Consider the following 63,690-nt stretch of genomic DNA (forward strand, 5'->3'; position numbering starts at 1 on the left):
TGCTGTTGAAACGTAGAGAAATGACTCAGCTTTACAGTACTCTTTAGTTACCTGCTGTAGGCAGTCTGAGAATGGCCTGGCTGTGCAGTCCAGTGATATCTTATCATTGTACAATCATATCATAGAGAAGTGCAAGCACATGGAGGCAGAATATCAAGAGGTTCCCAACTCCATTAGCTTTATGAACAGCTTCCCGTTTATGATACTACACTCTTTTTGCTCTTTGGGCTTTGGTAAGCTTGGATACACCACTCTAGACCTACCCTGGCACCAAAAAAGGGTAGGTAAGTTTTCATACTGAAGCTAAGGATCCAGGACTGAAAGGTCTGTGATTTCTTAGCAGATAGATACCTTTTAGGTTCATAAAGAACTCCACCAGGTGAGAGGCCTCCTCTTGCACTCGATGCTCCAGGCATTTTTTCCCCATTCCCATTCTGCGTAGAGTCATTATACCAAAGCGTCTCTGCTGCTTCCAGGAGCGACCACTTGCCAGCATAATACCTGAAGGCATTCCCTGACATATTAATATTTGCCACAGATACATATGGTTCATTTAGAAATGTATTATAAACTACACAGAGTAAAACAGAGAATACACTGTGATACCTTCTCTGGAGACTTTCAAAACCCACCTGGATGTGTTCCTGTGTGGCCTGCCCTAGGTGACCCTGCTTTGGCAGAAGAGTTGGACTCCATGATCTTTGGAGGTCCCTTCCAACCCCTAATATTCTGTGATTCTCCTTTGGAAGGGAGATTATTAAGTTGCAGTAGTGGTTGCCTGAAGAGCCATGAACTGTCGCTGTGATGGTGATTCTTTACCTATCCTTAAACAGTCTTTGTTCGATTTGGTGTAACAAATACAGAAGAGAAAAAAACCAAAATACTTCAGACTGCTGAAATACACTAAGGAGAAGAGAGGTGGGTTTTCATGTGTCAGAGGCACTCTCACGAGGGGTATTCACCAAATGTTTAAGAGTGGCTGCAAATACAGCAATGAGACTTCTGAAGGATGGTGTGATAGGTCTCTTTCTTGTGAAGGAAAGTGTTTGGCAGGCATAACATACACTGTTACCAAACATATAAACAAGCTTTGCCTTCATGCAACAGTTACCAAACATATAAACGGGCTTTGCCTTCAGCAAAATCATGTGCAGCAAATTGGATTATCCTGTCAAGAGGGTGAGGCTGCTGAATTCTGAGCTGGGACCACATATGTTTTGAACACAGTAAAAAGGTCACCTAGAAACAGTCTGATTTGAGTGTTTCCCAGGCTCAGTACAGAGGGCATGATGACAAGAGGTAAGTTATTCTCAAGAGCTAATGGTGGACTTGGACAATATCAGATGGAAGAACATTCAGAGTGGGAGAGTAGAGTGTCTAACAGGGCAGAGCAGCTGGCAAAGTTAACAATCCTGTGCACTATTTATGACGGGAAAAATCTCACCTTTTCCTTTGGCCAGTGCTCTGAAGAAAGGAGCCAACATCCGCCCAGAAACATCTTCAGGGTGTGTAGTCATGCCATCCTTAACTGCTTGATAGCCATTCAGTATGATCACTGGTGTCCACCCAAACCACAAAGTATATATGTTGCCATGAGTTTTTGCCAGCTGTGTGAAAGGTGCCAGAAAAGAATGAAATGATTAAACTCTAACGTCTCAAACAGACATTGCACCAGCTTGTCACCAGCCCAGTCACCAGTTTGTGCTGAAGCCATCTTCTCCATGAATATACACAGCATATATATATATATGTATATATATATGTATGCATAGCATATATTCTAGCTGTATTATGAATAGATATATATTATGAATATATACTGTGCATATATATCATATATATACCTAAATTATGAATATATATAGTGTATATATGTATATAGGTAGCATATATTCTAGCTATGTTACAGCTAGAAGCAGAAATTTTGGCTTTCTGAGAACAAGGCTTTCAGCAGCCAATTTTATTTACCAGATGGAAGTGATTTTTTTTTTTAAGAACAAGCTGCAGTGAGACTGCAGCCAAAGAAAGAAAACTTTGTGTTTTATATTGCATCACATCCAACCTCAATATTTGTACCTCATTAACTGAGCAGCCACAATCTGCACCTCTCTGGGGCTCTATGCCTCCAGAGAGCCCTTCCTTTGCTAGAGGAAACCACAGATTAATCCTGCTCCATCTGTGTGCTGTGTGTGGAGGAAAAGGGGAGCCAGAAACTAGTCAATAGCCGTGAGGTGCTAGAGGGCTGCAGCTGAATCCACAGTACTGAGGAGAGCTCTGATCACTGGAGGTGTCCATGCAGAGCCAAGTGTGTGACAGATGAAGTTCAATCACTTCTGGAAAAAGCTTTGTCCAAGAATGGGACTCTGCTCCACTACACCCATGATGATACAAAGGAAGTTCTAGGCAGTGTCTAATGTGCTGCCAGAATTACATCCAACTGCTCACATTGGTCACTCACTTCTCCTTATAATTCTTTCAGTGCTGGCTTTCCACTCCCTCTGCAGCATCTCTGCCTGTCTGATTCAATGATCTGTGTGTAGTGCCTCAAGCACAGAGGTCATCTGCAAACCATTGGAAAAAGGACTGCCAGAGTACAGAGGGAGGAGCAGCTGTCTCTAAACACAAGTGGCAAACAAGCAGTTTCAAGGAGGTGTTGGAAGTTGGGGAGTATATGCCCTTTCTGCATTACAAATATCCATCAACGTGGTTTAGTGGCCATGATGGTGTTAGCTCAACAGTTGGACTCAATGGTCTTAGAGGTCTTTTCCAACCAAACCAATTCTATATGTATGCACCATATGATCAGATAAGACAATATCAGAATTTTGGAAAGTAACATATAAGGAGTTACTAGCAATGGAGAAGCATCTTTTCAATTATTGGTATTCTCTGACTTTAATAGCAAGTCAGAAACCCTCTCCCCAAGTCTATTTGATTCTGTAAGGACATGAAATTCCTTCTAAAGATGACACACTTACATAAGAAGGTGACTTGGATTTAGAAACTGGGCTGATCTTTTTGTCTCCATACCTTGTCTGTAACTTTCTAACTTCACTTTGCTATTAACATATGAATTTTGTTCGAGCTATGACTAAAATTAACCAACAGAGAGCACCTTAAAAGAAATACCTCCATCAGAAGATCCCGGTGAAACTGGAAGTTCAGGTGCACCATGTTTCCAAGCAATGGGAGAGGAGCTGGTCCAGGAGGGAATTGCTTGCATGCCTTTTGCAGTTTGAAAAAGTTAACAATTAGCAGGAAAATGATCAAGACTACAAAAGCTTGACTTATTGTCAGCATTTGAAAGGTGATTTGTCAGCTTGTCTCTATCAAAAAGAGGGTACTGGAGCTTGGCAAAGGTGCTCTTCCTTCTTGTTCCACCAGTTCTCTCTGCAGGTTGAGTTCTGTAAAGTCTCGGTCTCTTTACCTCCCTCTGTCCCTCCCTCTTCATCACTGCCTGCCCTTTTCCTGAACCACTTATGTTTACAGACATATACAGAGACAGATCTCTGCCTTGGGACCTTTAAAAACATAATAGCTGTTCATCTCAGAATCCCTGAATTCAGGTGATGAGTGTCACATGCCTTTTACATTAGGTTAGGTTTTCCAGGTGATTTACTCCCTAACATTGTTTAATTTATGTTTAAACGTGATTGTAAATTCCAATTTGCCTGTCAGTACACACAGTTCACACAGGCAACATTTCCCAACAGCCCATTTCCCCCCCCCCACCCCAGCAAATGGAAAAAACAAACAAATAAATCAGAGTTTCATCAGGTGAGGATTTATTTTATGGAGGTAATGCGTAAATACTCACATTATACTTAAATAGCAACAATAACAATAATATTAAATTTGTTCATTTTTTTAGAATGTAATAAATAGAAGAACTACAATTAGAATTTTACATCTTTTTTTTAGTATGTAACCTAGTTGAAGCCTTCATTTGCCTTGGTTTATTTTCTGTATTTTTAAAATCAGTCTCAGAATCCTGGCTGTTACCAGTTATCAGTAAGTTACCACATTGAAAATCTCTCCTCTGGCCATGAAGGGCTTCACACCTAGTTTGAAACACAGACAGGGGAAAGCAGTGCCCATCATTTACCAGAGGAATCTATCTTGCATTGCAAGGAGAAATTGTCTTCACTAAAAATGAAGTCCAAGTCTGAACAAGAAATCACCCTGCCCTCCAACACATAGCTAAAGACATTATTTTGCAAATCTGGCAACATTAAGAAGGTGACTCAGTGATATTAATCCACCTCCTTTTGTTTGACCAACCTTTGCAGTTGTTGTAGGCACCTATCTGCTGCACTGTACTGTGAAGGCAGCACGGAAAAGTTGGTTTTACGACCTTGTCTGCACAAAATGAACAAGGCATTAATGGGCAGCTTGTGTGGGAAGTGGGCTGAGGCCAGCTCCATGGCTTTGCTAAAACCAGTGTAAGTCAGGTTCAGCTGCACGCTATGAGGCTGAAATCAGCAAAATATAAAAGCAGGAAAAAATTGTTTCTTCAAACCAAAATATCAAGGTTAAAATTTAAAAACAAATGAGCAAACAAAAAACCCAAATCAACCAACCATGAAAAAAAAAAAAAAAACAGAAGAAAGTTAGTTTTGTGCAGACAGCTGAAGTCAGAAGAAATGTTGAACTGCATGAATTTCATGAACAGACCAAATACAATTGTATTCATCTCTTATTTGTTTGGTCAATATTCCATTGCTCAGGTTTAGATATTTCATACCTAGTGTAGTACTCTGACTTCAGTAAATGAATTCACCTCTTTCAGAATGTGGGTGAGAGTTAACTGGAATCAAATCACCAGGGTCAGAAGCAGGGTGAAGCCGAATGAGCCAGCCAGCAGTTTATCCTCTCAGATGTTGCCACTACCGTTCTCTTTTTTGATGTTTTCAGAACTTGTCAGTGGTCTGAAACCATGCATGACACATGAACAATTACTTACACCAGTGCCAGATGTCACTGGATAAGCTGTGCTGGGAACAAAACCAGGCTGAGGGATCTTGTGTTGGCATGGATCTGTTCCTGTTTGATGCCTTCTCTTCCGGACATGCTACCAGCAGTATTTGCTGGGTTTATACTTTCATCAGGAAACTCAGCTTTCCTTCAAGGTAGTAACCCAAATAAAGAGCAGTCCAAAGAAGTGGAATCAGAAAGCAAGAAGAGCATATCATCTCAAAAGCTATAGGGAAGTAAAAGCTTCTGTACAATTTTTTTAGGGGACATAAAAGCATGCTGTGAAGTAAGTGATGGAAAGATTAGTGCAACACTTGAAGAAGTAAAGCTGTGCAGGTAATGTGACAATCAAACATGGTCCTGATATCCTCGAGTGAGTAAATGTTTAATTTCAGCTCTGAGACACTGATACTTCGATACTAAGAATAAACTCTAATACATTTGTTGAGAGGGAATGTCTGGAATTAGGAGCTGTTTATAGATGGGAACAAAGTGGCAGCCACTTTGTACTTTTAGAAGTGGAAACTGCACAATACATTGCTGTGCTTTTTAACTCTTCACCCATGATTACCCTCAGAAACTTGCAAGATTCACACACAGGAATGTCCCTAGTAACTGGGAGCACTGAAGCTGAACTTGAGGCGGCACAAAGAGTGAGAAGAAAACAATCATAGAATCACAGAATTGTCAGGGTTGGAAGGGACACCTCACACTAGATCAGGTTGCTCAGAGTCCCATCCAACCTGGCCTTAAAAACTCCCAGGGATGGGGGCTTCTACCACACAACCTTAATATCCAAAATAAAAATGAGGAAAGACAACAGAAATAAGCCTGGCATCCCTGATCCAAATTGCTGCAAGAACTTTTCTTGCAGAGAGTTTGCCAAAGAGAAGAGTAATTTGACACTCTTTGGGTGAAATTACCAGGAAATGGATGATTCCTCTATGTAAGGAATAGATGGATGAATTTGTCAAGATACAGGAAAATGCAAAGTATCTGAGATCACATCCATAATTTCTGCATAGCAAGCCTGAGAATGAAAAATAAAAAGGGGCAAAAAACCCCCAAACATCAAAAAACCTTGACAAACAAAAACCTCAATAACAAAACAAACCAACCAACAAAAAACCCCAACCAAACAAGAAAATTTACAACTGCCCAAAGAGTTAAGAAAATCAACAGTAAAAGACAAGTAAAAAAGATGTTAGAGGGTAAATTCCAAAGCCTGACACAAACAGGGATTTCTGTTTTTTACAAAAGAGGCTGAAATCAACATTCTTACATTAGGATCCTTTATTGTAGGACAATAGTCACTGTGCTATTGCTGCTAGTGAGTAAGTGAGAATGTATGGGCCTGTGGGAAAAATAAAACATGAAACATTCCAAGTCTACAAACACTCTCTTTTCAGAAACGTCTGAAAGAAGAGCCAGAAAAAATATGGCATAAAATGTTAAATGCAGTGCTGATGTTATCAGCTGGAGCTGTTTATGATTTCAACCTCTGTCAGTGGTTTCTTCATAGCACTCCTAGTGATGCCAAGCACCATGACAAGCATGATGAAAAGCATCATGACAAGACACTGGTGGCAGAGCACTTTTAAGCTGAGCTGAACAAATGAGCTCCACAAGAGACTCCCACAGCCTGACAGAAATTAAGCACTCAGAAGTGCGTCATAATAGCTTGCCACAAAAGTCCACACCAAAGTGAAAATCCAGGGGAGTTACAATTAAAGAATGAGCAGCTGGGAAAATGTTGAAACCTTGCACTGACCGTAAGTAAAAATAACTTTTATTGCTATAGGAGTAGGAAAAGCCAACATGACAGATAAAAAGTCATATTTACATACCAAGATAAAGATACTTAAGAGTTCACACCAATTAGCAAAACTCACAAGTTAAAAACCTCTAGGATCTCATTGTACTGGGGATAAAGGGACTGGATGAGGCAGAAGTTAAAGCAAGAACAGTAGCTGACTGCCTCTGTTTTTCAACCTAAAAATAACCAAAGAAAGCATTGTGTACCAAAAGGCACTTATTCTACAGTCCTAAAATTTCACAGATTAAAGAAAACAATAACTATCATAACCTAGATTAAAGTTACTTGCTTTCTTTATTTGAAGACGTCACAAATCTGGCTGATAAAGCAATGATATCAAAGTTACATTACTCAATATGTTTTTCAATTACCTTACACCATTAATTTAAGAATATATAAATATGTTGTTCATAAAGTTCACAAATCTCTAGACTGAAAGAAGAGAGAAACTCAGAAAGCCAGACCATTGACAGAGATAGCAACCACTGGGTCGGTCACAGTACAGTCAAACATAAGTACAGACAAAGTAGTCTCTCCTAAGGAAAGTGGGAAGACCAGGAGTCAGAAGTAGTCTTGGGGAGCTCTGCACTGAAAAGTGCAGAAATCCTGGCACCAGGTCTGCCCCATCCACATAGAGGCCAAGGACTATGGAGTGTCCTAGCCAGTCTCACTGAGCGAAGGAGCAAAAGAGATGTTGGAAGACACATACTTTGGCATGCCTGAGCAAGGGTCATAAGCATGTCCAGACACACCAGGGCAGACAAATGCTGGAGCAGAACAATGGGCACCCTCCAGGACAGAAGGTTTTACCCCAAAATATTTCCAAAATGAGAGGTGGCTCTGAAGAGCCCCTCCCACTCAGGTCCCAACAGACCTGGTCAGTCTGTCTTCCTGTTTAGAACAGACGTATTGTAGAGTCATTCTAAACTGGAAGCAGCAGCTCCAAGGACTGGCTTGACACAGCTACATCTTTTCAGCACAAGAAGTGACAGCATTATGTGAGACAGCTCTTGCCTTACTTAGGATGGTTAGCTCCAACCTATCCAGCAGGAAACACTGCAGATGAGCATGTCAGTCTGGGCATGTTCTTCACCAGGTTGACTATAGGTAGTAAGTTTGGCAGATATGTGCCCAGAGCAGGCAGGAATGTGGCCTTCTGATCCAAACAAGCAAGCAGCACAAAACCTACAGCTTCAAGAAGAGCCATATCCCAGAGAACACTCAAAGGGTATAAGCACATGGAGAAGAAACGTTTTAAAGAGATGCAGGTGTGTGTACCAGTGATTGCAAATAAGAAGGGGCTTTTAAAACAGGAGACTGGCAGACAAAGAAAAGCTGAGAACAATGATGCACAACAGTTGAGAAAACGAGATAATGAATAAAGATGATTGCAAGGTCAATATGACCTCCACCCTGTCTTTGTCTTTAAAAGATACATACATTCTAAACTAGGACATCCAGGAGTTTAGGATGTGTGTTCTTCTAAAGCAGCATTTAAACAAAACCCTAACAACAAAACAAAACTCTTGAGATATAAGCACTGACCTGTAACTCCTATGTACTTTATACAATACTAAAAATAAGCAATGATTTCCCTTCTTTAGTCCACACTCCACCAAGTATCTCCAGGTACTTCACTGTTACTAACTACGTTTTAGCTCTAAGGCAAAGTTATCCATTCCTGCAAATGAAGGCAAGAGATTGCACAGTCTACAAGGACTGTTTGTATTTAAAATGTGTAACAGAGCAGACTTGCTAATCAGGCAATGATTAACACTCCTAAATTTACATGGTAGGAATTTGAATGCAAAACATGAAAGGCAGAACCAGCAGAACTCAAAAATGTGTTACAATTACTACACTCAACTTGCAGCAATACATTACCCCAGATTAGTACAAAAGGAGCTGTACCAACCCCATTACCTACCTCCACCTTGCACTTGCAATTGTAAATCCTTTGCAGTCAGGTATTTACAAATGCCCAAAGTCTTTAATTAGGGTGTGGCAAACACAAGTCAAGCAGCAGGAGGCAAAAACCAAGGGAATACTGAGACAGAAGCAGCCACACAGGCTTTAGAGAAGGTCAGGATGGCTCACAACCTCAAGAAGACAACACATCACCAGAGCAAACCTGACATTGTGACTGGCAGTTCAGTCTTGAAATACACCACCATTCCTCAAAGGCTTTTTCTCAAGCATGGCTATTTTCTGTAACATTTCAGATTTGAGAAGTTGACTTAGCAACCTAAATAAGCCTCCAAAAATGCTTTGAAAAAAGATTTAGGTGACATTTCTTCATTTGATTCTATAGATCTTAAGTGGGGGTGAAAAAGCAAGCAGTAGCACAGGAGCTTAATAATGCTCCATCACACACACTCTCCTAAATCCCCAGCACGGTGGCAGGGACAGCAACCTTCTGAAGTATGACACTCTGCATTATGGCACTCTGCATTAAGCAGCTAACAGAGGACATCTGTTTTGCTAAAGTAGCAATGTGACAATTAGCCATGGATGAAGTGCAGCAGCCAGAAATCTGACTCATGCCTTTCTCTCCTGTTCAGGGAAGCTTTCTCTTTATGCTCCCAAAGAGAGTTCAGTGATAAGGACTTGCACTGTGCAGTGCTAACATGAAGATAACAGGGAGATTGAGGGTTACACACTGTGTGTGGCAGAAATTCCCTTCACAATTGATTTTACAGCTGGGACTGTGCCCCAACAAGCCCTGTTAAGCTGCCCTCTCTCTCAGCATCTGCCTCTGTGCTGGTTCTTTGTTACTTTTCTGCCAGTTACCCCAGGGAGGGAGGGACACATCTAATCAATGCCCCTCCATGTTCATCCTAGTCTCCTATGGAAGAAAGCCCTCAGACAATGCTGCTTATGACTTTGCCATTCAGTGCCTGCCTTCAGGAAATAAATTCCAGCACCTATAGCAACTCTGCTGGTGTGAAGAAGATGGCAAACACACTCAGAGCTTTCAGCATTTGACAGTTACTTATGGATCAAAGGATAAGTTGGGTGGCAGGCATTGATGCTATACAACAAATTAATATGCAAGAGATTAGCAGTTGATATTGTCAAAGAAAACGCCATCCTTTACATACCAGTTTCTCAATCAATTACACATGAAGTCACTGCAGTACATGGACTCATCCCTAAAATTAAGCAAGAAAAAAAAATAAAGATGAAAAAAAAAAGTTGCCCCAATTTTTACTTACTGTTCCAATTATTAGGTTATTTCCTGTGTATTACAGTAGCAATGTCTGGGAAGGTCCTTATGTTTTTCCCCACAAAAAATCTTCCATGGCTGTTGAGTTAAAAGGCAGAAATACCACTGCAGGTAAAAACTGTTGTACCTCCTATAGATACCACACTGAAGGAAATTTTATTGCTCACACTAGTCCTGCTGAGGGAAGCCTTAGAGTTTCTCACATAAAGACATCTTCCACCACAGGAAATAATATGTATCATCATCATCATCATCTCCCCTGTCAGCTCTTCTGCAGCCTCCACTTGAGTGGAGGATTTATGGCAGGGAGTGAGAATGACAAACATGTATGGGACAGCACAAGGTTGCAGTTCTGGACCTGGGGGCAAAGGAGTAAAGAAGTGCCCTCAGAGGCTGAAGAACCATTGTACAATTAGAAAAGTAGGGAGTGGGAAAAGCAACTTCTGCCAAGCTTATTTGCTTCAGGAAAGAGTTTTCTTTAGAACATCCTATGAGCTATTTTACTAACTGGAAAATCCATTCAGCTTGCAGAGATTCTCAGGATATGCACGTGAAAGGTTATCTCTAAAGCCCTGTGAAGCCTTTAAACAGATTTCTCAGATCTTTTCCTTTTGCCTGGAGTATTTGCCCTCGTTTTCATTTTTCTTGTTCTTCACAACACTCCCTCCTCTCAGAACAACCATATGCACAAAGTAGCTCAGCGACTCCAAGAGGCTGTCAACATTTACACAGCAGCTCTGGAAACAACAGGGACAAGAACACAAGAGGACAGTTGAGTATTTCCAGGCAGGTTCCACCTCAGAGTGATCTCACCCTTTCCATTTGTTGTGACTTTCTAGAAAGAGGCAGAGCTCACAATGCAGTTTGGGATGAGCAACCAGGTGTCTCTCCTCCACTCAAACCTCAGTCACTGAAACCTCTCCAGAGTGAAGATATCCTGCAGATTTACAAGCAGTTTGAGCTGGATCAGCTCCCACAAAATGCAAGTTAGAATAAAAATCTGTGAATAAATAGGAAGAACAAGAACTTTCCACTGACCTATGAGCCTCGCAGGCTTTGGTATGAAGGAATATGTCTTTCTTTGTCCTATTAAATATTTATGAAAACAGTAGGATAATTTCTTTTGCTATTGCACTTGGTATTTCCTGTCTGTCTTCACAAAGAGATCACACTGACTGCTTTGTTCTTTCAGTAGCTGGCAGACAAAACAGCATAAGAGTTTGTATTTGCATATTTGCATATTATAACTCCAGAAACTGCAGAACTAGCAGACACAAAGCAAGGCCAGAGAATGGTGTTTGTCCACAATTCACCACTGGTTTTCTCCAGTTGTCTGTATATAAACAAAAAATGCCTGCAACAGTGTGGAGGCCAAACTTCTTTTTCTGCTAGTACTTCCTAGAGATCTTTAACCCTGTTCAATATGTGCATCTCTCATACCTCTCTTTTACCACACAGCTTTTCCTCACCCATTTTAATAACACGTTCCAAGCTGAAGAGAATGTCATTAATTCTGTCACAAGCAAATTATTCCAGCACAGCAGGCATTACTCCTCAAATGTGCCTTGTCTGATCTGTTTTAAGGCAAAATCTTCTAAGCCCTGTGGTCACAATTGCATGACACATTTGCAACTGCTTTTAATGAATTCGTGCTTTACCTCCAGAGATCCTTGTAGTGTTCAGTTTATGGATGCAAGAGAGAAAACTGCATGACCAAACAAGAACTGGGATCACAGATGGATAGTGCAAGCACTGGATTTTGCAAGAATTGCCTTGCATCCAGGAAAATACCATCTACAATTGGACCCAATAATGAAACTGCTGTTATAACCAGCATGAACTTCTAACTGTTCAGAACAATGGTCTAAACAGCTTGAAATGAACTGAAAAGCTTTTAGTGCTGTTTTCAAAAACAGGTTTTGGGGGTTGTTTTTTAACTTGAGCTTTCAAAAACTCTGGCAGTTGAACAAGGGCATAAAAATGGTAGATCACAAGGCTGACACAGCAAGAAATAAATACTTGTCAACTGAGCACTGTAACAAAGTCTTACATCCCCCTTTCTGTAGGTCCCAGTATAACTGTCATAAAGCAAGCAGTACCAGTTGCACATGTAGGCATATAGCATCTCAACATATATTCATTTCAAGCTAACTGAATGATTCCACATCAGTTTGAATTTCTTTTTCAAGTTCTCTGAAAGGTGGACAACAATATCCAGGAACAAAGATTGGTCTTCCTATGGTTAAAGTTCACTTCAGACCATAGTGTGCTTAAAATCTTCAGTGATGTGACATGTGTGACATACAGCACTGTGCCTGGCAGCCCCTGCTCTGCGAACAAACTCTCATTAGACAAAGCTTTGTCTGTTGTCTCAGGCTTCATCTCTCTGATGCTGAATGCTGATGATGGCATGAACATGCAGAGAACAGCAATAAAGTCTTCAAGGCAACAGAAACACATTTTTGAGAGCTTGCTTCTCACCCTGAACACCTTTGTGCCACTGGGCAGGTCACAGTCCCTACTCTTCAGATGTGCTGATTGCCAATCATCCATTCCCCTCATGAATGCCTGTCTTCAGACTTCAAAGCTCAGGTCTGGAGAAGCATACTGGACTCCCAACTTGCAGCCACTGCAGTTGTGCTTTGAACATAAACGTTAAATTTTATCTTATTTTAATATTCCTTAGATAGTGTTGTATTGCATATGTATATGTTATATATTTATTTTAATTTTTTTTAATTACAGATTTATTTTCATATTTTGTACTAAGCTTATCCAATGCTAGGCTATTTGGCAGTGTTGTCACCAGAGCTACAAAGAATGCTTCCCCAGTAGCAAAGTCAGGGTGATGGTACCTAGAGATGTGAAGGCTCAGTTGTTCTCTTTATGCAGTATTCAGGCAATACAGTGCAGAAGCCACAGGAAATACTGTGGATGCACCAGTCATGCAGCATTTGGTTCTCTGGGTGATAAGGGCATAGAGAAATTGAGGACAACACTTGTCATTAGCAATGTCCATCCTGCCCGTGGGGATCCTGTGTGTGACCAAACAGCAATGAAATTTTACCATGCTTCATAACACAAGTCTATGAAGAGACTAACTAAAGACCATGAATGGTCTTAAACAGAGAATTTCCCAAAGCCTGGAAATGCCACCACACACACAAAGCAGGTGTTCATAACTCAACCTGCAGCCAAACAGGTGTCAGTGGGGAGTGACTCAGGTAGGTACAGACAGACAAGAGAAAATGTTGAACAATAACAACAGATTGCACTCCTTGTGACCTGTCCTCAACACAGGAATCATCTTTCTAACCTCTGCACTCAGTGTAACCCACTAAAGGAGTCAGTGCTCAACACACCTTTCAGAAAGGGAAGGATGGAAAGACTGATCTTCAATCTTTGTTCATTAAGCACTTTGGGTTGATCTGCTGAGACACTTTCTATTCTTCATGTTCTTTGAGTATAGGATTTTCTTTGATCAAGTGACAGCGTTGCTCAAGGAGAATCATTTTGGTCAGCTCTGTGTTAACCATCCTGTCAAACACATGATAAAGATAAAAGGCCGGTAATTTTCAGTCCTAACTGATTTTTGTCCTGCAGAAGCTAAAATGCAAAGCTGGATAAAAACCAACAATGCACTAAAACTGATGGACAAAAGCCAGAATTATTCTCTTCAATATTTTCTGGTTTATTTTCTTATGGAAGGGGGTGGATGTTTGATGCTGGTTAGGGTTTTTTAATTGTAACAACATTTTCTTTTTCTCTTGGCATTACTTAACAGCAAGGAAAGGAGAAAGACAGGGTAAATGGAACAAATGTTCTGCTTTAAGCTTCATGGGTGCAATTTTCACATTTCAAATGGTATAATTAATTTGTTTTTCCAACATCTTGGCCTGATCTAATGCCACTATCTCACCTAAAGAAGATGAGGGTTAATGAAAGACACACAGTAATTTATCTGGGAGCTTCCCCTGTGCACTGCATTCCCTTATGTTAGAGTGACTATAAGTACAGAGAAAATGATGGATGTCTCTCTCTCATGTACTTAGCAATCAAGAAAGTGCACAGATACTGTATTTTACAAAAATGTCCAAGAACTCTATTAAGGACATTGCATTGTAGTGTTTGAATCTCATCTTCAACCAGCCCTATAGTGATGGCAAATGAGCATACAGTGAACTCCAGAGTACACTGGGAAAACTGGTTTGTTTAGAGGCAGACCTGGCTGAGATAGTGACAGCCTAGCAAGCGCAGGTCTGTCAAAGAGACCTTTGCTGCCCTCTGCCTGGCTCCTCGAAGGGTGCACTGCTGAAATAATAAACCTGGGTACTGTGGAGCTGCAGAGCTGTCCGTCGATCTATGCTGAATTAACCAGCACTCTCTCTAGCAGCTGTTGATCTTCTTCTTGAGCAGGCTTAAGGCTGCAGAGAGACAGCTCCCCTTAACTACAGTGCCAGACCTGGTATATGTGTTAGGACTGGGCAGCTAAACAGGCAACCCTCACAAAGATGTGTCCTTCCTGCCGTGGCTCAGGCCAATGCCACAACCATGTCAGAGAGCATCAGTCCTGAAACCCTGCACACATCTGCCTGCAAGTTCCAGAATTCAACAGCAGGGTTAAAAGTTGTAACCTCATTTAAAGTGCAGCAATGGTCTGCATCTCTGTGTGATGTTGGTTACTGTCCATGGGCACTGAAGCTACTGACAGCCTCAGAGGAGAGTGGTGGCTGTGATATTTGTCTTTACCTAAAACTATTCAGAAGTAGACTAAGGGCAGCTGCCTGCCTTATATGACAAACCAGAGTCATCTATGCCTTACAGTTGTCCATCTGAGGTGAACTTACAGCTCAGGTGGCTGCATCATTGGAATTAACATTTTTGTAGTATTCAAAAAGTTTACTTCAGGAAGAATATCACACAAAATAGTTCTAAATGTTTAGCTTTCTCTGTAATGCTCCTTAAAACATATTCCTTGCAGAATATCATCATATCACCAGCTGACCCCAGAATATTGCTTCTATTATTAGTTTTTCCCTGCTTCATCTGCTGTATCTCATGAGCTATTCAGGGAAAAATCTGCAATTTTTATTATTGTTATTCCTTTGACATTACAATCTCACACTGCAGGACAGCAAATAAATAGCTCCTGGGGTGTTGGCTAAAAACACCATAGGCTGAGATTTCTTCACAGATATCAAGACAAGATCATAAGCTTCTCACAAAGAAGAAAAGATATGCAAAAGTCAGTGGAAATATATCAAAATAATTCAGTTCACTGGGACTTTTTTAGGCCAATGATTTCAATGGACAAATACAGTTTCCAACAAACTCCTCTCAGAAATCTCTTAATGGAAACTTTCTATTCTTCCCACTAAATCTTTTAGTCAAGAAAATCTAAAGAGAATGTTGTAGCTCCCAGACATCAAACTCCAGTTTGAATACTGTGGCTTTTAGAGGCATTTTGAGTCACTGCAAAATTAAAATGTATTTTCCTGCTCTGTTGGAACTGTAATGATAAAGGGGGGGGGGGGGGGAATCCCAGAGAAACTCCCCTGAGAAAACTGTCACTCCACAAAGAAAGGAAGGAGAGAAGAACAAGAGATGTCGTAACAGGATCGTCCTCACCTCTCCAGCTTTCTGACATTAAAACTGAGGAGAGGTATCTGTGTTGTGACAGCCATCATGCTTTCACAAAGGTAATAAATAAATATAAAATGGTCTTGGCTTTATGTTTCTGTCAGCCATGACAAGTTTGGGAATATCTGTTTCTCACCTTGCTGCGAGTATCAGCCTGGGATCTGATTTCATCAATGAACTAGATATGGGGTTTGTACAAATCATCAGGGTCCTTGATTAAACGTTACATAGTACTAGATGCAGGACAGAATCCCATCTTTCCAGTCTGCTATGGTACTATTTGTTTGTTTTTCCTGAGTTTTCCATGAAGTTTTGCAAATCTTCAGAGACCCTACATCTCTCCCTAGAGCTTCTGAGGTTGTGTCAAAGCCACATTAAAAAGCAGTAAATTACATTAGTGGCTTTCCTCCTGCAAACAAACCTCTAGCTGTGTCATCAAACACCACTAAGTAACTTTGACATTATTTTGGTGAGCAATGACTTTCTGTTTTCCTCCCAGTGCTTACAATTTGATTATTTTTCCAGGTTATTCTGAGCAGTGCAGTTAGGCTGACTGATTGATAGCACTGCATCTTCTCTTACCTTCTGAAGACAAGCAAATGCTTGACCTTTTCCTATCCTCCACAGGTTCTCACAGATAATTGCTAATAGTTCTGAAGCTGATACTGATCCCTCAGTACCTTGGGATGAATCAGACCAGGCAATTTGAAAACATCACATCTATCTGGTTATTTTCTAACCTCCTCTTTCCAATCCTGATCAAAATCTTTCATGAACATCAGTGGTGTTAAAAGTATTAGACTTTGGATCACCATTGCCATTTTCATTGACAACCAAAGCCAAAAGAGGCATTAAACTGTCCATCTCCTGGAGAGCCTTCCTCAGGTACTGCAGTTTTAAGAAACTAGCACTTTTCTTTGGTTCTTGTCATACTACTGAAATACTGATTTGGTTTTTTTTTTTATTCTTTATTACTTATATTTGCTTTGTGTATAAACTCTAAGGATATGTGGAGCAAATCTAGAAGTTCTAAACCTTGAAATTTTCACCTCATCTCAATGGTCACCAGCAAACTCTTCAACGAACAAGAGAGTGCAGAAGCATTCATTTTAAGTTGTGCTTCTGTCATTGTCCAGACCCTGGAATGTGTTTACTGGGGCAAAAATTTTGTCTTTACTAATGAGGGAATTTGTATTTTAATAACTCCATCTTGTTCTGTTTCTTGCCCTTCTTTTACTCTTTTATAGGACCACATTTCTATATGTTAAATAAGAATACTTCTCACAGGTGGGAAAGGTCTGTTTTTTTCCTGCAGATGCAGCACAGTACAGAGTAGAAACATCTACACTGGCTTTGCAAAAATTAATTTCAATGACAGGAAGGTGCCCACTGCAAAAAGGCAAACTCCTGCCTGGGCTAATTCCTCCACTGAAAACTCCCTACATGTCTGGGCTGACCTTCTGCTCCCTGAGCAAGGCTATTTACAACCAGTGCAAAAGTCTTGGTGCTGAATGTACCTCCTCACATCCAAATACAGCTATGCAACCACTCTGCCTTCTCCTCAACAGGACTTTTGACATAAGTGCTTGATTCTTCAGTAATTTTTTTTCCACTGTGCTCTCTCCTCCCACTGAAGTAGTATATTTTATATGTTTCTCCTATTGCACTGCAGTCACACCTTCCTACACTCCAATCCCTGACATTTATGATCATGTTTTTTATAGCTGATACTGAAGGAAGTTGACACTGGTCCATTGCAAGCTCAGAAAGCAAACAGCTGCAAGAGAAATAATTTGACCTACTACAGATTTGCTCAGTCTTCACATCTTGCTGCGTTACCTATCTTCTGGCTGATACTGGAAAAATTTAAGTCCTCACTAACTCAAGGCTGTCTGCCTTTCTCTTTCATTCTTATTATAACTAGGTGAAAAAAGGACTACCAGACCAAGGTATATTTTAAAAGATGTCTGCACTAAGCAATGGTCTGCTTTTCTTAACATCTCACCTCTGAGAAAATGTTTTTTCCTCTGTTGAGTAAAGATCTGTGAACATGAAAACATTTTACAGGTTAATTTCAGGAAAATCATGTTTTAACAAAGTTAAAACTCTCACAGGAAACATTTTATTTCCATATGAATTGGGGGAAAAAAAAAACAAACAACCAAACAACAAATGTTTTTTGTTTGGGTTTTTTTTTTTGGTGGACTTGGATTCTAAGAACAGAAATGCAGAGGCTCTGAAAAGCATACCTCTCCCATCTCCCTGCTGTGAGCCCATCACTCATGTCCAGCTGCCACACGTCGAGTGCTGGGCTCTCCCCTCCTGGGCATCTGTGCACAACAGACTGAAAATTACCAGCAAGCAGTTCCTGTCCCAGACAGACACTAGCATGGCACACAAATAACCCACCCATGTACAATGTGCAGCTCCTGTGAGGTGCCATGCATGCCTCCTCTCAAGCATCAAGACAAGTGGTATTTGCACCTGTTGGTCTGGGTTGTGTCATGCCCACTGGTTCAGGCAACTCATCCTGCTCCAGCTGCATATGGGCCTTCCTGGGCAAGCTTCCCCTCAGGCCTATTTATGAGCTTCTCTTTTCACAGAATCACAGAACGTTAGGGGCTGGAAGGCACCTCGAAAAATCATCCAGCCCAATCTCCCTGCCAGAGCAGGATCACCTATACCAGATCACACAGAAATGCATCCAGACAGATTTTGAATATCTCCAGAGAAGGAGACTCCACAACTCCCCCTGGGCAGCCTGTTCCAGTGTTCCACCACCCTCATATGAAAAAATGTTTCCTCATGTTTCCATGGAACTTCCTATGCCTCAGCTTCCACCCATTGCCCCTTGTCCCATCATTGGACATCACCGAGCAGAGCCTGGCTCCATCCTCTTGGCACTCACCTTTATATAATGAGTTCACCCTTCAGTCTCCTCTTCTCCAAGCTGAAGAGCCCCAGCTCCCTCAGTCCTTCCTCCTAAGGAAGATGTTCCACTTCCTTCATCATTTTTGTGGCTCTGTGCTGGAATCTTTTGAAAGGGTATCTGGGGAAGCATGTGGCTGTCAGGAGTAACAGCATCACATAGCAATGATGCTAATTCTTCTAATGCTACTGATGCTTCCAGCTTAATGTTTAAGAAGCAGTGGCAGGTCCAAAGTCCCCACATCACAGCGCTTTCTGCTCTGCCTTATCTATCTCTCCACACATGCAAATCCGAAGAGACTTTGACACTAGTTTTTAATAGGGCACACAGTTTTCTCTCAAATAAAATGTCAAGATGTGATCTTCCATATTTCACTAGTGCTATTCTGCCACTGTCTAGACCCTATTTTTCCCAAAAGAGTTTGGACCAGATGGTCTCTGAGGTCCCTTCCCACTGTGATTAAACTTAATGACAGCTAAATATCAAAAGCTTACTATTTTGATGCTGTGTTCCATCAGCTATTGGATTAGAAATAATGAGACAGGTCTAAATTTGTGATTCATGGTAAACTGCCTAAACTAATCTCAGTCACACAGTGCCCAGCATGCAGTGACAATTGATGTAACAGATGATCATCGTTTCAGCTGCCCTGTTCTCCCTTACAAAAATAGGAATGCTAATGAAGGACAAATTCACTTACACTTTACAAACAACATAAATAAATTTATATTCACCTCAGGAATCTTTTTTTTTTAACTTTTTCTACTATTACAGACTCTTTCCTTGAACTTGACCAGCAGTTTTTCAGTTTGTGTATATGAAAAGCCTTTGTAGCTTCAGGTATTCTGCTAAACTTCCGTGGTGATTAAAATTTCTCTCTGGTGTTTTCCATGTGTATTTTTCAGTTTACCACCAGCTCTAATTCCAGCAGGCTCCTCACCTGAACTACTCTTTGGAGGAGCTCCCTGCACATGCTGTAGCAGACAGCCAGTGCTGATCTTGACAGGAGTTAACCCACAGAAGTAAACAGTTGCTCTGTTAAAAAGGACTTTCCAAAGGTTAACTTGGCATAATTTTAAGAAAAGAAAAATATCTGTCCTAAAAGAAATCTTCTCTCTGTGTCTTCACTCTTCACCAAGTTTTGACCCATGCCTTTTCTCTGCTGGACTCTCACCCATTATCCTCATCCAGAAATTCTCATCCATAAATAAAACCAGGTGCTATTTATCCCTTCATGTCTTTTATTAGTGACCATCAACAAAAACTTGATTGAAATGTTATTAATTATGACAGTAATATAAGGGGGTAGAATCTTCCAGGTATGTTCTTCCAAACTCCATTGCTTTTGAAAACAAAAGGATAACTCAGATAATGACTTAATTTTTGAAGTCTGCCAGTCAGTTTGGTCATTTGCTCACCAATGTTCTGGACTTAAATCAGTCAGGCCACACAATATGATGCCTGTATGGCTGAAAATGATGGAGTGTTGCAGATCAAAAGAACTTTTACCGAAAGAAAGATTCATCTTCAAGAGAAGGTGACAGAGTCTGAACAAAATTACCTGCTATAGACAAAAGGTGGTTTTTGGAGCAGAAATTCATATTCAAGACCAAAAAAAACCAAAAAACCACATGGTCTCAGTACACACATTCACAAAAGTAATTAAGATTGCTCAACAGATGGGCTGTGACATGCTGCACATGTCTGCCCTAGCGTGGAATGGCACAAATCCTGTAGGGATGGGGCTGCAGAGTACCCCCCAGCGTGGGCTCTGTGTTGATCTTTGTCACCCCCTCAGGGAGCTGGAAGGTGAAAGCTCGCAGCAGGTTGGCAAAGAAAATGAAGAGCTCGGTCCTCGCGAGATGTTCCCCCAAACACACACGGTGCCCTGCAGGAGGAAGAGTGGGGAAGGACAGTGAGTAAATGACCCCAGCCTTAAAAGCAAAGATATTCATCCTCACACAGTGCAAAAGTGTTTTTGCTGAGTCCAGAATTTCTTTAAGGCTTAATGCAATCAATGACATAAAACTTAATGTAATTCTTCCTTTAAAGAATCCTGGCTGCAGCTATAGATAAATGTGTAGCCCTTCTGCCCTGAGTTTCACTTCTATTACCTCAAAAGCCTCATCTTCATTTGACTGACAACTTTAAAGGAATTCATTCAATCATGTAAATGATGAATAATTTGTTCTTCCCAGGAGATGCTGTGCTCCAGTTTTGTAAGCATAAAGCATCAGCACAGCTGCTTGCAAGTCCTTTCCAAATGTATGTCTGGTGCTGAAATGTATGCCCCAAATCAATAACCATGATCATTAGCAGAGGATTTCCTTCCCAAAAAATAGAGTAAGTTAGATGTATACATCTGTCAGGACATTTCTGATTTTCCATGCTATTATTTGTTGAGTAGCAAAGATGCTTATAGTTCGATTGGGAAACATTACTGAAGATAATAACCATGCTGATTTTATCACTGTTTTCCACAAAGAGGTTTAAAGTAAACAACCAATAGGTTTTTAATAGACATCTTAATTCTGCGTCCCCAATCCAAAAGATTAATGCTTGTGCTGTCAGTCCAATTACCTATTGAGAATGGTAAAAAGGCTTGTTGGCTCACAAAGTTCCCATCCTTATCCAAGAAGTGGCCAGGGTTGAACTGTCGAGGTGTTGCCCACTGCTCTGGGTCATACAAAGATGAAGCAATATTTGGAAAAACTATGGTGCCCTGAAAGGAGAAAAACTCTCTCTCAGTCCTGGCTGACAGTTGTCCCCCAGACAGCCAGAGCCAGCTAGGTGAGACCAGTGTTAGTTTAGTTTGAGAGTTTAGTGCTGTGTGCTTGCAGGTTCATTTCCCCAGCAGGAGCTGTGAGGACCATGAAGTCTTTTTGCTTCAGTGTGTGTCTAAGCCTGACAGTGGAAGTGGCAGTGTCAATAGAAACTGACAGCTTTATTTGTTCTAAACCAATTTGCTCTTCTAACATTAGAAGTTTCTGTGATTTGGTCTCTGACAAAAGCTAGTTGCAAACCTTCATGCTTTCCCCTGGAATTTATACAGGCTATCCATAGGCCAGACCTCAGTCAGAAATCTTTCCAATGCCTTATCAGCACAAATCTGCCACAGTATCCTTCAGTATCAGTCTCTAAGGTTTTGCTCTCATTTGTTTGCACAAACACTTCTGAAAATCCCCTCTTCCATCCAGGGTCATCTTTCATTTCTGGTAACCTTCTCCCAAAAGCCACATCACTCCATTTGTCTTGGCAGATGGTTTCTTGTCCTTATTCTCATTCAGGCTATGACCCAGAGGGACCCCAACCCTGCTGCTGTTGAGGAGACCCTGACACAAATGTACGTTAATCCACACCTTGCTCTAGTGAATGCAGGAAAGCAATTAAGAAATTGTCTGTACCTTTTTGAGGGGAAAGCCAAGCAATGTTGTGTTCCTCACACACACTCTGGGCATGCCAACTGAGATGATGTTGCTGAAGCGTTGGATCTCATGAACCACAGCGTTTGTGTAGGGCAGCTCTCTCCGATCCTCATAGCAAATTAACTGGGAAGGACCCAAAACAGCATCCAGCTCCTTCTGCACTTTCTCTGTGGAGAGCCATTTACCATTGCAGGTGGAAAAATATATCAAGTGTTTTTACTTATTCCATTTTCAAAGCCATTTCTCATACACAACTATGAGGACAGCAACAGAATTAATGGAAACATGTAAGTAACTTTTGTAAGGAAAACAGCAGTGTTGCAACATATTAAATACATGGGAGCTTATTAAATACATGGGAGCTTTACTTCTGGGACTGAAGTTATTTGATTGTAGATTAAGAAAAGGCATTTAGTGCTTGAAACTTTAAAACTCTCAAAAGGTTGCCTTGCTAACACTTAAAAACCAAATTATCTTTATGTTTTCTTTTGCCTAGCTGCTTCAGTCACCTACAGCCAGGTAGAACCACTAAACTCTCAGCTGTCTAGAGTTTAAGACAGGTGAATCTTGACCTTAAAAAGCCTAATCTCTATTGGAAAGGAATGGTTCTTACACAGGATGTCTGTTAAGAGAAGCAATGCCAGATAGAACAATGTCCAGATGCCCTTAAAAAAAAAAAAAAGAAAGAAAACAAGCTGCTTCTTGGTGCCTGCCCTTAGACCAAGAACAACATGACTGAAATTACTGCACAGGAATGTTGGAAGCATTAACAAAAGTATAAAATCTGGTTTGTAATCTTCAAGAGAGGCAGCACACACATAATGAAAGTGCCTTTGGTTTTGAACAAATGATGCTGTCCTTTTCCAGACCCTTTTGAACAACACTAAGATGTAGGGAAGCCCATCAGCAGTCCTTCACAAAACTGTGCTGGGTAGACCCTAACAACAGAGATTTAAGCACTTTACAGAATTTTAAATGTATATTCAGAAATTCTTTAATAAGGTACGTCTGTTTCAATGAGGACCTAGCTTGCAGAATCAAGCTCAAGTGTAGTTTGAAGGGATCAGTCACTGCATGAGAATAAACATACACCTCTGTTCCAGTAGTTCAGGGAACAAGGAGAGCCTGATTCAGTGATGAGGCAAAAGGCCAAACTCCTCTGTACAGAACACTCACTGGCAAAAGCAGGTTGAAAAAGAAGCCACCAAGTGAATGAGGACAGATACAGTGGTTATTAGTTCATTATGAGAGTTTGAATGCAGTGTACGACTCAAGAAGCCCAGGAAGGATCATTCTGCAACACATCCTGCTTTCCCAAGTATGTGCAAGGTGTTACATTTATACAAAATAAAATTATCTAGATCCATCAGCACTTTCATAACCTCAATTACATTCTGTGATAATAAACATGCTATTACATGGTATTAAGTAGGTCTTCTGGTCTGACAGCCACAAGTTGAGCAATTTTTTCTTATCTTCATCTGTTCCCTCCATTTAAAATCCTGTTCTTCTCTGGTTACTTGCACATAATCTGATATCTAACAATGGGATTTCTGTTATCCACCATAACAGATTATTCTTCCTTTAGTTTTCATTCAGTGTTCTATGAAAGTGATTGATAGGTACTAGACTTAAAAATAAACTTCTTAAATACATGTGGACAACTGTTGAGCCATCAGATTCCACTGCCAAGTGGAATAATTTCTGTTGCAAGAGGTTGAAATACATCACAGAGTTAATTTAATCACCCTGATATCTTGGAATCATAAATGGACTGATGGACAAAAATAATGTCAAAGTTGCCACCTGACCTTCAGGTGATTATCTTTACTACTTCTCTGACCTACAGAGCACAAAAGAGGGCAGGTGTCCCTGTAACCCCCATCACTGAAACTCAGCAAATACAAAGCAGAATCAAAGGAACTTTCCAGAGTGACATCCCTACCATCACACATCAGTTTCTGCTCAATTATTTTCAGCCACCAGTCATGCTTATGACTAAGAACCCAGCTCAGTTTTTTGGAGCTCACCAATGGCTGACCACTGTTCCTTCAAGGATTATGCAAGCAAACCCTCTGGCTTCCCAAAGAGCCACTCCAGTCCTCTTACCCTGTTGACCACCCTACCATAATCTTATTTTTCTCAAAGACCTCAACCCCTCCATTTCAACCATCCACAACCTCCTATACATGTGCATACTTCCCAGACTGTTAACTCCTTCTGGGAACTACCCTATGCTTGTGACTGTTGTAAGAGCCTGTATACAGACACTCTGGATCTACCAATGTTGCCCAGCACAGGTCTACCAGCACAAAAGGCTCCAAGTGCCACTAGCCATATATCAGTGTCTAGGAATAGTCTCTGATCTATGGAAACATTATTTCTTGGATCATCTGTTGTATTAGAGACATTTGTGACATGCTTATCCACTCACCTTGGATGTTTGGATTTGCCACCATGTAGAGCAGGCCCCAGTTCAAAGTAGTGCTTGATGTCTCTGATCCACCCAAAAAAAGGTCATTTATAGAATAAACCATATTTTCTTCATTGTATGTAGACCTGGGTTCATCTTTGGACTGCAAATGATAAGATAAAGTAGAGGTTTATATATGAAAGTTAGAAAAATCAGAATACCTTTAAATGTGGTTTTGCTACTGTTCCAAGCTGTAGGGCAGGTAGAACACCTACAGTAAAATACAAAGAGAGTGAAAAAGAATATCAGAAACCAAAGATGACACGAAAAGCTAATATTTCACAAATGGACAAGGCAGGTAAGCTCCATTCTTAATCATGAAGCTAAATCACATATTCTCTACAGAAAAGGATTGCTGGCTTAGTTGTGCAAATAGTGGTACGCTTAGAATGCTTCCTAAGTAAATGTTGCTGAAACAGTCCACCAATGTTCAAGTCTCATAAATCTTGGAACAGCAGTAAAAGGCTTCAGAGGGAGTTAAATACTTTGGAAGACCAGATGTGTTAGTGTTGTGCTAGTGTAAAATTTTTGAAACAAGAAGATCCAAGGAACTAGAAGTTTGTTAGGATGACATACACCATGGACATAAAAATACAGCAGCTGATATGGGAATCAACTGAAAAAGCTAGAAATACAAATCAATGCTATTTATTACAATATAGAAAAATTATATTGACAAGGAGATCTGATTAGACTCTCTGATAAAGTTGTCAGCTTGGACAACAATGACAGTTACACAGTTGCAGTATACTTGGAGTTCCACAAGGCAGTTTATTTTGGTCCCCACAATAAGAGAAAAGTCAAGCACTGTGAAGTATTCATAAGACACTTGCTAAAAGACTCAAGAGCTGGCTGACAGACATAGCTAACAGACATTCTTCCCTGCATGCAGATCTCTGCAGTGTGGCTGAGCTCAGCAGTAGAGCCAATGCAAGGGAGTACACCAGGCAGGTCGTGGTCCAGGACAGTAGACCCATTTTGGCTGTGCCAGGAGGTGCAGGATGGGTGCCTGCAGCTTGGCAATGTTGCAGTGCAACCATCACATCATCACAGCAGCAGGGCCACAGTCTGTCCCAGCAAGGAAGTGCTGCCACCCAGGAGCAACACCATTGCCCACTTCTCCAGGGGCTGTAAAAGTAGATTACCACCCTCCCTCCACACCTAGATATCTCATTTGGAATGTATCAAGGCAGGTTTTGGATTCCTCCAGAGAAGGCGACACCACAACCTCTCTGGGCAGTGTTAAGAGACCAGTTAATGGTCTCTTTCACCTTATTTTCCATCAATGTGTGATCAGGCAAAACAAATACTTACTTTTTCAATGTGATCTAGGTAAAAGTCAATGAAATCCTGCTGTTCATCTGGTATCCCACGCTCTGTGTGCATCCTGATCTCTCTCCTTGTAAAAGAGCTCAGGACATCATAGCAAGACAATACCTTCTTATGAGGACCAGGGAGACGGCACATCAGCCAGGGGAAGATTTCATACAGCTGCAGAAGTGACACGCAAGAGGTATCACAACTCTCTATCACTAGAAAATGCACTTAAGGCCTACTAAAAAGAGAAGGTAAACCTCATGTCAGCATGTGGGTTTGGCATCATTAGTAAAATATTCTGACAAAGACTATGGTTATGGTTTCAAGTCATGAAAGAGTACACTATAATTTCTACCTGTGCTGGTGGTAAGATCCAGAGTTCCACAGGCTTTTGGCTCAACCACAAGCCAAATTAGAACATAATGAGAATTAACTGGATTCTAACATTCAATTATTCCCGTATTCAATTGCAATGAACTTTATTCAGACGTTTGAAAAGTGAGATCCTGCCCTCCAGTGGAGAGTACCAGGAAGGAAGAGGCAAAGCCGTTGCAAACTGTCCTCACTAGGACGTGCTGTTGGTGCCACAGCCCGGAGCAAAGGCTGGCTACAGCCAGACTGCACTTTTCACGTTCTGCCTTACTCAGAAGACAACAGATCGTTTACTTACATGATGAAAAAAGCTGCCCCCAAACTTGAATAGACGCTCCATGGCTCTGATCACTTCATGGAAGGTTTCATCATCTCTGGAGAAGCGATGTCCGAACACAACAGCACAGATCACATTTGAGACGGAATGAACAAGAGGGAAAGAAGGATCCAGGGGTTTGCCTGCAAACACAATAGTGAATGTCACTGTAAATGTCTCCTCTCTGCTATAGTGAAATGAAATTAGAGATTACCCAAAGAACTTTCAAGAGAGCATTGCATTTCACAAAGCAGCAATCTTCTTACAAAATTCTAGTATCAAACTGATTCTTCACAGCTATGGTGCAATCTCATAATCCCTAAAGAAAAAGCATTTGGGAACTTAACAGGTAAGAAGGGGGGGAAATCTATGCACATTTGCTGTCTGGAAAATTCAAAACACATCTCAAGTATGGGAATGACTGAGAGCACTGCAGTCAAAGGGAATCTGAGAGGAGAAGAGTAAGGAAAGAGGCAGCCTTATTCAGCAAGGACATAAATACATGCAAAGCTACCATATTTTCTCCAACTTTACTAGAAATGTAGAACCTCAAATAAGAGAAAAGCTTCTTTCAACCTATTGTGTCAACAATATAGTATTTATTTTTAAAGCAATTACTTGAAAATCTAACCCAAACAAAAATGTTTTGTGGCTCCAGAGTAAATTACTATAACAATGCAACTGCCCAACATCCAGTGCACAATTTACTGTTCTCCACTTTTTTTTTTTTACTTCACACGTGGTCACAGCTCAACATCTCCTAATTCTTAATCCATGGGATTGGGCTAGATTTACTTACTTGTAACTGATACAATGGCTAGCCACAGCATGTCCTGATTTACTGTGCCTTTGCATAATGATCACTATTGAGAAATTCAACTCACATGCTTCTAAATGGGTTGATCAGGTTAAAATGTTGCAACGAAGACAAGATTCTAGCCACTGCTTTAAAGAAAGTATGCAGATGGCTTTACAGGACTTAATTCATCAGCATTGATAAAGTGTCCATATCTTTATGCATTAGCACCATATATGAGTAGGTAACATGCCCTTGAGGCACAGACCAACATCACCCTGGGCTGCATTAGAAAGGCATTGCCAGCAGGACAAGGGAAGGATCTTTCACCTCTGATCAGCTCTGGCAAGAACCATCAGGAGTGCTGGGTCCAGTTCTGGGCCCTGCTGTACAGAGGAGACAGCAACATACAAGTTGAGCAGAGAGCCACAAGGACAGTTAAGGGACTGGAGCATCTGCTAGAAGAGAGACTGAAAGAGCTGGGACACTTTAGTCCCAAGAAGAGAAGGCTCAGGGAAGTATCCTGAATGTGTGTAATACTTACTGGAGTAGAATAAAGAGCACAAGAGTTGGACTTTTCTCAGTGGCATGGGCAATGGGCAAAAACTGAAATACGTTAAATTCTGCCTGAGTATAAGAAACTTTTTTATTGTAGGGCTGATTAAACACTGGAACAGGCTACCCAGAGAGGTGGCGAAGTCTCCATTCTTGCAGCTATTTTAAACCCAAATGTGCTCAGCTTTAAGAAACCTGCTCTGCTTGACCTGTCTCTGGGAAAGGGTTAGATAAAAATAGCATCACCCCCAGTTTTGCTTCTCAGTTGTAGTAGTTCTGTAGATAACTTTGCACAAGAATAATTTGGACTTGATGAATTTTAAGTCCGTTCCATATAGACACTGTGAGACCAGGCACACTCTCTTGTGGAACAAAGCCGGCCTTGATTTCAGAGCAGGGAGACAGAGAACTCATGCACTAAAGACATCAGACTAATGAGAAAAGTGAATCAGTGCAGAGGTACCTTTCATACTTGCAAAGAAGTCTACCAGGTAGCGAGCCTCTTCTTGAACTCGGTGCTCTAGACCTCTTTTCCCCAGACCAAGGGTGCGTAGAGTCCGCAGTGCAAACCTTCTCTGCTGCTTCCAGGTGTGACCCGTTGCCAACATAATCCCTGCATCCATTCAAGGAAGAGCTCTTTATCCTGCTAATATTTATTACAGACAAAGACTATTACATTGCTTTTGAACACAAAGACACAAAGGAACAGCTGTGGCCTGTGAGCATACGGCCAGAGCTAAAATGGACAAACTCAACTTGCTAATAAAACGACTTGCAGGATTAAGCTTAATCCAAGACAACCAGATATTTCAGAAAGTTTGACAGCTGCTTCTCTAGACACTTTCTAAAGTGCTTGCCTCCCACTCTCTTCTGTGCTTGGACCTCACCTGACCAAGGTAACGATTCTCATGAAGGTAAAAGGGGAAAAAATTCTGACTGTCACAGTCAGGAAGAAAAGTTCAGTTCTTGGGCTTTGTGACAAATATCTTCAGGAGAAATAAACATCCTGCACTAACAGGATCTTTAGTGTAGGATAAGAGTCACCAATGACTGAAACAAATTCAAATGAGAAATATTTAAGGAATAAACTTTTCTTAGATAAAGCAGAGGCCCCCAATAAAATACAAGCTGTTTCATAGTGGATGTGTTCGTGGAAATTAGGAGTTTGGGAATTTCCAGTATGGTTGGGGACATATCAGTCTACAGCAAGGTTGAAACAAAAGTGCACTGATCCTCTAGATGAAACTGTGTCACTAAGAAAACATTCATAAAAAGAAGGGCATGGGAAGAAGATTCCCACCATCAAGCTCACTTTTCAACTGAAAATGTAATGGTTGGAGGCAGGAAGTCCAGCACAAGGAAGTATGCAGTTTCCTGCTCTTGCTCTGCTTCTGTGTGTCACAACCTACCACTGCCTCATTTCATCATCTCTGAATCTGCTCCACTTAGTATTTCACACAAGACAGTATGAATCATTTTTTTGTTTGGCTGGTCTTTTCCTCCTACTACTATCCAAAGGCTACTTCACTCCTCCCTACTTTGCAGTTCACCTGGCCATCATTTCTCACTGACAAACCCTGCAAGGTACCCTGCAACAATTGCAAGGTACAAAAGAGCTACAGTTTGTCCAGATGATAACTATGTAATATTTGTGGCAAGAAATTCTCACCTTTTCCTTTGGCCATCGCTCTGAAGAAAGGAGACACTAACCTCCCAGAAACATCTTCTGGGTGCGTAGTCATACCATCCTTAACTGCTTGATATCCATTCAGTATGATGACTGGGGCCCATCCAAACCATAAGGTGAATATGTTGCCATGAATTTCTGCCAGCTGCAGATGGGAGAGAAGCCAGGAAAGCACAGATGAAATCCTACATGTTGCAAACAAGGATGAACCTGTTTTCACACTGATTACAGGACCAGCCCTAAGGTGGAATGGCGTTCTCCACCTTTCCCACAAGACTGAAATTATCTGTGAGAAGAACAAATGTCTTTTCCAGCATTCAGTGTTGGAAACAACTGAATATTCCAGCTTTTCAGAGCCACATATCTATGCCAGGTGTCTTTTATAGTAAGCATATAAGCTGAGGCTCAGTTTGCAATGATTCATGTGATAAAGGGTATTTTCTGTACATGAATTTCTTTCAATAGGGTTTCTATCAGTTGTGCTGGTAAAGTGTTGCAAAAGGAACACAGAAATGTCAGAGGAGTAAGCAACTTGTAGAGACTAGGCCAGTTATTTTCTTCTTTTCCCCTACCCATTTGTATAATTAGAAACTAGAATCCAAGTAAGACCATTCTGTCTTGCAGCATCCTTACTCCCTGCCTGAATCTGCCTTTTGTTTGGAATAATCAGTGTGCCTTGTTCAAACCAGTGACAGAAGCCACAGGGGTTGTCTACTAAGAATACTGAAAGCACTGCAAGAACGAAAAGAATGAGGCAGAGGTAGCTTTGTGTGCAGATGTACTCCTCAAAAAACACTTAAGAGAAGGTTCGTGGGGTGTTTTTTGATGCTGTCAGTAAAATAAATGTATACACCCATAGTGCATCTTAAGTATCCATTTACTGCTCAAGCTAGAGAGTGCCAGAGCTCAGAAAGCTAAAAATCTGTGCTGTGAAAGTGATTTGGTTTTAAATAGTATTTCTTTTCCCTAACTGCAAATCTGATATATTACCCCTAAAGGTATTTAATCCTAGATTATATCAAGTTTCACATGAATTTGTCAAAGTTAATGTTAGGGGGTAATGGAAGGATATCAAGTTCCATATTTGTCAAATTCACTATTAAAAGGTGGTGAGTTAAAGTTTCAGAATGATTTCTACGCATTCAGAACTTCAGTACCAGTTTTATTAGCTTGCCAAACTATGCTGCAATTACTTTTTCCTCTTTTGCCAACCAAACCAGCAGTTCTGAACCAAACTTAGAGCAGTATCGCAGCAGCTAGTTAACAAGCACAGCATGTTACCAACGCAGTTTGAGGAGAGGATGTTTTAAAATAGCAAAGAACATGGGAAATGGGAAAACAACAAAGATTTTTAAATAATTAGGAGTATCTGAAAACAAATACCTTCATGAGGAGATCACGATTAAACTGAAAGTTCAGCTGTATCAAAGTCCCAAACACTGGGAGAGGGATTGGTCCAGGAGGAAGCCGTCTCCGTATTCGCTGCAACTTTAAAAACTGTGTAACAAAAAGAAACACAGCTAAGGCTATAAGAACTTCACCTATTGTCAACATTTTAATGTCAGCCTTTATTGAAAATAGGCTACTGAAGGTATTAAGGCTGGTTGCTCAGACAGCTTTTTCATAGGTGTTTAGATTTCATATAACAACTGTTCCCCGCCCCAACCCTCCCTCTTTATTATCAGCCACTCCTTTTGTTCCTCCTCATTACATTCATGTTCAAGCATATTTAACAGATGCATATCCCTCTCCCTCTTCTAATCCATATTATATTTACCAACTATGGACTAAAGGATTTGCAGGGATGGTGTCTTAAAAGACTAGGGCCAACATTTTCTACACAATGGAGATATCAATATCTACATGTCAATTCTCCATCTAATTTTGTGGGGGAAAAAACGTGGATGGTATGTGCTCCTACAAATGTTTCATGAATGCTTTTACAAAAGCAATAGCCATACATACAACTTAAGCATGCAACTGTAAGTGGGTATTAAATCCAGAATATCCAGTAATGGCAAGACTGATAAAAGTTAAAAGCCCATATTTATCTTAGGATGGATATACAAGTATCTAATGTTTAATACAAAGAGCAAAATTTGTTAGGCTTTCAAGTTCAATTGAAGACATAACTGGTTTAATATAGAACTTTTTCTTTTCCTAACCTATTTGCAATGGTTAACTTCTCTGAGAGTTTCGTCTACCTCTGAATTTCCCCTTTCAATCTTGACATCTTGTGGATGCCCTAAAGGAAACTCTGAGTAATCATCAGAAAGCTTGCCAGATAAACAAAGCATATGCATATAGAAAGTACATCATGTATGAAACACGCAGATTAAAAAACAAAACAAAACAAAACACATGGAAAAAGCCTACTAGGAATCTTGAGCTACAACCAGAACTAAGGGCCCCAACAAGAACTAGTCATGACATGCATGTGCCATACCTGCTACCTGGAGAATAAATGCAGTTTGTAGCCAAGGCTCTTTGCCAAGCCTCAACACGCGTGGGAAGTATAAACCTAACATCAGGGGAATTTACAGGCCTGCAATTAGACCATGAAAGCCACGTGAAAAGAATTCTGGGCACCACATAACTGTAACAGTTGTAGCCCTGTGTTACAGAGCTAGATTGAATCGGTTTTCTGTGGAAATCACCCATACTCTGAAAGTAAAACACTTGTAAAAGAAATATGTTTTCACTAATTTTCTGAAAACCTGCCAAGATGACTTGTGCAGCAGCATGCTTTTTTCAACTGCCCTGTCTTTGGGACAGAAACTATTTCACAGGATTTGTGGTTCTGGGACATGAAACACCCTTATGAAGCAGGCCAGAGTTTACCAGCCCGCAGTTTCCAGACCTCCAAGTCAATTAGCCTCCAAGCACTGAACTTCACTACCACTAAAGCATAACTTATTGACATGTATTAACCACAACAGGGATGTTTCTGTGTTTCTACAAAAGCTTTCTTTGTTTACAATAAAAGGCTTATTTTTACAGGCACTCATTTAGAATTTAACCTTCTCATTGAATGGAGAAAAAAACCCCTCCTTTTAGAAACAAATTCTGGTAAGTTTTACCTGCTCTGTATCCAGTGTAATGTCACTAAAACCTACTTGCAATTCACCAAATTATCAAAATTTTTCATTTTGAATCAATGCAGTACATTCTCTGGCCTTTCAGATATTCAAAGATTTTACAACTAAATTGTTTTCAACAGGAAAATTCTTTTTTTTTTTTTTTTCCCATGATCTTTTCCATGGGGAAGTGAATGGGCTAAGGCTTGGGTCTTTCACTGCTATAGCCTCACAACAGGACCTCTTTACTTCTTTCTTTAGCCTTGCAGCCTTGAGTTTTCACATTGTCAGTAATATCTCACAAATACAAGTATTCAAATACCCTTCAGCCCCTTGTCAGAGTCACTCACATCCTTCATCATAGTCTTAACACCAGCCTGAAGCACTTCCTTATTCCTTTGCCTTCATTTCTTCTAATATGGGGATTCACGTCTCCTTTCATGCTGTGGCCACTTCAAGAGGTTTTACGATATTTTTCCTGGTGGTGTTTTCTTGAAGGAGAAGGAAGATTTACTGTTTGGATTTGCTTTGGTTTTTTTTTCCCCAGACTTTGGCCCTCTGCTTTGCTCCAAGGTCCTACCCTGGCAGCAGTCATGTCCTTCTTCCAGCTCTAAAACAGGGGCACACCACAGGGGCAGGAGCAGTCAGGAAGAAATAAAAAGACAGGAAACAGAGCCAAAGAGAAAGAAGATTGACACTTGCAGTCACCACCATGCTGGAGAAGGAAGGCATCCCCCCAGCCCAGCCCTCCCCCAGCCCATGTGAGGTGGCCATTGTAGGGAGCTGCTCTGTAAGGAAGGGGAAGATTCCCTCTGAATGGCTATGTGGCCCAGTTGTGGAAACCATTCCACTGCCAGCCAGCAGCCTGCCTTCCCCTCAGGTTGTTTCCAGGCACCAGGCCAGCTGCTGTTTCCCAGGTCTTTCCGCAACATTTGCCCGTGACAGCTTGGTTCCCTCCCTGCTGCCCACTCAATATGGCAGCCACAGCCTTCTCTCCAGCCTGGCTGGCTCCTAAAATGACTTCCCTAGCACAGCATGAGCATCAGCACACTCCTCTGCTTTCCTTCTTCACACATAATTTTTATTTGGACTAGGATGGACTTTTTCTGTATCTCATGTTCACTCAACATTGGCTCCCTCTTCCGGAGGAACCACATTAAATTCCCATCCTTCTACCCACCAATTAACTATCTAGGACTTAAACAGGTTATGTAAGTTTTAACATTGTATTTCTATGGCAGGCAAAAACAAAACAAAACAATTTAAATTCCAATCCATCTTAGATCTGCAGTTTGTCCAGGGCTATCTTTGTTTCTGCCAGATTTTCAAGTGTGGAACTCTGAAACACTGGGGTCCTCTTAATTTTTCCCAGCTGCTTCTTTAAGATTATGCAGTTCCTTGGACCATGTGCATTAAACACAATAACTCACCTGCACTAATGATTTTTCAAGTAGTAAACTTCTTCAAGCCTTTTATCAGAATCCAGGCATTGCAACATGCAGCCAAACCCCTCCCAAACACAACAGGCTTCTTAAATGATGAAGCAACAGCTGTGGAGACTTCATCTAACACCAGGGAAGTGGAAGATCCTGGGAGCATGGGTTGAGTTTCAGAAAGCCAGGAAATAAGGACAGAGTAATTTTTGTTTAATGCTCAGAAATGGTGATACTGCGATGCAGATTACATTTTCCAGAACTAAACACATTTTTTACAACAAAATGAATGCAGCTGACAAAGCAATGACCCACCAGAGAGAGGAAGGGAGAAGCTGGCACTTACCCACTTGATTTCTTTTCTTTCTTTTTTTTTTTTTTTAAGTTTTCTGACAATTACTCATTTTTCAAAATGATATTTTCCTACTGCTTTTAGTGACAATAAAGCCTCAGGCTGCTTTCTTCAGAGATTATTCCTCTGTATCTTCTGCTTGTGGAGGTGAAGTGACTGCAATCCATACTGTCATTATAAGCTTTTTATCTTAATGCATACAAAGTGATGCTGTTATGGAATGTAACTATAGATACTCTGCATGAGAGTTAAGAAACTGTATAGAACAGGGAAAGACAAACAACTGCATAGCATAGGAAAGGGAGTAAAACCAGAAAAATGATACAAAAGAGAAAAAGAAAGAAGATGGAAGACACTAGAATGAGGAACATGTGCCATGTATGTTACAAAAGATGGGAGTGAAATGAAAAGAATAGGTGGAGATGGTTTTCAATGAGGAAAGCACAAGAAGGAACAGCAAACAGCACAGACCTAGAAGATACCTAAAGCACAACTTACATGAGATGGATGATATTGTATGAGGAAGAAAATGAATGGTAGGGAGTTGAAAACACAACTGTAAAAAAAAAAAAAGCACATTAAATAGAAAAGGAGTAAACAAGCAAGCAGCTATATTAGGAGACAGAAGGAGGTAAAGACATATTCTTCCTCTCTTAAGATTCTTTTTATGCTTCAGTCCAGAATTGAATGCTCTACCACGTTCAAAGAAATTGGCCAGAGCTCCCTCTGGAGGCAAATAGCAAAGAGACCTTAGATATGTTTGATCCATATTATTATATATACATATGAGCCAGTTTCATACATGTTTGACAGTTACCACAGGTACTTCGGTCCTACCTGGGTTCACTACAGCATACACGAAGTGTGTGTGGTCCTCTGAAAGCTTGTTTCACACCAATCTTTGTGGCCAAGAGTGAAGCTAAATGCAGACAAACTGGGAGCCAAAAAAAAAAATGAAAGCAGGAAGGCAGACCAAGTAAGAGAATATCTGAAATGGATTTTGAAGATGAGATAGAAGAAAAGAAAGGAGAGTGATGTGTGGGGAATAGGATGGCCAGTAGTCTACACTACTCCAGTCTTGCACTTTTTTTTTTCCACTTTGTGAGGCCCCTCCCATAAATTCAGATTATTTACAGGAAAAGTGGATTGCGTAGTAACTTTAAACTGTTAGCCCCTTTTTGCTCTGTGCTCGTCTACAAATAGCATCAGCTCCTGAAAGCAGAAAGACAAAGCCACCACGGTTTTTATAGTAAGTTCAGCTGGCTGCCCTCTCCTCAGCAGGCACAAGGAAACACAATGAGAGAAGTGGCACTGATATCCACTTGTATTGGTTCATTGTAGTTTAGATTATTTCTTTCCTAGGTTTTCCTCTTAGCCCTAGAAAAGGCATGAAGAGAGTTGGAATAGTGATATTTCACCTTCCTCCCTAAGAAGGCACTTTGCCCTTTCTGAAAGCTTCCTGTGGAGCACATTTCAAAGCTGAATTTCATGCTCTGAAAGGTTTGCATTTAATCTGGCACGTATGGTTTTCACTGGAAAGAATGAACAGACATTTACCACAGGTTATTACAGGGTAAGAGTATGCAGGTATGTTTTCATCTCATATTAGGTGACTGCAGGATTACATTCCAGTTTATCTAGGAATATTTTGTAATCTACTCAGATCCTTAAGGCTCAAACGTCCAAGGCATATTGAAAAGAATCTGAAAATAAAATCTCATTAATTCACAAAGGACCTCTAATAACTCATCTACAGGCTGGGCTCAAAGCTGTACTTTTATCCACTTGTAGCAGTCCTTCTAGAACAGCGCAGGTGACCTTATTCTCTCTACTAAATTGTGAAATTGAATGAAACCTTCTGGTGGATGAATAGTCCAGGGTCAGTCTCAGTTCAAGAACAGAAGTGAAGAGCAAAAAAAAAAAAAAAATTAGGATAAATGAGAAAATTAGCTCAATTGGAAAGATGGTACAGACTGTAAACATAATGGAGCAGTTTGGAAAGGTGAGGCAAACATGGGGAAGAAGAGTAGGCAGAGGTTCTGGAGGAAACCAGTGTTGCACAGGTGGGAAAAAATGCAGTAGATGGAACTCAGTAGCTTCAAACCTCACTTTTCTTTGAGCTCAATAGATGATTTAACCAGTGGTGCAGCCAGAGCTAGCCTCGAGTATGATTCTCTTATACTAGAAAAGGAAGATTACTGTTTTAGATCGAGGCATAGATTCATTTTACTTTTTTGATGGAAAATGTATTTATGAGGTTGATGAGGCTCCATTTTCTTTGTAAGTTCTAAATGCAGCCAATAGCAGCATTACTTCAGTGCTAGCTACCATCTTTGGTACTAAAGACAAGGAACTGCTGCTATCATTGCCTCTCCTCCTGCTGTCCAGGTGAAGGACACATGAAGCACCCCCTTACCAGTATGAAACTACTGTCAGGGGTATGTTTGCAGTTCCAGCATGGAGGGGACTTCACACCAATCACCCACCTGCCTGAACACAGAATCACAGAATTATTGAGGCTGGAATAGACCTCTGAGATCACCAAGTCCAGCCAATGACACACTGCAGTCCAGCCGACAGCTGTGAAAAGGGTTGAACTGTTCCATAAAAGTAATCCTGAAGGTGAAGAAACTAGCAACCAATCCTGCATGCAGGACCCACACATCCCTGCCTCTTAGACTGAAGTGCTTTAAAACACAAGGTTGGCAAAGGCAGATGGCAAAAATACAGCTGATAACAACTTCAGAGCCACAGACAGCACTATCAGCTAATCACTGCATAAAAAGAATCCTTCCTGTACTGGCACACAGTATCCACTTTGTATGTCACACAGGAACAACACACTCCTAACTCTGTCAAAACAAAAATATTCCCTTGTTAACTGTCAGTAACCAAACCAGCAAAACATTGAATATCCACTTTTTGCCAAGTCCTTAAGCACCATGGTCATAAAAGGCTTCAGAAAGTCTTCGATAGGGTCAAATCTTCTGCTGGGTGTGATATCCTAATTTATGCTGACAGGTGAAGTCAGCTAACTGTGATAAAGAACCCTCTAAAGAACTGAAAGGATAAATGAAGCTGAATAAATTACTGGAGGATCTGGAGCAAGCAATACCAGAAGATTACCTGTCATGAAAAAGACATCTTCTCATGTTGCTGTCAACCAGTGAGCTCCTGAAAAAGAGCAATTTATCATCACTTTCTGTCTGCTTCCTGCTGTCATTTGTCTTCCAGCCCTTGCTCCTTGTCTGTATGAAAAACTGGGTAACAAAGCCACTTCTCTCTTTTCCTCTGAAGGACTGTTTTAGTGGCTGAAACCCTGACATGTCTTGCCAGGTGTCAATGACAGGGTTGTACACAAGAGCTTTGCACAACTCAGATAATCTCAGATCGTATTATCTGCTTCTCTAGAAAGCGTCCTCCAAGAGCTTCTTTTAACTCTTGCACTATTAACACCCTGGAACAGACTGAAAGGCCTTTATCTCCTCAAACACAAGTGTGGCTTATGAGAAAGAATGAATGGATCTTTAATCATGAGACTTTTAATTTATAGACATTGCTTCAAGATCTTTCTCTGTAAATCCTCTTTCCAGCTAGCAATAAATAAGGCCCAATTGTAATTCTCGCCTCAATGTCTTTATTTGTTACGTATAAGGAGAAATTTACCAAGATTTTCCAAACAGAAAACAAGCACAGAAGATTAACTCTTTAAAAGTACAGTCCTGAAAAGCATCCTTTGGGGTAGTGATTAACCAAATGAAGAGGAAAGCAAAAACCTTAAGGCATGCAAGAAGAAATTCGCATACAGAAACAATTTTGCAGAGCCTTCCCTGAATCTGTGGGGCACCATTTCCTACCAAGGAATGGCACAGAGCTGGTAGGGAGGTGGCCTCGTTGTACTCCCAGAAACAAGCTTCGTATTGACTTCTTTCACTCCTTCTGGCAGGGTGAACCTGAATGCCTGTAACAGGATGGAGAAGACAATAAAAAGCTCCATCCTTGCCAGCAGCTCCCCCATACAAACACAGTGCCCTGTGAAAAGACAGAAAAGGCCATCAGACAAAGGATTTCTGCTTGTTTTCTGTAGACTTTGTCCTTTTCCCTTAGTTAACTCTCATTTAATGATTCACAATGGAAAGGCTGGTTGTATTTCCACCAGAAGCTTTAATCTATATTTAGAGCAAGCAGCAAGACACTATAGAAATGATCACCAGTGCTGCAGTGTTTACATTTACAGTCTTCCTATCACTATGCATTTTGCTGCTACTATTTTGATAATGGGATCTGTCCTCCAAGAAAAAAGATGGATCTGTCTTCCAAGAGAAACTTTTCTCTGTGTCATTCCTTCTCTTTTGATCTTTTCCACATATAATTGGATTTCTCTCTTCCTGGAAATCCTTAATACAGTGGAATGTGTTTATACACCTATTTGTAGATGCCTTCCTAGTTATGCTGGGGAATGAAGGGATCTTAAGATGTTATGACAAAGAGTAAATGAATCCCAGTTCAGTGCACACACCTATTGAAAATGGTAAGAATGTTTCTCTGTTTACAAAGCTCCCATCTTTATCCAGAAAGTGGCCTGTGTTGAACTGGTCAGGTCTCCCATTTTCCAGGATCAGACAGAACAGAGTCAATATTTGCTAAAACAACAGTGTTCTGGAAAAAAAGGAGCAGTGGCTTCAGTTCTGTCTTATCATTCATATTCATCAGATAAGCAAATAATGACAAAGGTGCAAAGAATTTAAAGTCGTAATTTAAAGACTTGATTTTTTTTTTCCAAAAATTAGGTCAAACTTTAAAACATTTCATAAGAAGTTGAAACTTTTAAGAATATTGCAACTTCTTCTTTGTTACTTGCTTCCAGTAAGTTCAGTAAAATGAATGGTTAGAATTCTATAATGTTCATATTGTTAAAATGTGTTGCTTTTATTTTTCCCCATTGTCACTCAGTCTTTTTCTCACATATTCAGCTTTTGAATTACAGAATTTCATGAGTATCAGCTTAATTTTTCTCTTTGTTATTTCATGCTTTCTGCAACACTAGAGGTGCTTTGAGCATGAATGAACATGAATTACATGAAAAGCAGTAATTGGGTGAGTATTTAAAAACAAAACCTAATGTCTCTTTCTTGGAAACACTCTAGTTACTCTACACTACTCTAGTTACACTACAACATTTGAAAGTTACTGCATTTTAAAGTTTATGACATGAAAATAATTTCAAAATGGCAAGTTTTTCAGTAAGACTTCTATGCCACTTTTGAATGGCCTCTGTCCACCAGCAGATACACAATTTTGGCATGGGACAGACCTGAGACTGCTGGAAATTAATGTTTATTTCCAGTCACCATTCACGAGTTTTCTGTCAACAGGAATAATGACCTAAATATCTGCTAATACTTAGGACAAAGTGCAGACTTCACTATGAGGGTGGTGGAGCACTGGAACAGGTTGCCAGGGTGGTGGTTGAGGTCCCATCTCTGAAGATATTCAAGGTGAGGCTTGACAGGGCTCTGGGCAGCCTGATCTAGTTGAGTATGCCCCTGCTTATTGCAAAGAGGGTTGGACTAAATGACCTTTGGAGGCCCCTTCCAACCTAGACCATTCTATGATTTCCTTTCAAAAGGAAAAGACTTAGAGACAATCACAGCTTAGGGCTGCTGCTAGAACCAATAAAAAGCAAGGGTCCATGATCCCATCAGGAAAACCCTCCAAAGCCTTTCCTAATTAGTCCAAAGACCTACTGATACCAGCAGCTTACTGTTGCTCTTCAGATAAACAAGCAATGACATAAAAAGAAGCTTTCAAAAGGACTGTGTTTGGGGAATTGCTAGCTGAGGTGGCTTCAGTTGTCTAAAAAGTCACATTAAACCCATGTTAAAACCATTTACAAGCATCCCAGATATCAGATATTCAAACAGGCAGCATATTTTTGCCTTTGGAACAGGATATCCCAGCAGCTGTGTGGTCCTCACGCTCTGTCTGGGGAGTGCAACTAAGATGATGTTACCGTACCGCTGGATCTCGTGAATCACAGCGTTTGTGTAGGGCAACTTTTTTCTGTCCTCGTAGCAAATCAAATGAGATCGACCCAGAACAGCATCCAGCTCCTGCTGGACTTTCTCTAAGGAGGAATAATCAGTTTTAAATACACAATAAACAATCTATGCACTCTACACACATAATCATAGAATGGTCTGGGCTGGAAGGGACCTCTAAAGGTCATCTACTCCACCCCCCTGCAGTCAGCAGGGACATCCTCAACTAGATCAGGTTGCCCAGAGCCCTCTCAAGCCTCGCCTTGAATATCTCCAGGGATGGGGCCTCAACCACCTCCCTGAGCAACCTGTTCCAGTGTTCCATCACCCTCATAGTAAAGCAACTGTTCCTAACATCCAATCTAAATCTGTTCCTCCCTAGTTTGAAACCATTGCCCCTTGTCCTGTCACTGCAGGCCTTTGTAAACAGTCTGTCTCCATCCTTCTTGTAAGCCCCCTTCAGGTACTGGAAGGATGCTATTAGGTTTCCCTGGAGCCTCCTCTTCTCCAGGCTGAACCACTCCAGCTCCCTCAGCCTGTCATTTTAGCAGAGGTGCTCCAACCCCCTGATCATTTTGATGGGTCTCCTCTGGACCCTCTCCATCAGGTCCATGTCCTTTCTGTACTGAGGGCTCCAGACCTGAACACAATTACAAGTGAGGTCTCACCAGAGCAAAGTGGCAGAATCACCTCTCTGGATCTGCTGGCAATGCATTTTTGATGCAGCCCATTTACTTCCTATTTCTTTTTGCAGTAATGATGACATCAAACAAGAAGAAAGAGCCATTTTCTAAAATCAGAATGCTTTCAAATTCCCATGCAGATGACCTGAAGAGAATTTGACACTGAAGGTTTTTATAGGTTGCATACATATGTAATACTTGAAAAATAATGGTAGCAGACAAAGACCTTCTGTAAGAGTATTGAGGTTCCTGTTATGTGTACTGCTCTCAGGTAATTTATAAAAATACTTCCATTAATATTTATTTTCAGTGGCAGGGAATCAACTGGAAATCATTAATTATGTATTAAGACACCAGTTTAGTCACTGATCAGGGATTGTTCTTCACTCAGAAATACATCTACAGATGGCCTGTTTGCTGTTCCATGATTGCTTTGAGAAGCACTTACACAAATTAATTTTTCTGAAGGACTACTTTTCACTTAGGGTCCGAGCTGAAATGTTAATTTCTGATTAATTTCTGAGCCAAAATGGTCTAATTAATACTACAGCCTTTATCATTGCAGTTAGATTGACCCTGTCATCAGGAAAGTTAAGACTCTTTTCATATATCCTGAGAGGGTGAACATTGTGAAAATTCAGAATGTGCAATGCAGTCTCATATTTTAGGACTTCTGAAGAGCTGTTACAACAATGGGAGAAATCCTTCCTCCTTACCACTTCCACCATTTTCTTCTTGCCAGCTTCCTGCTGTGTCTGGCAACCAAGCTGAAATATGAGGCTTTTGAAGCCGTTTGTATACCTTTCAACCCTTTCTATCCTGCACACTCTGACTTTCCCTTTTCACTTTTTAGCTCTGCCAGCCTGTATCTTTCTTCTGTGAATATTATTATTGTTGAAAGCACGTGGTTTCAAGGTACTCACCCTAATCTTTTCTTTTTTTTTTTTTTTTTCTTTTTTAAAATATTAACTTACAGGTAGATATCTGTGTTTGAAGTTTTAAGCTTCATGGAATAGCCATGCATATTAGCAGCCTCCCAGGGTATTCTGCTGCAGAGAAGCCAAGAGTGTATCAAAGAGTAGCAGTCACAGGTTTAAAAGGATGACTTGAAGGCCCAAGCTTTCCCTCAGTTGAAGTCTAATTATTACTGTCATTGGAAGGGCAATGGTGTAATTTATCTTATGTGAGATTAGAGTCATCCATCTGATCCAACCCCACACTCTGTACAGATCTCTTAAAAATGAAAATTACAATGATTGCCCTGTATATTAGGAAAAAATACAGCAATAAACAGATCCCTGCAGTTCACCTGATTCATAACCTGGTAATTAGTTCCTCTACTAGTCTTTGAGAAAGCTCCACTACCATTTGAATATGGATAATATATAAAAAGGTTGGGTGTGCATACCTTGAATGTCAGGATAAACCACCACATAAAGCAATGCCCAGCATAAAGTGGTGGCTGTGATTTCAGTACCTGCCAGAAAGAGGTCAAAAATAGTTTGAATCAAGTTTTCCTCATCATAAGTAGCATCAGCATCTCCTTTGGTCTGCAGATGAGAATCAGAAAGCTCAAGCTATGGTACACAAAAAAAAAAAAAAAAAAAAAAAAAAAAAAGGCAGCAAACCACTTTGCATCACAGGAATATTTACTGCTACTATCCCAAACGAAAAACTGAAATTAAAAAGCCTAGAAAATAAGAGCTGCTGAACAATATGAAGACATTTTCTAATATTCTCCAGTACATTTATCCTATTCACACACACATTTTGCTTCTTCAGCTATGACAAAGTTACTAACTGTAGGTGCTTTCTACTCCTGCTGCAAATTCCACCATAACAGTCATTTCTAGTTGTAGCTTAACCCTATGCAGCTCTGTTATTATTGTGGTTGTGGATAATCTGCCTGTAAATCTGATTGCATTATTACTTCATCCTCCTCCTGCCATCGCTTAGTGTCAGCTTTATTTTTTTTTTAATTCATCTACATATGAGAGCTTGTCCTTGAAGAAATTGTATACTTCTAAACTAGTACTAGACATAATCAAAGGAACCCTTAAAGTCTCTTGTTGTTCTGGAGCGTAAGAAGAGTTCAGAGGTACTCACCTTATCTATCACATCCAAATAGTAGTCAATGAAATCTTGATTTTCATTTGACTTTCTTTTTCCTTTGTGGCTTTCCACTTCCTTTGCTAATAGAGCGTTCACAAAATCTATACAGGATATACCTCGTTTGACTGGTTCCAGGAAACATCTTGAAAGCCAGGGAAGCATTTCATGTATCTATAAAAGAGGTATTTTACATATGTGGGCTTACTGACACCAGCAAACTAAATTTGAATCCTAATACAGGCTTTTGGGTAGTGGAAAAAGCCAAATGAACAATTCTGATGACTGCACCTTCACCATTACCTTGAAGACATAGTGTCCATCCCATGATTCATTAAATCCTTTCTTAATCCCATTTTGCCCTCAAGCAGAATTTCTTAGTTTGAAGCTATAAATTTTCCATTCTGACATACAAAGAATAAATGAAGTTCCTCCATAACCCAGCTCTTTGCTAGGATGCACTTCAGTAGCAAGGATCTCATATAAAACTTGCCCTGTTCACAGAGCATCCAACATATATATCATTTCTATCTCACCACTACAAAAACAGATCCAAGCTGACTTCCTTGACACATCTGTTAACTGAAAACAGAAATATCCAAACCCAGGTTTATTTTCTTACTGAAGAATGCATGGGGATTTTACTCAGATACACCTTCTCATAGATAAGAAGCAAACAGATCACACCTGTGTGATATGCAGAACAATTTGACAAAGTAGAAATAGCAAGCCCTGTGGATTCCCTACTGATTGTTGGTTGTTCTAAAGCTGCTCACATTCTTCCATTTACAGCATTATAAAACCTCACCTCAGCAGAAAAGAAACAGAATGCTTTTTACATTAATTCTATTCCTCTACTCCATTTCCCTCTCTTTTTGCCTCTTGTACAGGTTTTACCATGTCCTTCCAGTTTACAGAAGTACTGCATCTTACATTATGCACTAGGTCGTAACTCCTGGGCTCACCTATTTAAATGGCAGCTCCACTACAAAGATTTCTCTTCTCACAAACCTATTCTGATTCCTGGCTTGTATTTCTTCTTGGTCCTAAGGCATAATTTTGCTTAAAACTAAGTGTCCACTTCCCAGGGAAATAGATTAGTACAGATCATCATTAAAGGATTGTATGGTTCTTTGAAAGCACTGTGAAGAGTGGGACGGAACAAAATACTTGACCTGAATGTTTTTGTTATCTGTGGACACACTATTAAGAGCTTTAAAGAACAGGTTACACCAATACCTACTGAGAACAGTTTGGAAATAGTTGATCCTGTATTTACCCTGATTAGAAGATAGTTTAGGTAAATCATTCCACCTGCATTTTCTGGGAGAAAAACATCGTAAGTAGTTCTATTTTATCCAAAAGCATCAAATTAGTCCTCAAGTTCCCTGGGAGATTGAAACTGCAGTTTCTATTCAGAAAGAGATGGTGGAAAATCATGCAAGATACAAAGCTGGGTGAGTTCCAGCAAGTTCTGCAGAAGCATGCACTCTGTGACTAGAGATGGTGTTGTGGTTCCCACTCATAACTGGTTAATGATGAAACTGTCCTCGTTTGTGGCAATCCTTCCCACTGTTTTTGCAGCTGCAGTGACAGCTTCACACAGAAGCAAGATAGCAACTCCTTGTGTCCCGTGGACTAGATGTGAAGTTAGGAGCTGTTGTCTTGAATGGAGACAAATGTTATCCAGTAGCTAATGCAGAATGAGTTCCAGCATATATTACTGAATTCTCATAAGGACATGCAGGGGTGGTACAGAGGTGCTGCTGACAAAAAAACTACAGGAAAAAGCTACCATTAAGAAATTACACAAAACAGTTGCCCTACTGAAGTGTCCATGGAGCTAGCAGGAAGGAAGCAGTAAAGACCCTTATTACTCTTGACATTTGCTGACAGCCATAGAGTTTCACACAGTGAAGAAACCCACTTTGTCAGAATTTAAGTTAAGCCTATTTCAGAGCTTTTCTGCTATTTTTACCTATGTTTTACTACTAAGTTTCAGTTGTAGTTTCAAATGCTGGAGCCGTACAGGTAGTGCTTTTGCCAAAAAAAAAAAAAATAATCCTTTGTACATCTCCTAAACATGTAACAAGCCTCTATGTTTCCACATTGGAAATTTCTGTGCTATGATGAAGCATAAGAAATTAGAACAAGTTCTGAACTGGGCATCTGGAAGTACTATTCTGAAGCATGCATCAGCACTTCCAGGGGTACTAATATTTTTGTTATAAAAGGACCAAGCAAGTTGCCTTTTTCCTTGTCTATCTGTATAAAGTAAACAAACAAATGGATTTCCTCACAAAAAAAACAGATGCTGTTCCCAAAGGCTGTTATATAATCAACAGAGTCAATCAAGCGGTGAAAATTCTCATCTTCCTCGGAGAAGCGGTGTCCAAAAATCATGGCAGCATCACATTGGAGACAGTATAAACAACAGGCATCTTGGGGTCCAAAGGTTTTCCTCTCAACACAGTGAACAGCATTCACCATTAGCACTTACTGCTCCTGCTTTTCATAGAATCAGAGACTGGCTTAGGTTGGAAGGGACCTTATAGGTCATCTACTCCAACCTCCCCACCATGGGCAGGGATGCCTCTCAACTAGCCTCAGGTGCTCAAGACCTCATCCAACCTGGCCTTGAATACCCGCAGGGAGGAGGCACCCACAGCCTCCCTGGGCAGCCTGTTCCAAGTCCCACCACCCTCATACTGAAGAACATATTCCTAAGATCCAGTCTAAACCTACTCACATTCAGCTTAAAACCATTCCCTCTTGTCCTGTCACTAGATACCCTTATGAAAAGTCCCTCTCCAGCCTTTCTGTAGGATCTCCCCAGGTATTGGAAGGCAGCTATAAGGTCCCTCTGGAGTTTTCTCCAGGCTGAACAACCCCAGCTCCTTCAGACTATCCTCATAGCAGAGGTGTTCCAGCCCTGGGATCATCTTTGTGGCTCTCTTCTGGACTTTCTCCAACAGCTCTGTGTCCCTCTTATGATGAGGACTCCAGAACTGGACACAGTATTTGAGGTGTGGGTCTCACAAGAGCAGAGTAAAGGGAAAGAATCACTTCTCTTGACCTGCTGGCCATATTCCTCTAGATGCAGCCCAGGACATGATTTGCCTTCCAGGCTGTGTGAGCACACTGCTGGATCATGGTGAGCTTCTCATCAATCAATACACCCAAGTCTCTTTCTTCAGAGCTACTCAACTTGCTCAGCACCCAGCCTGTATTTCTGCCTGGGACTGGCCCAACCCAGATACAGAACCTTGAGGAGACCTGATAGTACTTTATAAACACTTCTGGCATTAATTAGATTGCTGGATGGCAAATTGCAATTTGTTGAAAGGCATAAGTAAAATGCCACTTCAGATGTCTAAAAACACTGTTGGTTAAAAACAGGCAAGCCTGCTGGTGGCAGTGGAATTAGTAGCAATCTGATTACAAAATTAATCAGATTTCACTGAATGTTTGTATCAGCAGATCTCACACCTGGCAATAACCAGGGTACTAAAAGGTCAGCTGAACTGAAGAGAACCTCCTTCTATTCTTTGTTCATATCCTTTACACCTGAACACCAGAGTAGATGAGCATACATGAGGAAGAAATTCTTCACCACGAGAGTGGTGAGAGCCTGGAATGGGTTGTCCAGGGAGGAGGTTGCGGTCCCATCCCTGGAGGTGTTTAAGGCCAGGCTGGATGAGGCTCTGGCCAGCCTGATGTAGTGTGAGGTGTCCCTGCCCATGGCAGGGGGGTTGGAACTGGATGATCCTTGTGGTCCCTTCCAACCCTGACTGATTCTATGATTCATACCTAGAGATCCGCCCTGCTGTTCAGCAGTGCAATCTCAGGAGAAGAAAACTGGCAGGACAAGGAAGAAACAGGGAAAAGGGAGTTTGGGAGCAAAGAGAGAAAAAGAAGTTATTTAAATGTTTAATAATTTAAATATAAAATAATTACTTTGTAAGTATGAGGAATATAAAACACTAAGATAAACATTTTAGAAGAGCTATGTATTACAGCTGGAGTCAGAAGAGTTTGAGTATATGCACACACTGCATTAACTCAGCTAATTAAAAGCTCAAACTCAGCAGACTGAAGTCTCAGGTCTGACCAAATTGTATGTCAGGAAAAAAAAATATTGTTGTAAGATCATGTCAAAATTCTGTTAATTCTGTTGAATAAGTATTAAAACAATTATCCCCTCTCTACTGGAAATACACATGCACTCAGTAGCTATTTCATGGGATGTTTAGAAACTGTCAGTGCAACCACAGCCACAAAGATGCAAAAGACTGCATAGAATTAAAGGCTCTGCTTTAACACAGATCTTTTTCCTACATGCAAGACAGGAATATTACCATCAGTACTGTGTTGTTGGTATGCACATCAGGATTTAATGACTTGTTTCATAATAAGATGGAAATGTTCATATCAAGAAACAACTACTTTAAAGATGCCAGCCTGCTTTAACATTTAGACAGTTTAGAATAAAACCCTCCCTAGCACTCAGAATAAGACTGTGTTCAACACTCATATTTACTTTGCAATGAGCTTACAAGTCCAATAATGAATTGCCTGAAAAATACATACTTTTTTAAGGAGCTCATGATGAATACTGAAGTTCATCTGCAGCAGGATTCCAAAGATGGGGTATGGAGTTGGTCCAGGAGGATATTGTCTTCGTATCTGCTGCCATTTCACAAACTGTATAAACAGCAGAGACACTGCAAAAGATAGCAGCACCACACTCACTGCTAACATTTCACTTCTAATTTATAAGGCTGTGTTGTCTCTGTATCCTCTAGACAGAGGATAGATTCACTTTTTTCTTGATCTGCTCTTAACCTCCCTGAAAAGAGAAAAAGATGTTGAAGCTTTTGCACCTCTCAGTCCTTCCCTCTTTATCACTTTACTTTCCCATCCCAGAGAGTGGAGCATTCTTATTCTTAAGCATGTGTGATATCATTCCTCTTATTGCAGCTACAAACGTGACAATCCTCAGCTCTTCAAGGGATAAAAAAATGCAAGTTAATTACATGCCTCCTTGTGCCATGACAGTAGCTGACAAAAATCCCTGCCCACAGTACTGGTTTCATAAGAAGCCTCTTGCAAGAACAGAGACATTGAAAAAAAAGTTCCTGAGAGGTGACTACACACCCATCCTTTGGGATTATTGAAAAGCCATCACATGCATTAACCATATGCACTGCTCCTTGCCTCTCCTCACATTACACCTTGATTCTGTTGGTTTCTGCTGTTCCTTCAATATTTTATTTTTCAGCATGTTTTCAATTGTTAAGCTTTTAGGAGATGTCTGGACCTCTTAGTTTTGTTTCTAGAGCATATAAAACAAAACAACAAATGAACAAACAAACAAAAAAAGGCTTTTATCTGTCATTGGCTAACAAGAGTTTGATGCTTATAAAGGCATAACACCCAAGTGGCCACACAGTCCCTCTTCAGCTGCACAGACAAATGGGGCTGCAAGGTCTTCAAGAACAAGCAGAGAACAAAATTTCTTCACCCTCCCAGCCACCTCAGCTAATTCCCACTGTGTTGCTTGCAGGAGGAGTAAAGATGACATACAACTGTCTCTGGGAGCTTCTTTCACAAGCACTCTCATGCAACTGAGCAAATCCATTTAGGAGCTGTGGATTGCTTTTCCTTGCTGGAGGCAGAGCCTATGCCCCTGCAGACAGGGTCATTTCAGACAAATTAGGCACTTGCTCAGGAACAGCACAAGCTTAGGTTCAGCTCATCTGGCTTACACAGCAGCACATGGCACTCTGGGAAGTCATCTAGATGGCTGAGCTGCTCATTGGCCAAATTCACAGAGCTGGGACAGCTAAACGCAAAGGTTGGGAGACGTGAAGCAGGTTGGATCACTGCAGAAGTGGGGCAGAGAGCTAACATTTACACAGCCCTGCTGGCCAGAGATGGAACTGAGAACAAGGATCAAACTGAGAAACTAAATTATCCACTTCAGAGATCACTTTGTGTGAGTTGTAGTGCCTTCACTTCTGGCATTGCCCTTTTCTCTGTCTCAAACCACTCCCAACTTTCAATTTAGTATTTCCCAAAGTCCCCTCAGGAGGAGGGAGAGTCACATTTGTGGCTACAGCAGCTTTTTTGGGATGACATCCCGAACAAAATTACTTGTCCTTCCTGGATATTCTTTGTGAGGGAGACAAGATGGCCAGTGATTTCCTGGGGATTTTTGTCATGGTAATTGCTCTAGTCTTGGTTGAGTAGCTGATTGGCATCCAGGAGATGTGCTTAACTTTCTGGGATTTTCAGCCCAGGGATGTGAGAAGATGCTGGCTGCGGATGTCCAACTCCTGCATGCAACGACACACCAGGCTCCATCTGGTTCAGAATCAGGGCACCTATGTTACATGAACTGCAAAAGCCCATCAGTGATGCCTTCCCCCAATGTTGTTCCTCTCATAAGTAGAACAAAAAAGTAAATAAATTCCACAGGTGTCACTGGGAAAATGTCTTCACAGCTGCTGAGGCTCACCTGCCTTGCTCACTTGCAGCCCCAGCCAGCTCCTCCATTCCCCCTGAGCAATCCCAGCTGGCTGCTCTGCATCTCTCCTGGCTCTCCAGGCTCTCTGACTTTTCCACATGTTCTGGTGATTGCACTTCACAGCCTAGACATGAACTGCTTGCATTTAGAAAGACAGTGGCCAAACAGTTTTGTGGTGTCTTTGGGGAAAGATGTTAAAGAAGATACAACTTGCTTTCCTCTTCCCCTACAATGGTGTTGGAGGACAAGGAAGAGAAAAGCCTGGTAAGACACAGGCCATTCTACACTTGAGTAGATATTTCCCTACATAATGTTTTCAGTGAAAACAACATATTAAGAAAAAAAACTTTTTTCAGTTTATCAATTAATCGTGTCAGTCAGAGAAAGGCAATGACAAACCCTGAAATGTAGTGGTTAGGCCATTCAACTTGGATGTGAAAAAACAGTGTTCAAATTCCTCTTCTGCCCAGTTTAGGCCAGGAACCTGAGCCTGACTCTTCCAAATGTCAGCTGGAGGCTCTAACAACCAGGCTATTCCATCCTGGCATGATCTCCAAGAGCTTTTGTTTGTTTAACCTTCTGAAAACTCACACACTGGGGAAAAGAGTGACTCTCGAAGCTCCCCATGAAAGACACAGCCATCTGGGATGTATTTGATCCAGCTTCAAATTTCTGCACCATTGAGTATTAAATTATTTATATGAAATAAATCAGCTCCAGCAGAGCAGCCTGCCACAGAACAGCCACTGCAATAGCGTTCATTATGTGACATGTGCAGAGGATGACAGAAGACAAGCATAAGGACTCAAATCTCCAAATTATTGGCTGTTCTAGAGCCTTACTCCTTTTACCTTCTCTGCATTTTCACAGAAAGATCTACATGTATACAATTACCAGACAATTAATTTTGGTAATCAAACATTTTCCTCAGCTGGGAAAACCACATGGTTCTATAGTTTGGGATTATCCTTCTTTTGGCCTTCTCTGCAATGGAAATATGCAGCTTCGTGCTCACAATCTTACCCACACAAACGGGTTCGGTTATCAGCGCACCTACCTGCTGAGAAGGCCTCTTGGGTCACAAAATTTCCATCCTTGTCCAAGAAACGACCAGGGTTGAACTGGTGAGGGGTCTCTCAATATTCAGGGTCAAAAAGAGTTGAACATATGTCTGCCATAATAAGAGTGCCCTGAAAGGAAGATGCGTTGGCTCGGTTCTGCCTCACACATCAAGAAGAAAAGGATGCAGATTCCAGCGATAAATCAGCAGCAGAAATGAAAGATTATTTGATTAGGAAAAGGAATTTTAATCATACTGCTCTGAGGGATTTTTTTTTTTGTCTTAATAAATAAATAAATAATGAAACATCATTGTTTCAAGCTCAGGAATTTCCCTGCTGTATTCCTTCATTCTTTAGCACCTCATCCTAAATCTAGTAAAAGGATTTTCCCACTTCTGACAAGCTTTGACAGGCTTTGACATATGAAGAACAAAGCACTCTGAAAATGAAGTAGAGTATTTCAAATTATCTTCCTCAAGGTGGAGGTGGGAAAGGTGTGTGTGACAACCACCATGAAACTGGGCTGTGCAGGAAGATGCCCCCATGTGTACCTTTGAGGAGGTTTACAACAAGGTGAAGTTTGAATAGGCTGCACAAGTTAAAGGAGCTGGCAGAAGCTTTTTATCTGAGATTAGGTGGCAGTTCAGAAGCTGTGGGGAAACATCTTCATTGTATTTTAAATGTGATACCATCTTGGTGATAATCAGAAGTCCTAAGTGAATGAAATTGAGTAGACATTCAGTATTATGTCTCAGATATCACATTCCATCTCGCATTTGTCCACACGGCAGACAACACCCCAGCATTGTTAAGAGTTTGCTGCAGCTTCCCTACTGACAACACTGCACACTTTTGATAAGTCTCTTCTGAGGTCTTTTGAAAGTATAGGAGCTCAAAAGCCTATAAAGCATTTCAAAATTCCAGGTTCTTCAAAAGTAAGACTCTGCAGCACTCTCACAGTGAGCGGACATGTGCTCTGGAAAGCATTTTTACTCTCTATGGACAAAGACATAGGCCACAGGGCATGGGAGGGGAAAAACACTGTCATCATCACTCATCTGACCTAAACTGGAGTAAAATGTTAAAGATGACTGCAAGGAGCTTAATGCATGGCCAAAGACCACAGTAGAATAGAAAGGATCTGTACCTTTGGGAGCCAATACCCCAAGACAGTTGTATCCTTCACTGCCTGTCTAGGAATTGTGATTAAAACAATGCTGCTGAAGCGCAGGATCTTGTGAATCACAGCATTGGTATAGGGCAGCCTCTTCTGGTCCTCGTAGCAGATTAGATGGGAGGGACTCAGAACAGCATCTAGCTCTTTCTGCACTTTTTCTACACATGAAAAAAGTCCATCACAGATACAAAAAAATCCACTTGTTTTCATGAAACAGAACTTCCAATTGTTTTTCAGATCGTAGATGTCATAGGAAAAATAAAACATGTAAGTAATTTCTGGTCACCATATCTTAAATAAAAATACATTTATACAAGTATCTAGTTATGGTTTTCCACACTCTGGTATGTCCTAGTTTATAGGTTCTATGTTCAGTTCATCTTTCCACAAGCCCAACAGGTTCATTGAGCTTATAAGTAAAGGAAGGGCAGTAAACCACAAACAAAGCAATACTTTTTTAAGAGATCAATTCAGTTACTCAAGCTAAGCATAGACTTGCAGCACACTAATCAGCATAATGCAAGGAATCCATCATATCACGCTGATACACTTATGTAATGCTGAGAACTGGAACAGGATAATATTGCCAAAACTATCACCAACTGTTGATCTTTTTGGCATGGGTTTGGAACATGGGTTATACAGTCCCCAGGTTCTGGGTCAGATTTCATGCTTAAAAGTCAGGCTAGTAACCTGAGAGGGTTTGTTTGCTTTGTATGCCACTAGAATTGGAAAGGTATCTGTGTGCATGGTGTTCTGTTCTTCCAGTTATTCTAGCAGCTAAAGCACAAAAAGAAGGATTTATAGCTCTAAACCTGAGAGTTGAGAGCAGGTACTTGGCCTAGCCATTCACAGAATCACTGAAATGTTCAGGTTGGAAAAGATGCTCAGGATCACCAAGTCCAACCAATAAACCTACTCTAATAAGTTCACCCCCTAAACCATCCCCCCTGAAAGCCCTGTATCAAATAATTCCAAAAATTTGAAACCAGAGCACAGCTATGGCTTTGTCTAGAATTTTTCAATCACCTTTTTGTCTACCCAGTGTTGTCCTCTTCTCTGCTTAACATTCCCACATTACAGCAGATACACTTTTTATACAGAAATCCAACTGGTGTCTCAGACAATGAGTGCAAATAAAATATTCTTATTATATATTCTGAAGATCATAAAAGCATCAGTGTTCCCTAATCCAAGCTCATATTTCACTCTGAGTGTTTTCAGCTGGATTCCATTACATGCTTAAAGTACCAAAACAGCCTGACCAAAGTGAAGTAGACAAAACACAGCATCGGAAGCTGAATAACCCTGAAATAATTTAACATTTCTGTCCAAAAATTTTTGACTGGCTTCTTAAAATCAAAGCTCAAAAATCTGCTCTTAAAAAAAAAAAAAAAGAAAATAAAGGAAAGAGCTTGATCCTCAAAAACATCTTGATCTTAACCAAAAGTGTAATAGATAATTGTTCTGCTTGAAACATTCCTGGGTCCATGTTTACAGCTCACCTTGGACGTCAGGATAAGCCATCATATAGAGCAGAGCCCAGTGCAGAGTGGTGGCAGTGGTCTCTGAGCCACCCAGGAACAAGTCAAAAACAGACTGCACCATGTTGTCTTCATCATATGTAGAATTGGAGAGATTTTTAGTCTGCAGGAGTCAGTGAGAAAGGTAAAACGAGGTATACATGTGTAATAGGACTGAGACAGAGAGCGAACCCTACACCTACACAATATTTCTAGGGGATGAAGAAATTACAGTAAACCAAAGATCTATGCAAAGATACTCCTCAAATAACTGTATTGATTCTGTTAAATTATAGGTGCTGTTGAAACTGTCAGGTCTTGTTATGCTGCCTTCTAAAATGATTTCTTGTCTTGCTGCAAATTTTCTTAAGAGAAAAAAAGATTCTATTTAGTTTTGTTCCACCCTTGACATTTTGTGCAGATTTCCTGATTGCAGCTATTGCTTAAATAATGTAACAACCTTTTAAACAATTTATGCTTTCCTTCAGAGCAAAAACTGCCATCATTTTAAGCCTGTGATGATAATCATACAGTAATAAGCACACAAAAGCTCAGTAAAATGCATGAAGATAATAAATGCAAATATTAATAAGACACAAAGAATCAGAATTAGCCATCCAAGCATCTCCACCTCAACAAACTCCTCCCTACCACCCACTCCCCAGCCTGCACTAGGGATTCCACAGCATAACAAAAAACAGTGTAATTTATACTTCTAAACCAAGTTCTTAAAATAACTATTGGAACTTCATATTTGAAGTTGACAGCAGAGTGTTTAAACTGTTTCTGTAGAGCTCTGTCATTCGCTTTCTCTGCAATGTACAGACAACAGTAGGAAAGGTGCAGGGAATCCTTATGATAGGAGCTGTGTCACAAAAAGCATACATGACTCACTTTCTCTATCTGTTCCAGGTAAAGGTCAATGAAATCTTCTGATTCATCTATTTTGCATCTTTCCCTGTGGGTTTTGATTTTCTGCCTTATGAAAGACCGAACAAATTCACAAGAATATGATGCCTTCAGCTAAGGTCCTGGGAGGAGCTCTGCAATCCATGGGAGAAGTTCACATACCTGTGGAGCAAGTGTTCTACACATGAATGCTACACATGTAAGTTAGATGACATGAGCAAGGCTATTATAGAGATAGAGAGTGGGCATTTTTGGTGCTAAATGGCTGAATTTATTTCTCTAGGAAAAATACTGTGGCATCAAAAAAAAATATTGAGTACATGAACACACATTAAAACCACACATTAAAGACAAAGCAGTTTCCAGCCTGGATTCTTTCCTAGCTACTTGTATTTGCTCTATTAATTCACCAACGAAAGAATCAGCTTTTGTATATAGATTTAACATGTATTAATATTAACATATTTAATATCAATAAAGGTTTTTCTATATTGCCTTACCACACAGAAAAAATATCATTCTCTTTTATTCTGACACAAAGCATATCACCTTTGCACCTTAAGAGGTACTGGTGTTTCCATTACAGAAAACTTCACTATCTCAAGCTGAGGAACTCTGATAAAGATTATTAATAGATTATTAATAGAACAGTCAAACCCAGAGCACTGCAGGCCCAGTTCAGAATTTTTATCACCATTCAATGTATATTAAATAATGCAATAAATATAACAACAGATACAATTATATAATTTTATTTCATGATAGTGGAAGAACAATATGCTCCAAAAAATTAATTTGCATATTAAATAAGTCGTTTTCTTACATAGTAAACGTAGCTGTTTGCAAAAGCCACCATACAACTGAATGCTTCAATCAGCTGGTGGAAGGTTTCATCCTCTAAGGAGAATCGATGTCCAAACACCACAGCACAGATGACACTAGAGACAGCATGAACAATGGGGAAGAAAGGGTTGACAGCTCTGCCTACAGACAGAGAGAAGCATTCAGCTCCAAAGCACTTTCATGACCTCCTTTGCTAGTTTGGAAGATCACAGTAACATTTTGTAACAGATGTCCTCTATGCTATTTAGATTGTGACATAGAAACAACCAAAATTCCTTGGCAAACATAAGACAAACCCCATTCAAAAATGAGAAGGAGGCCTCAAGTTTTAATTCCCAGCCACGGGTTTTGTTTGGTTTAAAAACAAACAAAACCTAAAAATCTTGATCTTGGTGTTGGTATCGCACATTGCTGAAGTGTGACTATAGAGTTTTGATTGCACTCTAAATCTAAGCTCTGCTCCAAACTCCTTATTTTCTGGAGCCAAAGTAGTTAGTGTTTACCTTTAGAGTAATGCAGACTATGCACTATGTCCAAAGCCCAGATGCAGTTCCCATGCCCCTTGTCAGTGACATACCATCTTTGCTCCTGAAGAACTCAACCAGATAATGGTTGTATCCCATGCTCCATTCCCTTATTCCCCATTCCCAGTCTTCAGAGAGCTCCAATTCCAAAATGTCTTCAATGTTTCCAGACGAGACCATTTGAGACCAGGATACCTTCAGCCATCATGAATCAGTTTCATGTCATGTTAATGTTCATACAATAGTAAACTGCACACACACCGAGAGTCACCTTCTCATCCTGCTGCCCTTCATGAAGAAGGCAGCCACATCAGAACAGCCTTCTTTGGTTAAAGACAGAGAAAACACCTCAGTAAATATATTCCCACCCTTGCATAAAGCAGATTGAAATCTCAGGACTGACACACATCTGCCTTCCAATCTACTCCTGTTCTTTTTGAAATATCCAAGAGCAGTGTTCAGCGCACAAAACTCTGCAGTTAATAACAATTAAATACTTGTAAGCTATGCTTGTCAACATACCCACATGGACATTGTGTTTTTGCAGATGTTGCCACATGCCAGCTCTGCAGGAGTGGCAACAACAGCTTTCCTCAAACAAACTGTAAGTTCAGGTTCCTACCATCTGGAAATACATTGCTGTCTCTCAACAAGCTACTCACAAACAGAGATTTCTGTAGAGCTCAATGTGGAGGTCAGAGCATTACTTGTGCTGCTTAACCTTAAACAGACTTTTTGGAGATCATCACATATCCCTGTTGACAAAAAAATTAAAACAAAACCAACCCAAAAACCACTTTGATGGCTAGAATTGATCACTGGTTCTGAGCTACACAGTCTCCAGCCTTTAGGGGATTCTGCTTTTGCCAGGCTCTTTGCACCAGAGATCGATCTCTTGTTCTAATCCAGGTCTTTCCCAGAAAGACAATGAAGCCATGGTGAGAAGCACTTAACAAGAACCAGAGAAGGAAGAACAGGATTTTAGCCAATCTACAAATAGCTTCCTAGGACCAGAGGTCTCACTGAGGGACAGAAAGGAGTCCCAGGCTCCTGTGCTATGAGTCTGTGTTCTAGCAGACAGCCAAGCGTAAACCATTTGCTACTCTTCCTTCCACCAGTCTAGCCCAAACTTCCCCTAGAAAAGCCAGCTTGGTCCCCAAGACAGCTGCTTGATCACAGTCTGGAATAACTCTCCCCCTATTCCTTCTGTTATTCTGAAAGCCTGGGCTAGGAGAAAAGGAGCCAGCCCAACAGGCAAGGTGTTTGTGTTGCAGAGAGTTGCCAGCTTGCAGCTGTGCTGCATCTATTTGTTAAAGCCATCACTGCTACACGTTGCTAGCGGTAGGGCAACTTGTCATAGTTCAGCTACCTAACTACACATCACCCAGATAAAAGGGAGCAATAGAGACCCTTCAAAACGGACTGAAATGGCACCAGACTTAATCATCTCTATTCTTTAAAGATGCTTTTCTCTACTTAGCTAGTATTATAAATTAAAGCTTACCAGATTGTAGTCCACATGCAACAAAAACTCTTTACCTCTCTGGGTAAGAGGTTGTGAAAACAAGTTCAATTATTTCTTTATTCTCTACCCACCATAATTCAGCAGTGTCTAACAAAAATGATGGTACAAGAAGAAGCTCTAAACAAGGATGTGTTGCACCTACAGTCTGGCTACCTTTAAAGCTCCAGTGACCTGTCTGTGTCTTTGGACTTCCCAAAAGGCTAGACCTTACTCAACAGCTTTGCTTTCCCCTACAGCAGCCTCTGCTATAAACAACTAGGCAGAGGAGGCTGCAATCTCCAGATTATTCCAAATCAGGACACACACCTCAGCAACACTACAAATGGACAAGTAAGACACAGGTACAAATATTGCTCTTCTGATGAGATTCTGAAACACATGTGACAGTGGGACTTTGGAGACAACTCACAGTAATGCTGTAGAAATACATTATTCATCCTGAGCAGACAGAATGGGTGAATTGGGAACTAAGGGCTTGCCAGTGAGGAAAACATAAGAGAAAACACAAAGTCAAGCATGAAGTCCTTCCTAACATATGAACATCTTACCCTTTCCATTTGCCATTTTGTTGACAGTAAAGGTCTGTAGTCTCCCAGAAACACCTTCTGAGTTAGTGGTGAGATCATTCTTCACAGCTTGGAATCCATACAGCACCACTATAGGTTTGTGACCCAGCCACAGGGTGCAGATATTGCCACAGATTGTTGCCAGCTGTAGTTAAGATTAATGCCAAAAACAAACAAACAAAAAAGACATTGGAGAAGTATCAATCAAAATGCACACATGATTGGATGCTCTCTTCCAGCCTGACATTACTTGGAGGTTCAGAAAGTGGAAAGGGACCAGGTTTGTTTTGCAGTGAGTTCTTACCACAGTAAAGTTCTGGGTGCTCTCTAGGAATCCATTATTCCCAGCAATGGGAATGCTAAAACAGTGGATGCTCTTCTCCTTTTTAAAACATGCCTTGTGTTGCCTTTGCAATATTAATGGTTAGGAAAATGTCCTTATTCAGGTGCTTACAGGTCTATATTAGATCTCACATGAAACTTCACCTGCCCATCTTGATCACATTTTTCACCTCCGTATTTCATTTCCTCAGCCAACAACCAGAACTTCTTGACATTGGATGTTCTGGGTGTGACTCTTCTTCCAGTAGTGCAGATTTCAAGTTTCAGTGGCAGGACCTCTTCCTCTCTTATACAGAACTAATGTCTACTGTGGCATCTGAGCATAGATCCCACCTCAGCTTGAATGGGAACTGGTCTTGGGCAACCCTTTGAGTGTTCAGCAAGCACAAAGTCTCTGACTCCAGACAAACAAACAGTAAAGCACTGACCTCTCAGTGATGAACATGTACCCACTAGAAAAGTTGTTTTATTTATATCAAGGTAATTTCAGTTTCCTTTCCCTGAAGCCAACATTCTCCAGCTGCAGCCAGGTACCTTCTGACATGTAGGTTGTACTTAGCACAAAAGGTTGCAACTTGAAAAATACATCAACACATTTGGTTCTTTCATGAAGATTTGGCTTAGTGGAAGAAGTGGAGCACTGAATTATTAACATGGTTAGCATGCATCTATATCTTCCCATCAGTTCCTTCCTTTCACCATCATTTACATCCTTAGCTTATCTGCAAGTAGCAGTTCCCAGACTGGACTTCAGAAAAATAATGGATCCAAGGTTTTGGCTGCATATAGGATGCAATCTTATTTCCATCCTATTTCAGCAGGAGACATACTAGTGTGCTTTTCACACCTTCTGAATTCAAAACACCTAGTTTCAGAATATTTTCTGTAAGTGACTGTGGTAGGAAATCTGAAATACACTTTTTTTTCTTTCAAGATAAAAAGCTTGCCTTAAAGAAAAAAAAAAATTTTGAGGCAAAATTCCTGTCTTCAGTTCTGCTTAGCTTGCACACACAGTAGCTTTTCTGTGAGACAGACTCTCTGCAAATTTCACTTAATTTGTTCAGAGACTTATTTAACTTCCATGATTCACCTTCCCTCAGGATTAAGTTCTCCCTGCTACCCACATTAGCCTATCAACAGCCATCACTAGTTTTTACAGTTTGTGCCTCAATAGCTCTTTAATTGACATCTGCAAATGCATACCTTTTTCAGACTTCCATGATCAGCTCTAAAATTTATCCGTCACAGGCTTCCAATGACAGGAAACGGAGTTGGTCCCGAGGAAATCCACGACTTTTCCATTGCAAGTTCAGGAACTGTGCGCCCCAAGGAAATGAGAATGACACTTAGCATCATTTCACACCTCCAAAACCACTCTGAGAAAATTGCTATGAATCTGACTGCTGAAGTGAACCTGTATTGTTCTTCTTAACTCTTCCCTAGCACATTTAAGCTTTCTGAATTCTGCTCCTGCCTTCTTTCCTACCACACTTCCTGATCCCTGAAAAGCAGCAATCCCATTCTTGAGTGTATTTAATATATCACTGTGCTGCAATATGCTCATAGCTACCATCATTTTAAGATCCATTAGAGGCTAGAAGGCAGGCACCTCATTCAGAAGTACCCCTTTGAGTAATCAGTTTGATGGAACACGTCCCTCAAAGCAGCACCAGACTGTCTCCTCCCACAAAGGACAGAAAGACAGGCAACACAGGCCAGTGCTCTTCAGGGATCACCATGCTCCAAGATTAAAGAGATCCATTGCTTGTTTGGAAGCACAGACTGACAGCTCTGCTGGCTGCTTTTCATATCACATGTACAGCTGGATCTCTTCTTCAGCAGCCAAGGTTTTCAAATTCTGTTGGGACTGAGTTCTTGTCCACTCTGAGGCTTTACACAGTAGACTTTCTGTCTTCTCTTAGCAGCAAGGCTCGTGCTCAGCCAGAATTAATGCCAGTGTCTGCAATTCTTTGCTTTAATTTTAATTCACAGCATTTGAAGGAGCACATACAGAGACCTCTTCAACACAAGAAACTACAAACAGGAGTAGTTCTTAGAAGATTTCTTGAGTGAAACTAGTGGAATAAGCTGGTCTTCCTCAGACACTGAAATGCTCCATGTGCAAACTGCACACTCCATACTGTGCTGCAACTTCTTACCTCACCAGTTGTTTGTGTCATGTTTTCTTCCACTCCCAGAGCTGTTTTCATGACATATTCTCTGGACTTTTAAAATTCCCATAGTAATTGAGTATCTTCAGAGTCCTATACCTGCAGATATTCAATTAAAGCAGACAGTAATGCTCCTGGTTAAAGTAACAGCTGAGAATGATCATTCATACACAGGGCTGAGCTGCTGAGTTGTCCCCATGAGCACCAGATTTACATATGCAAAACAGTAACTGCCTCAACAGCCAAGTATAGATTCTCCAAGTTTCAATATTTTTCCCATGCTCTCTATCTCACTGCTACTAAACTCTGCAGAGAGTAATCTCTTTCTCCCATAAAAGAAGGGGGCTGAATCTCTCCTTAATAGTCAAGAGAAAACAAGGTACCTGCTTTGAAACACATACTTCAGCACATGTTACTCATCCAAATAAATCCATAAAAATCACAAGGCACTCTATGATCACCACTCTGCAGTTTTGAGTCTCTTTAATAGTGTTTTCTCCTAGTTCAACTTGGAAATCCTTCTGGTTTTTATAGCAGATAAATGTCATCATCCCTTTCTCCACTACACATTCAGAGAAACCAAGGAGAATTAAAATTCTGCATTTTTAAAGTTCTACATCCTTTTCCAAGAGGGGAATGAACTAGTCACTAGATGAAAATATTATTGATAGCAACTTGACTGGAGAATATAACAACACTTAATCCATGCTTCTGTATTTTGATGACTCTGATCTATTAACTCACGTCTAAGTCCTTTATTTGCTATAAAACCTAGATCTGCACAGCTTCTGCTTAGACTTTCTTTCTTTACCATACAATTAGAACTAAACCACAGTATACAATTACATTATCCCTACCCTTACTGAGAAGCAGATTAGTTTTTCAGATCATTTTTCAGTTCATAGTGTTTGCTTTCATGTCAACTGTAAATGTTTCAGCACATTTTTCCTTCTATCAAACAAGTTCTTGATGAAAGTGTTCAACATTACAGGATCCTCAGTTGCAGAACTTCATTGGATATTCATCTTACCAGGCAGCTTGAAGCTTTAAATTTACTGAGAAAGGCGGGGAAAAAAGGAAAATAAACTAAATAAACAAAAGCTCTGCAAAGTAGGCAAAACAGATATAAATGTAATTGTTGAAGCTAGCAGCTCAAGGATTGATGAGAAAAAGAACTGATAAGAAAAAAGGAAAAACCTAAAAAGGAGAGTACTGGAAAACAATAACAAAGAAACTGAGAATCAGCCAGACTGAGGCATGTCAGGGGCTGACATTCCCCCATTTGATGGCTGGCTGGTGGGCAGAGACTTGTAAAGTGTTTCTAAAGAAGTGGTAGGTATTAGTGCTTAGCCCAGCAGCATGTTAACCACAGCTAGATGCTGTATTAGCCATCAGAGAATTCCTTTATAGTTTTAAGCTGTGTATATTCCGCTGACAGAGTCTCTCAGAGTATGGTAAAAGATAACTATGCACAGAGGTGATTTGGTCCTTTGGTTAGACACCCTTATGAGAAGTCCCTCTCCAGCTCTCCTGTAGGATCCCTTCGGCTATAAGCTCCCCCTGGAGTCTTCTCTAGACTTAACAACCCCAGCTCCCTCAGCCTATCCTCATAGCAGAGGTGTTCCAGCATATTATAAAAAAAAAAAAACCCACACACCATACCGGGCTTCTCCTTTCAATTGCATCTAGATGAGCTCCCACTATCAGAGGGACTACACACTATTACTGGCTTCTCTGAATGTCCTCTGAAAAGCATCATAGAATATTTTGCATTGGAAGGGGCCTTGAGGGTCATATAGTTTCTACTTCCCTGCTGTGACCAGGGACACCTTCCACCAGACAAGGCAGAGACCTGTGCCAGCTGCGAGGCACTGCCACACTGTTAAGAATGGGTGTTATGTTTTCCAGTTCTGAGCAATCAGAAACTCTTCGATGTTTCAGGCCTGGGTTTGCTTCCTGAATGTGAGTGGGGTAAGCATTCTTATCTTCTTTCCAGTCCCAAAGGCATAAACAGCTGAACATTTCTCAGCTAGCTTTGTAGAACTCAGGGTTACTGTTTCAGGAAGAAATAGAACTCCAACACCTATTTCAGCAAGTCTTCTCTCCAATTTTCTGTTTTGTCTATGACTTCTGACATTCCTACTGCAACATCTAGGCTACTAGATACTGCTCCATAAAACTGTCAAAAAGAATGCTGAAGCTGTAAATACTCAAACTTTACTAGCAAGTGCCAGAAATAAGACTGTCTGCACATTACTTCTTCCTGACACTGTAGTGAGAACAGTGCAACTGACCTGGTATATTATGGTTTACCCTATGAAATTCTTGCCTCCAATTCCTCTGCAGCTGACTGTGGAGCACTGCCAAGACTACACAGCACTTCACAAAGGAGCAGCACTGGAAGGGCACAAGGCTTTTGTAACTCCTACACCATGAGCATACACAGTGGCACAACACCTGGGCAAGGTCTGCATCGCTTTCACCTAAATAGCACTGCACTGCAAAAACAAAATAATAATAATAATAACAACAACAACTTAAAAACCAGCAACAAAAAGCAATGTAAAAATAAAACACGAGGAACATTTACAATAGTCACTCTTCTCCCTAGCAGCCAGGGCTCTAGCTTTTACTAATCCTGCTCTCACTGCATGCCAGTGATGCACATTGCCTCAGCCTGCTATACCCTCAGAAATATGCCTGAAAATGAATAAATTAATTACCATCCTGGATTGAGAAAACCTTGGTAAATCCACAATTGTATATAGCCCCTGGTTTTGCTTTGGGATGGTGAGGTACCTTATTACCAGAAGGAAGAGTAAAAGTGATGGATATTACAAATCATTGCAATGCAGAAAGGACTGAATTTACATGAACGTGGTTAACGTGCACAGATTGTGAATTAAGGACCAAAATACAAATAAATTAATGCTAATACCTAGCAGGTACAGAGAAGCTTTTTGCAAGCAGGCTGTTTTGGGGAAAATCAGTTTTCCTTGTTCTGGTATCTTCATTATATGCAAGCAGCACCTATCATGCAAGCCTTGCACATTCTTATCTGACAAATACGACTGTGAGAGCTCACTGGTAGAGGTAAAAGAGATGATCAAAGGGATGGAGCTTCTCCTTTGTGGCTGCAAGAGTTGGGGCTGTTCAGGCTGGAGACTTATAGTGGCCTTCCAGTACCTGAAGGGGCCCACAAGAAAGTTGGGGGAGGACTTTGTGCAAGGGCTTGTAGTGATAGGATGAGGGGCAATGGCTTTAAGGTCGAGGAGAGTAGATAAAGACTGGATATCAGG

General features: G+C 40.7%; 2 protein-coding genes and 1 pseudogene across 2 annotated transcripts in view; all 3 read right to left on the reverse strand.

Moving 5' to 3' along the window:
- Window positions 1-3,300, reverse strand: part of LOC128970516 (cytochrome P450 2J6-like) — a 12,383-nt gene extending 9,083 nt beyond the window's left edge. The window contains exons 1-3 of the mRNA XM_054385746.1: window positions 3,130-3,300; window positions 1,445-1,607; window positions 352-501 (exon numbers count right to left, since the gene is read on the reverse strand). Of these exons, the coding sequence (XP_054241721.1) occupies window positions 352-501; window positions 1,445-1,607; window positions 3,130-3,300 (484 nt within the window). The remainder of the gene's footprint in view (window positions 1-351; window positions 502-1,444; window positions 1,608-3,129) is intronic.
- Window positions 3,301-20,294: 16,994 nt separating this feature from the next.
- On the reverse strand, window positions 20,295-31,080 carry LOC128970616 (cytochrome P450 2J4-like). Its single transcript, XM_054385916.1, has 9 exons — window positions 30,910-31,080; window positions 29,509-29,671; window positions 28,303-28,452; window positions 26,471-26,631; window positions 25,798-25,974; window positions 24,445-24,586; window positions 21,990-22,177; window positions 21,166-21,307; window positions 20,295-20,473 (listed from the first exon to the last, which is right to left on the reverse strand). The coding sequence occupies exons 1-9, from the start codon at window positions 31,078-31,080 to the stop codon at window positions 20,295-20,297; spliced, it is 1,473 nt and encodes a 490-aa protein (XP_054241891.1).
- A 7,161-nt stretch (window positions 31,081-38,241) lies between these two features.
- Window positions 38,242-60,430, reverse strand: LOC128970517 (cytochrome P450 2C42-like; annotated as a pseudogene).
- Window positions 60,431-63,690: the final 3,260 nt, after the last annotated feature.

This window comes from Indicator indicator, chromosome 13 (genome assembly GCF_027791375.1).
Source record: "Indicator indicator isolate 239-I01 chromosome 13, UM_Iind_1.1, whole genome shotgun sequence".
NCBI lineage: Eukaryota > Metazoa > Chordata > Aves > Piciformes > Indicatoridae > Indicator > Indicator indicator.

Coding starts and splice junctions, on each gene's coding strand:
- LOC128970616 (XM_054385916.1), bottom strand. CDS start 31,080: ATGTTGACAATAGGTGAAGTTCTTATAGCCTTAGCTGTGTTTCTTTTT. Junction 26,632..28,302: donor CTTCTTTGCAAGTATGAAAG/GTACCTCTGCAC, acceptor TTGTGTTTGCAG/GCAAACCCCTGGATCCTTCT. Junction 21,308..21,989: donor TTGGCTTTCCCCTCAAAAAG/GTACAGACAATT, acceptor TTCTCCTTTCAG/GGCACCATAGTTTTTCCAAA.